General features: G+C 57.7%; 1 protein-coding gene and 1 long non-coding RNA gene across 12 annotated transcripts; both read left to right on the plus strand.

Annotated features, from left to right (window-relative positions):
* The first annotated feature begins 17,403 nt into the window (after positions 1–17,403).
* Positions 17,404–52,391, plus strand: LOC102524042 (potassium inwardly rectifying channel subfamily J member 12). 10 transcript variants are annotated; one of them, XM_032499079.1, is made up of 4 exons: positions 17,405–17,997; positions 27,989–28,142; positions 41,877–41,982; positions 47,575–52,391. In XM_032499079.1, the coding sequence occupies exon 4, from the start codon at positions 47,631–47,633 to the stop codon at positions 48,915–48,917; it is 1,287 nt and encodes a 428-aa protein (XP_032354970.1). In that variant the 5' UTR covers positions 17,405–17,997; positions 27,989–28,142; positions 41,877–41,982; positions 47,575–47,630; the 3' UTR covers positions 48,918–52,391. The 10 variants fall into 10 exon arrangements, with proteins under 10 accessions (XP_032354971.1, XP_032354970.1, XP_032354969.1 ...); XM_032499080.1 differs by lacking the exon at positions 41,877–41,982 and having other exon boundaries at positions 17,404–17,997; XM_032499078.1 differs by lacking the exon at positions 27,989–28,142.
* A 3,254-nt stretch (positions 52,392–55,645) lies between these two features.
* Positions 55,646–66,173, plus strand: LOC116669352. 2 transcript variants are annotated; one of them, XR_004326749.1, is made up of 3 exons: positions 55,646–62,183; positions 62,966–63,336; positions 65,358–66,173. It is a non-coding gene; the product is annotated as an uncharacterized LOC116669352 (long non-coding RNA). The 2 variants fall into 2 exon arrangements; XR_004326748.1 differs by having other exon boundaries at positions 55,646–61,804; positions 61,906–63,336.
* The last annotated feature ends 3,042 nt before the right edge of the window (positions 66,174–69,215 follow it).

Consider the following 69,215-nt stretch of genomic DNA (forward strand, 5'->3'; position numbering starts at 1 on the left):
TCCCGGCCCCGTTTGTTGTGGATGCACTGGCATGTTTGTCTTGTCCCACCTCCAGTAGGACAAGGAGATTGTCTGATATGCGACCTGCTCAGCGCCCAGAACAGCGCCTGGTGCACAGTAGGTGCTAGATAAATACTGGCGAAGGGATGAATTGTATGGATGTGTGATTGTGAGTTCCCTGCTCACTGGCCTTTGGCCCCCTAAACCCATTCCCTGTCAGTCTTCCCTGTTCTACTGTGTGCCAGACCCTATGCAAGGGGCTGGGGGTCCCACGGTGCCAGGACAACGGCTGCGCCCTTGCGGTTTCAACATTCAAGTTGGGAGATTAATAAATATCAATGCCTGGAAGAGAGAAGGGCAGAGAGAGGGGCCCTTCCTGCAGGAGTAGGAGGCGTGGTCCCGGAGGGCCCCCCTGAGAAGGTGACAGCTGAGCAAAGCCTTGAGCAGGTGAAGGACCAATGATAGTCCATTTGGGGAAGAGCACTGCTGGCAGAGCAACAGCAAGCGCAAAGGCCCTGGGGTGGGACTGTTCCTGGCATTTTCACCTAAGGAAGCGGCAATTGCTCACTCCCCGCAACCCCACGTCCAGTCCCTGGAAACCCTGCTGTTCCATCTGCCCAGTTCCAGTTGCGCCGCTGCCCCCAGTGTCTCATCTGGACGCACACAGTAGCTGCCTCATGGCCTCCCTGTGCCACACTTGTCCCCTAACCTCCCCTTCACATGGCAGTGGGGACTTGGCACAGGGCCAGTCTGGGAAGTGTTGTAACAGGGGCTTTTCCCACCTGTAGGGCTCCGCCCTGTGGAGAGATGATGGGGCCCTGGGCTCAAGTCTGGGTGGAGATGGTTTCAAACACAAGACCAAGTGTCTGTGGGAGCCCAGATGAGGCCCTGAGCCAGCCCTGAAGGACTTCCTGGAGGAGGCGAGGGTGGACGGTGCAGGTTCTGGAAAGGGTGTTCTAGCAGAGCGCAGGCCCGGAAGTGGGGAAGACAGGGCCCCCAGCAGGTCATCAGCCTCCCCCGCGGCCACGTTTGGCCTTTGAAGCAGCCCAGGCACTTTTGCCGTCATGAGCCCCTTCCTCCATGAAAAATAATGAAAATTCTGTTCTTTAACTGAATATAAAGATGATGTAAAGATGAATATTAATCTGTTCAGCATCCATTCACCCATTCATCCACCTGTTGTCCGTCCTCCATCCATGGTCCGTCTGCCCACCCACCTGTCCCCCTTGGCCCTCCTGCTCACCCATCCAGCTGTCCATCCCTCACATACACTCACCTGTCTGCTCACTCACCCATCTGTCTATGCATCCATTTCTTCCATTGTTTTACTGCATCATTCACTATGTCAGTCTCTGCATTCATCTCTTGTCTCCAGAGACGCTTCTAACATCTGACTCCCACCTTCCCAGCACAGACCCCCCGCTTCACCTCCTGTTGCTGACAGATCTAACCAAACGTCAAACTCAGCTGGGCTTCAAGGCCCCCCGAGTCCTCTCCTCTCTCCTCTCACTGCTCCTGCATTGGCCCCAGGAAGTGGGGCCCTGGGCACTGTGCTCACTCCGCCCACTCCGCCCGATGGTGAGTTGTCCTCAGACCCTACTCTGGCCTGGGTTGGAAGCTGTTTCTGAGGGTCTGTGGCTGGCCTCCTGCAGCCCAAAAGAAGGGTGAAGCTTGATCACGGGGCTGGAGGGGAGGGGTGAACGGAACAGAGTCACACACGGGTCTCTGTCTTCCCACTTGTCATGAGGGAAGGAGGGCAGTGTCCTCCCCACAGTCTAGGCTGGTTTCTAGGCCCCCTAGGCTGTCTGTGGACCAGGTGCAGGGGGAGGGGTGCTTGCTCCCCCTCCCTTCCCCTGCCCGCCACTCACCACTTAACAGCCCTGATGACCCTGGGCCAGGAGGGGAAGCAGTGCTTCTGGAGGGCATCTCAGTCCCATCAACACTGGTACAACCCCGAGGGAATCAGGGGCCACTCGGTTGCAGCTGCTTGGCTATTAGCAGCCCATTAGCCCCATCCCCCAAGCCCCTCACTCCAGCCTCAGGACCTGTACTTCCCGGCAGAGCTTCTGGCCCGCATGCCAACCCCTGCAGGCCCCAGAGGCCCCCGTCTCTGGTCGAGGCCTGGTTGGCCTGTACAGGGCTGTGGAGGACAAAGGCAAGGGAGAACCGGGCAGGTATGACCAGTGCTGGACCCACTGAGCAGGCAGTGAAGGCAAGTAGAGAGGTGTGGGTTGTGGGGCCGGCAACTCAGCAGAGTCCCTGCTGGCCCTTTGCCAGGTAGGAGTTGTATGCTGTCTCTGCTTTCTCCCCCGCCAACCCCAGCCCCGCACGTGTGAAGTGTGTTTTATCCAGGAGCAGCTGTGCCAGGTTAGGTAGTCAATCAACAAACGTCCATTGAGCTAACAATCAACAAAGCTCATCACACCCTGTGTGGGAGGACGACTCAGACTCGCCTAAGTACAGGATTCATTCATTCACCAACAAATATTTATTGTGCATTCACTGTACGTCAGGCTCTGAGCACAGCAGAGAAAGACAAATATTCTGTGTTGGGGGTGGAAAGTAAACATGTGAAGGAACAAATGGGACCACTTTTGGAAGGAAAGTGCCCTGCGGGGATAAAACATGATGCCACGTGAGACAAGGGCGGGTTGGCCTCTGTGGTCTGAGGGTTTGGAGTCTGTCTGAGGAGGACACCTTTGAACTGAGGCCTGGATGGTGAAAGGAGCCTGGTAAGTTGAAAGCTAGGGAAGAATGCTATGCCAGCAGGAGCAGCAGGCGCAAAGGTCCTGAGGTGGGAAGGAAACAAGGATCCAGTGAGAAGGAGAGAAGGAGGTAGGCGAGGGCACAGGGGAGGAGTAAGGGCACTCAAGGAGCTTGGTCTCTTGTCATGCAAAGGGCAGCTGTCTGAGAAAGCTCGGAGCTGGGAGGGACGTTGTCCAGCTCAAACCTCCTAGGACTCCTCTGCCTGTGCGAGGCAAGAAAGAGGTCAGCGGGGAAGCCTGAGGAGTGGCTGCTTCCTGTGTCCTGGTGAGCCACGCGGCCCTAACCCACTGGAGAGTGGGGGTGGGGACTGACGTGGAGTCCGAGTCACCAGGAATTAGGATCCCGGTGAGTCTCAGACTCTCCTAACTAGAACGTGGATGAGAAGCCTCACAGCATCTTGGCCTTAGAAGCTGACAGGAAGCTCAGAGGGACCTGGTCCCTCTCCTTGTGTCCTGGGCCCCGGGGTCCACCCCAAGCTCTGCCTGAGACAGCCCATCCCCCAATTCTGTCTTTGACCGTTTGAGCTGAGCTGCCCTTAAAACCATCCTGCCCACCCCGCTCCCCACCCCAGACCTGCTGGGGCTGAAAGACTGCAGCCCTGGCCTCTCTGCTCAAGGGCAGCCCGGGAGCTGGGCTTCTCAACGTTGCTTTATTTTCTGGTCCTGGGGCTCTGGCCAGAAGAGGGCCGTTACCCTGACCAGTTCGAGGAGGAAGGACCAGAGGTTCCTTGGACCTCAGGGGACAGGCCGGAGGGGAGGAGAGTGGGCCCCGCGAGGGGTAGGGGGAGGGCTTGGGCTGCCTGCCGGGGAGGGGGGGGGGCAGGACGCTCTTCAAGGAGGAGGAGCGGGCAGCGCTGACTCAGCTGGGATCTTCAGGAGGGAAACTGCCCCATGTGCTCAGTCAGTGCGCAGTTGGCGCGCAGTGAGCCCGCTGCGGCTGAGAGACCACCATCGCAGAGGGGTGGAGCTTCTGTTCTTTCTTCCGGTTGGGGGGCCAGGAAGGCCCTCCCGCCCCACAGCTCCTGCCCCCATGAGCCACGATGGAGAACTTTCAGGCATGGTGGGGACATGTTGGTGAGAATCCCAGAAGCTGACAGACCCTCTTTCCTGGGTGGCCCCAGGTGGAACAGGGCAGGTGCAAGGAGCCGGGCTGTTGGGGCAGGAAAGAGGGTCCCCTGGGAAAGACAGATGCACACTTATCTCTGGGTCACCACCAGCTCAGCACCCTCCAGGGCTCCCCTCCTGAGAAGGTCCACCTCCACCCCCTCGGGCCCGTCCCTGTCCCTACTCAGAGCCCCCTCTGTCTCCTCAGGCCTGGGAGGCCCTGCTGGCTGGACCACCACCTCCCTCCTGTTCATAGCTGGAGAACTGTGTCATCTTTCATGGCCCGGTTCAGCACGTCTGCTCAGTAAACCACCGTGTGTCTCACCTGCCAGCAGGCAGTCCCTGGTACCTCCTTGGGTAATTCAGCCCTTGGCAGGGCCTCAGTTACCTCACCTGTTTGGCTGGGGGTTGGACTGAGATTTCAGAATTCTGAAATGCCAGAGCTGGGAGGGACCAAGAGCTCCCAAACCACAGGCTCGAGGAGGTCTCCATAGGGCTCGGCCAGAGACTGGGCACTCCCAGGGGCCCCTCCCGACAGAGCCTGGCCCCTGCAGGTGGTCAGGATGAGGGAGGCGAAGCTGAACATTATGGTTTCCAGTTTACATGAAAAGATTTTAATTTCAAACTGATTTTTAAAAACATGATTTTGCCTTCACAAACATGTCTAGGAATGGAACAGTGGCTGGTAAGTGGGAATCTGATGGAGAATCTTTGCTGGGGGCTCTCAGGAGCTGCCCCGGGAGACTTTACCTCCCCACTTGTGAACTGGAGGTGCTGACTGTCCCCTGGGACCTGGGACCAGAATGAGGCCCCCTGGGAGGGCTGAGCTCCCAGCAGAGGCGCAGTGTCACTGACAGTAGCCGTAACAGCCTGGGAGCAGGATGAGTGACCACCCCTGCCCCTAAGAGGCAGGGCAGAGGCTCCTGGGATCCTTCCTACTTCCCTCCCTGGCCCAGGAGCAGGAGTGTGGGTGCAGCTGCTGGAGCGGCAGGGGTGGGACACGTTCCCAGAGGGCCACAAAAGCTGAGGGCTGCAGCCCAGAGTGGGGGCCTCAGCTATCAGGGAGGAGGAGGAGGAAGAGCAGAGACCCCTGTGCTCTGTCCTCACTCACTCACTCATTCCTTTGTTCATGAATTGTCTTGTCCGCATCATCCCCCACACCTTCTTCATTTCAGAAAACGTTCTCCAGCTCCTGCTGTGCACCAGACCGCTTGCTTGCTGAGTGTTGGGGACCCCTGGACCGACCCTGGCTCTGCCCTTAGGCCCCTGTAGTCAGGCCTGGGGGAAGCAGATTCTCAGGTACGTTCCCGGGCTGTGGATGAGCCACCAGCCCCCCCAGGGTCCTGGCGGAGGAACCGAGGGAACTTGCCTGTCAGGCTCATTTATTTGCTTCAGAGGCCTCTCCTGGCTCCCTTTTGAAACCTAAGTCAGCTCAAAACCTTCCCATAGCTCCCTTTCCCTCGGAGACACAGGCAAGGCTTCCCAAGGCCTCACGGCCCCATGGGAGCCCCTCTTGCCCTTGCGCCCTCTGCTCAGCCACACGGACTTCTCCTGGAGCTCTCCAAACCAGCCCCACCTCAGGGCCTTTGCACATGCAGTTCTCTCTGCCTGGGCTGCTCTTCATCATCACGGCTCCTCCCTTGCCTCCTTCAGGTCTTTCTCAGTGAAACATTTTATGGCCCAGCCTCACACTGCACCTCCCCCTCCTGCTGCCCAGGCTTTAGCTTTCTCCCTACCACGTGGTGTCCTGAGTCCCCGCCCAGCTGTTTATTCCCGGCCTCCTGCAGTAGGGCTTCAGCTGTTTGTCTTGTGTCCCCAGCAGGTGACACAGTGCCTGACACACCGTGGGTGCCCAGCAAATGTTACTTGAGTGAATGGATGGTTGATTGATTTAGTGCCTGCAGGGCACCCTGCCTGCCCCAGTAGCCAGTCTGGGCGGGGCCGAGGGGAGTGTGACGGGCTGAGGGTGGGCAGCTGCCCAGTGTTGAGGGCAAGGACTCAGCTACATTTGAAGTTGGGTCTCACTCTGTCAGCAGTGGTGGCAGAGAGAGGGTTTGCACTAGTTAGGTGGCGGTCAGGTGCTGGAAGACTCTCTGGAGGTGAGAGATGAAGGAAAAAGCTGAGGCTCTAAATGGTGGACAGGTGGATGAGTGGGCAGCTGGGTGGACAGCTGAGTTGATGGATGGGTGGCTCAGTCGGTGAGTGGTCAGATGGCTGGGTGGTCAGGTGGCTGGAGGAGGAGGAGGAGGATGGAAGAAGAAACAGCTACTGTCTACTGAGTGCTTCCGGTGTGCCTGCCTGCACGTCCTGTAATCAGTCTCATCTAAGCCCCCTTATAGACTTGTGAGGGAGGCATTATGTCCCCATGTTACAGATGAAGGAAACTGAGTCTCAGAGATGTGAAGTGACTCACCAAGGCCTCACAGCTGAGAAGTTGAGGCCAGATTGGTACCCAGGTCAGCTTAGCCATCAAGGCTGCCGTGCTCTTCAGGGTGGGGTCACCACCACAGGAGCGGGCACCTTCTGGGGGAGGGTAGCCCACCTGGACATCTCTGAAGCACCCACCAGCTGGCCCCTGGGGGAGGAAGTCTCTGTGAAGATCTGCTGGCTCCAGTCTGGTGTTTTCAGCTGCTTTTGGCCCGGAAGAGTGGGACAGGAGAGCAGCTCACCCACCGCCCTCCGCACAACACTGGCACCGGCGCCCCACCTGCAGGAAAGAGGGTGTGGCATGAGGGCGGCCAGCAGGACCCCCTGCAGACAAGGGAGCCTGTCCGCCTGGCCCCCGACTCCCAAAGCACCCATGCCCAGTGTGTGCAGCGGGCATCCCACTGCCCACCCACTCCCTGGACACATAGTAGGTGCTCAGCTTCCGCTGCTGCTGATTCCAACCAGTTCTACCGTGTCCTTGCGGGGAACCCTGGCCAAGTCACTTCTCCCTGAGCCTCAGTTTCCTTCTCCTTAAAATAGGGAAGTGGATGCCTACCTTGCAGCTTTGTTAGGAAGACTCTAGTCTTCAGACAAAGCTTTAGTTTCCCAGCCTCTAGGTGCTGGGAGCACGGCAGCAAATAGAACAGGCACACGTTCCTGCCTTTGGGGGAGACAACGTAACCAATAAGTAAATTGCACCCTGAATCACATGGGGTTAGTGATGCGGGGGAGAGAAAGTTGGGAGAGGTATGATGGAGTGGGAGGGGTGTGGTTTTAAGGGAGTATCCAGGAAGGTGTATCCCTGAGAAGACATAGGAACAGATACCTGAGGCTAGTGAAAAAGTGAGCCACGTGGAGATCCAGAGGAAGAGCATCTGGTAGAGGAAGAGCACGTGCAAAGACCCTGGGGTGGGCAGGACCAGGTATTGTCTAGGAATAGCAAGGAGGTGTGAGAAGGAGAGGGTGGGAAATAAGACCCGAGCGGTGGCAGGGGTCTAGAGGTTGTGGCTGTCTTGGGAGACATGGGAGGACTTAGAGCAGAAGGATTTCACAGACTCCCAAGTCTGCGACGTGTGAGGAAGGGGCTGCTTTTTCCCAGCAGAGCAGCCCCTCTCCTGGACCCTTCAGAGGCTCAGCCTTGCACCCCCCCATCTCCACTCCATCTCCCCGCTTCCGGTGTCCCTTGTGGAGGCTGCAGGAAGCTGGTTATTGCCCCCACCCAGGCCCTAGGCAAGTCGTGGCATTAGGAGCCCATGAGCACATGGGCCCAGGTGGAGAGAGCTCCTGTGTCAGCCTCTCACCTGAGACCTGAGACCCCACATATGGGCTCCTGGCTCCAAATGCAAGGAGACTGTTGGTGGGCAGGAGGGCAGGTGCCAGGAGGTGGCTGCACAGCTCCACGCCTAGCCCGCATCACTGCCAGTGTCACCTTCAGGGACCTTTATTTTTTCTGTTTGGAAACAGTTTGTGGCCCAAGTTTTTCCTGAGACAGAAGCCCCTAAGGATGTGCATGGCATAGCCAGGCATAAACTGAAGTGGCTTGCAAAGCAAAATGACAAAAATCCTTTCCCAACCTTCCCCTATCATCCTCAGATGATGCTGCGGGTGGGGGTGTCCAACCTTCAGAGCCCCTGAGACCCGTGAGGCTGAAAGGGGCCCCACCAGGGTGGGGCGCCCGGGTGGGGGCAGTCCTGCCTCGCCCCCGTGTGAGCTATGTGCTGACACAAAGGCCTGAATTCCGCATCTTGCTTCCCTCGCTGCACCCATTTTGTGCCTAAGCCCTGGCTCGACCGAAGGCCCAGGAGGGATCCCAGGACAATGGTGCCCCGGCTCTGGGCACTGACCTCGTGGCCATCCATGGACGAGCCTGCTCGCTGCACGGCCCCCATCCCGCTCCTCACACACACACACACATGCAAGACAAGCTGACCAGAGCCCCCACCCAGACATCTGAAGCCTGCTGCTCAGGGAAAGAAGAGTGCTGGCTCCTTGCACACCTCCTGTGGTGTGGCACTCACTACCTCCCAGGGCAGGTGTGTCTGACTTTGAGCTGCTCGGATCACAGGAAAAGTTGTTCTTCTGCAGAAAGGACGGAGCGGAAAGAGGCTGAGCTTTCGCCTCCAGGAGAACTCGATTCCTCACACACCCCTGGGTCCCCCACAGCCGTTTGCCCTTACTGTTCCCTCTGCCCCTGTCCCATTTGTACTGGAATGCTGGACCTTTAGGTGCCCGAGAACTAGGGGAACTTGAACCCTGATGCTGCTTTCCTCCGGGGAGGGAGCCGTGCTGCTGTTACGGGCATCTGCTCTGGGGTCGGCCGCTGCATGGTCGTGACGTTGGACGTAACGTCTCTTTGCCTTGTTCCCCTCAGCTGTGAAGTGGCCAGACGCTCTCACGGGGTGACTGGAGATGCAGGTGGGGAGGCTGCCTGGTGAATTCAGGAAGCTGGACCCAGGGATGAGTTGAACTCCCGGAGGCCTTGGGGCCTCCCCAAGAGGCGGGGGTTCTCAGTGTTCAGCTGAGCTGCCTGCTCTGGGAATCTGAGGGGGGCTGCCCTCTCCATGCGACACCCCCCCATTCCACAGCCCCTTGTTGTGGACAGCTCCTCTGTTCCCCTAGCCTCCTGATGGGAGGGGGCTCCCCCACCCAGTTCCCTGCCTTGTCTCCTGAGTGCTGGTGTCAGGTGCTGGAGATGCTGGGCTTCCTGGGGCTTGGCCGGGATGCGGGCCGGGATGCGGGCCGGGATGCGGGCCAGGATGCGGGGGCGGGACTAAGACCAGCAGCTAGGGGAAGAGGGCGCTCGGGCAGACTTGGAAGTGAACACGTGTGGCCTCTTAGGGCATGAAGGTGGCAGAGGCACCCCAACCACCTCCGACACCCCTGCCTGGCCCCCCAGCCCAGGGCTCAGACATCCCTTTCTTGGTCTGACCCCCTGAAGGGTCATAGAGACACTGGAGCTGGTGCAGATAGAGGTGCGAGGCCCTGGGGACTCTAAGGTGCGAGGCAACAGGCCCATGACTGGAGTCCAGGGGTCTCGGTAGGAAGCGGGTCGGTGGGCTCAGCACCATGTGGCGCCATCCCTCTGGGGACTCCTGGCTCGTTCCTGGGTCTCAGACCGCCTCCTTAGAACCTTGTCTTACGTGCATCCAATGACACCCAGGATTCCAAGGAGCCGGTTATGACCGCATTAAAAAGCACGTTTACGATGTGGCAGATGTGTGCTTTATGAACACGTGGTGATATGGTCGGATGGCTTAATCCCAGCCAAGATGTGGGGCCCGAGATGAACGTGCATGACATCTGGAGAGGCCTACCACCCAAGCGTGGGACACAACACATCTGTGACTTTCCTTGGTGACAGTCCCGGGCCCTGCTGCTGACATCAGGGTTTGCTGCCTCGGCTCACAGTTGAAGAAGACACTACATTTCAGCTGTAGGTTGGTAAAAATAGCGATGGTTTCCCCTATTCAAATAGGTGGATGCTGAGTCCCATCCCTGACATCCGCCCGCTCCCATCCCTGACTTCCGCCCACTCCCGCCCTCTCTGCCAGGACGAGCAACAGCAGTGACACCAGCAATGCCACGTGCAATGATGGACAGTGACAAGTGACACTCGCTGGCCTTTGTGGAGGCCATGCCCTGCACCAGACCCCGGGTGAGTACTTTCCCTGCACCTGGTCTTCACCATGGCCTCGAAAGGCAGGCACTAGTACAGTCCCCATTGTGCAGGGGAATAAACTGCGGCTCAGAGAAGTTAAGTAACTTGCCCAAGTTCACACAGCTTGGGAGTGTTGGTTCAGGATTTAAACCCAAGCCTGTCTGACCCCAGAGGCTGTGGTCGTTTGTGAATCCTCTGTGTTCACAGAGGGACATTCCCTGGGGCTGGGCTGGGCTCCGATGATTTATAATTGATTCTATGTTTATCATCCCCACCCCAAGGCAGGCTAATGGATTTTAAATGGAGTCGATAGTAATTGACCCCGTGCTGTGGATGGGCCAGCCTGGCAGGAGAGTGTCCTCCAGCTCTGAACATAGACCAGCCCTGAACCTATGCTGAGGGTTTAAACAGGCCAAGATGCGCCTGGACCAAGCCAGAGCAGGTAAAGGTGTGTCAGGGCCCTGCAGGCCCACAGGGGCCGTGGTGGCCCTCAGACCAGCAGGTCCTTCTGGCCCGTGGCAGCAGGCGAGGATGCCCCGAGGAGCTCCCGTGAGATTCAGGTCGCTCAGAGTGTTTATTAGTCAGCACAGACAGGGTGGGGTCATGCAGCTCCACGGGGAGTCCGGAGCTGGAAGGAGCCCAGTGTGGAAAGCGGGGGTCAAGATGGCTTTCGGGACCAGCCTCTCAGGGCGATGGGAGCCCCAGAACGGCGGGACTCTCCCTCTGTCCTCAGCTTTGGGCTGGTGCTAAAACGGATTACTGTGGGGACACATGGAACCCTTGAATGTGGTGCGAAGGCCCAACAGACTCAGAGAGAGCAGCTCACCTCCCTCGTAAATCTCATCTTGGGAGCCCGATTCTGGGGTCTTTCCGGAAGATTCTACCAAGCACCCATGGTGTGTGTGCACACACTCTGCTTTAAAAAATCCCAGTGATGGTGTCTAATCTCCTCTCTTCTGCATTGTGCTTTTTCAGTATATCTTAAAGAATTTTCCATGTTTGATTCATTCAACAAATATTTACTGGGCACCTACTAAATGCTCTCTTGTGGCCGAACAGGCCAGACGCCTGTCCTCATGGAGCCTGGGTCCTCAGTCCCCCAAACCCATTGCACACTGTGCTCACCTCCCTGGGGAGCAGGGCTGGCTGCTTCTACAGAGTGGGAGCTTCGGAGGTACGTGTTGGTACCATGTGCAAGGACATCGGTGGCATGAGTTCCCAGGATAAAGGGATGTGTCTTCTTAACTTGGCCAACTGTCACCAGGTTGTGGTTGAAGTGCAGGGCATGGGCTGCAGGCTGGGCGGTGACCCAGGCTGGAGGTGATGCTGAAGCCGTGGAGAGGGAGACACAGGAACTGGATATCTGGGGAGGGAGCCCTCAAGGAGCCCCCAGTTTGAGGGAGAGTCAGGCTTAGAGAGGGGCAGTGACCCTGGAGAATTGTGACAGGGAAGCCCAGGAGGCTGTGGTGGCCAGAGGAGGCGGGACCTGGCCTGGGAGGGTGGGGTGGCCTCTCCACTGAGCCCCCACTGTGCTGAGCCTGTCCATGCACTGTCCCTTGGGAGGGGGCGTGTCATCTGTTCACTGGTCCAGTGAATAACTCGAGGACCTTCCAGGCGCTGAGTGCTGTCCTAGGGGAGCAAGGAAACTGAGGCCTGGAGGGAGAAGGCAAGAGCTGAGGCCCCCACCCCGTCCCTGCCCCTGAGAAGAGCCCAGACTGTGGGTGTTTCTTGAATAGGAGCTCCCACCCAGATCGATTTCTGGGAACGGACCTCAGGACACCAGGAAACCTCGTTCACCCTGTCACTTTATTTACAAGATAACTTGACTTTAAATGCTGAAGCAATACATGCTTTCTGAACAAAGTTCAAAAAGACAGCCCTGAAGCCTACCTGTCGTCTGTGTGCAAACTGCTCTCACTCCTGCCAGTGGAGGCTGAGTGCCTGCTGAGGGGACTGGCGGGCGAGCGCAGGGGCAGGGACTGACCAGGCGGGCCTGGATCCAGGGCACGCGGGAAGCAGGTGCAGACGTCCGATTCCGCACGAAAGTGAATGAGGGAAAAAGTCTCTAAACGTCCAGACTTTTTTCTTTGCTGATGCAAATATGTCTATAGTTTCTCTTAACATGAAGAGGATCATGTCCGAGGCCCTGTTCTGCCTCTTGAGTCTCTTGGGGAGAGCGGGGAAGGGAGGCGGTGTGTCTCGGCAGATTTTCTGTCTAGTGTCAGGCCTTACAGTTCTACCTCTGTTCTGGAGTCAGGCCCAATTCAGGGCAGAGGAGATTGAGGCAGAGGGCTCCAGCCCTGCCCCTTGTGAGCACGGAGGGGCGAGGAGCTTGTCCTGGGGGCAGAGGCCACTCCGTGGAGTGACGGCCCCTCGTGGGGACCACGGTGGGTGGCCCAGGGAGGAGGGTGGAGGGGCTGGGTAATTGGCCGGATTATCCTGGCGGGGAGGCCTCCTTGGGGAAAGCTATTTTTAACTCTGAGAGGCTGAAGCGACTGCCCTCCCTCCCTCCAGTGCCCTTTATTACTGTCTCCCTGGGGCCTGCAGGCCTCACCCCCCTCCCCCTTTAGAAAGGGAGAGAGGTGGTGAGAGGGAGGGCGGAAGCCGTGGCCTCACCTGCCCCAAGGCCTCTACCCGCCTTCCGCAGGGAGGAGGAAGGAGAGGTTCCGGGGTTGGAGGAGCACTTTGGGGGTCTTGCTGTTCTTACAGCCACATGAGAGGAGTCTCAGAATCACCTCAAAACTCTCTCAAGTTACAAAACGGGTTATTTCAGTCACAAAATTCAAAGTTCAGGGGTGCATCTAAAGGGCCCCAAAGGCCATGTCTGGAGTCCATTTCTTGATATCCCTCACCTCTGCTTCCTCTGGGTGGGGATTGTCCCAGGGGCTTACCCCACCTGGAGGCAAAGGTGAACCCTGCAGCCCCTGGGGTCCTCTCCCAGCTGATCCAGCCAAAGTCTCAGGGCCGGTTCTCATTGATTGGCTTTGATCACATGCCCACCCCTCAACCAGTCACAGTAAAGCTCACAGTCAGCCCTGGGTCCCCTGGGTCCCCTGGGTCCCCTGGCTCTGGGTAGGAATGGTCCAGCTCCTGGCAAGCTTGTGGGAGAGAGTGCAGGTTGGGGGCCTGAACAGTGAGGGGATTTTTCCACTGATGCCTCCCAAGTGGCTCAGCCAGGACAGAACACACCCAACCCTCAGGAGGCACTGGACAGAGCGGCAGGATGTCTCGGCCCTCAGCCCCAGCCACCCCCCCGGCCTCCTGACAGCTGCACTCCGGGGGCTGCGGGGAGGAGGGGGTGCGTGTCAGCCTGTGCAGGAGGCAGCATTACCACCAGCTCCAGGCTGAGATCAATGCTTGCTTCCTGACAGAGCAGGCGGGACTCCGTGTCCTGGTTCCAGGGCTGCCCTCTGTTTCTGAAGTTCTGTGCCCCTTGGATTATTGCTGCAGGGTCAGCCCAGAGCCTGCAGGTGCCTGGAGATGGGGGAGCATGTGGCTAAGAGCTCGAAGGCAGTCATTTCTTGACCTCTCCCTGCTGTCACCCCTCTGCAGGACCCCTGACAAAGGGCGGAAGGGCTTGGCTCACACACCCTTCGTCCTCCCCAGGCATTCCCTTCCATGCAGGAGCTCTGGCCCATCTGGGCATCCTGCCTGCATCTGCCAGCTTGGGTGCCATCCGTCTGCCTGTCAGCACCGTCCTGTGTGGTGAGTTCATGCAGGTGGACATTTACCCCATATAGTCGGCATCAGCCAGCCCTGGTAACTACCTTTGCTATTATTATTATTGGAGCATTTTGGGGGAAAATGGTGTTGAGGGAAGGGTTGGGCTGAGGGCAGGACCCTGGGCCAGGATCTGCTCTGCCATCTCTGCCTGAGCGAGCAGGGGCCTCTCCTTCCCTGCTGGTGGCAGAATGCAATCCTATACCTCTTGACTCCAGCACTGATTTTGTGTATCCCACCAGAAAGTCATATCCTGCACCAGCAGGCACAGGTCTCTCTGGTCGCTTTATGGGCAGTGGAGGTGAGAGCAGGGTGAGCCCTGGACCCTGGCCACCTGCCTGGAGGAGGAGGCAAGGCTTGCACTGATAACTGACCTGTGATAGCCTGTGCCTCTCCATCCTGAGCCTGTTTGTTCTCATCCTGCAGACATTCATTGCACACCCAATGTGTGCCGGGCCCTGGGCTGTGAACATGCTGGACAGATGTCCCTGCCCTTACTCAGCTGACCTACCTTGGAGGAAACCAACGGTAAAGGAGATGCCACAGAGAGTGGCCAGCTGGGAAGAAAGTAAAACAGTGCTTTGGAGACTCGGGGCAGGCCTCTCCAACAGGTGCCCTGAGCTGCCCCTGAAGGAAGAGCTGTCTGGGAAGAGAGCCCAGCAGAAGAGCCAAGCTAGTGCTGTCCAAGGCCTGGATGGCCGACCAGTGTGTCTGGAACAGGGAGGCTGAGGATGGTGGGCACCGGGACTTTGGCTCTTATGCCTGCCCTGGCATGCCATGAGCCTGTTTTATGAGGGAGAACCCTGGGCAGGCTCCTGGGAGGAGGCAGCCCTCGAGGGGCTACGGCTGGGAGGAGTCTGGGGAGCATCAGGGCAGCAGCCCACGGGGCGGGGCAAAGAGACACCTGTGAGGGACCGTCAAGTTTCCACATCTCGGTGATTAATTTATGGTGGTATTGTCATATTAAGAGCATTATAAGAGCTAGCAGCTCTGACCCTGCTGCCCACTCAGACCAGCAAACTCCAGCCCTCAGGGCCCCCTGCGCACCCCAACCCTGCTCCTCTCAGCTTTGTGGCCTTGGAAGCAGCCACCTGTCTCTGGGCCTCACTTTCCTCAAATGAAGATGTGGCTCCACATGGGCCAACGGGCTCTTTGGCCTCCTGGGCTGTGGCTCTGAGAATGCTCAGGTCAGCAGAAGTTTCCTGAACAGCTACTGTGTGCCCCTCCCGCCCCCCGCCGCTCCCTGGAGGGGAGAGAAAGAATTTCAGAGTAAGGGCGAACCAGGCACACTCAGAGCGTGCTGGGAAGGTACGTCGGTACCAGAACTGCTGTGTGCAGGACACCCAGCTCCCTGTAGGCTCATGTGAGGGGGTGATTTCACAGAGAAGGAAGTGGGACCTCACAGGGTACGTGTCCCCGCCTCCCCCACTTGGCCCCGCTCCACCTCCTTTCACACTAGAGGGAAGTGTGATGCCCCCACTCTGGCTGTGGGCTGTGGCCTGGGAGGGCCGTGAGTCCCTCTGCCCACAGACAGGGAGCCCACTGCCCCTCTGTGCCTCAGGCCCTGCGTCTGGAATGTGAGTGCCTCTCCTGCAGGGAAGCTGGCCCTCCACGTTGTCCCGCCAAGGGTTGTGTGGCCAGGGCCCAGAGCAGCTGCTGGGGGGTGTGACTAGGGTTAGGAATGGTGTTCCTGCCTAGCAGCTGGGGAGTGAGGCTCACGCCTCTGCAGGGCCTTCTTTGATGGGTGACCTTGGGCAAGACACTTGCTGTCTCTGTGAAATGGGTTTGATAATGGCTCTGGGGGAGGTTTGGGGCCCAGGGAGACAACTGGCTTGCCTTATGCTGACCCCCCTGGTGAGAAGCTGGGTGGGGTTATGTGTGTGTGGGACGGATGTTCTGGGGCTGAGGATGCCCTAGGCACGCCCCCTTGTCCCAAGAGCTGCCAGAATCCTAGACACAAGTTTGCCCCAAGGTGCTCCTATCTTTTCCCAGCCAAGACTCTTTGCTGGAGCCATCTCCAAGCTGGGGACTCACCGTGGGGTCTCACAGGAGGGGTGTCTTGGGGCTCCTTCCTCCCAGGGTGGAGCTTTGTCCGCTTATCTTCTGGGGAACCGGGTGGGGGTGGGGTGGGGAGCTGAGTCACTTCCCTCCTTGGTCACTCTGAGGGAGAAGGAGGAAAAGTTTCTGAGAGCTTGTAGTCCCCTGGGAGGCTGGTCTCTGAGGAGAAAACCAGGACACCATGTACCAGTCAGGGGCAGAGTGGTGGCGTTGGGTTGGAACCTTCCAGGATGCCCCTTCCCTCCGCTGCAGCCCTTAGTGGCCAGCAAGGCAAGGGGGCAGGGGCTCATTCTGGGGACAGACCTGGCTCAGGTCCTGGCTCCACCATCGGTAGCTCTGTGATGGACAAGTGCTCCTTAACTTGTGAAGCAGGGCTGGTGACAATGAAATGATTCTAGTGTCTCGCTTTACCGAGTGTTCAGTCAGTGTTAACTGCTCTGCCCAGCCGTGAGCTGGGCCTGGTGCTTTCGGCATACTCTGCACTCACCACTGCTGCATGAGGGAGCGTCCTTGCTTGATGGGCGGGCGGGGAAGGTAAGACGTGGAGAGATGAAGTGACCTGCCTCCACAGCTGGACAGAGAGCGGATTCATTCAGACCCTGGGCAGCCCAAGGTGAATTCTCTGGGTGGCCTAGGCCAGGCCAAACCCACCAGCTGCCTGGGGCTGGGAGCCTGGGGCTGGTGGGGCCTGCAGACCGCTCTGTCTGAGCTGCCAGCAGTCTGGGCGGTGGCCAGGAAGCCGTCCTCCTTGGTTAGAACCCTGCAGCCGGTCTTCCTGCTGTGCAGATACATAATTATATTTCACATTAAAGGGGAAGCTGGAGGCTGAGGGGCCAGGGAGCCCTTTGAGGCTTGTGCTCTGGGCACAAACCTGCCTCCTTGGCCCAATTCTGTGGGCCCGGAACTGGGCAAGGGGTCAGAGTGGTGATAAAATGGGGTCTCCCTAGGCCAAGGCCTAGCCGGGCAGGTCTGTCTGCCAGAATGAAAGGCCTGGCTCTGCCGAAGGCTGAGAGCTCTGAGGCCCAGACAATAGGCCCCAGGAGGCTTGGAGGGCAGGGCGCCTGGCACAGACTGGGAAGAGGCAGAGGCAGGGGTGGCAAGAGAAGAGGGTCACATAGGGGTCAGGTCCACAGAGAAAGAGAGGGGAGGGGGTGGGAGGAGCACAAAGAGAAAACAGGAGATGGGAAAAGCCGAACAGCGCAAGATGAGGAGGAGAGAGATGCTATTAAAGAGGAGGAAATGTGTGTGTCCTAGTGTTTATGCCTGGTGTGCAACGGGAAAGGATTCCATGGGAATGTACAAGCTGGGATCTGTGTGCACGTGTGCACACCTGAAGCTGCCACCCTGCACGAGCATGTGTGAGTGTGTATGCACCTGTGCACCTGCAGCCATCATGCATGTCACGGCACGCATTTTGCATGTGTGGATGCAGACGCATGAGCTAGTGTACTTGGCTGTGTGCACACGTGTGTGCAGTATTTCCTTGCCTGTGTGTGTGCGTGTCCCTGGGAGAACATGCTTGTGTGTGTACACGCGCGCGCGCGCGCACGCCCCAGTGCGCAAGTGGCTGGCAGTGTGTGTGTGGTGGCGGGGTGGGCCGGGGCTGGGGGACGGCCGGCTAGGCCTGGGCCGGGGTGGGCGGGGGCAGCGGCGGCGGCGGCGCCGCGCGGAGCGGGCGTGCTCTCGGCGGAGAGTTAGAGTTGTTGCCGAGCTGGGTTCTGGTGAGAGCGGGGCGCGGAGCTGGGTGCGCGCCGAGCCTCAGCCTCCCGCCGCCTCCTCGCCCTCCATTCCTCTCTCCCCGCCTTCTCTGGGCCTCGCCGCTGCCACCGCCTCCCTGGGAACCGTAGCCGAGGGCGAGGGGCTGGAGCGGCCGGAGCGGCCGGGGCGGCCGGAGCGGGCGGGGAGGCGCGGGGCGCCGGGGCATAGGGAGCGCGCCCAGCCCAGCCCGGGATCAGATAACAGCCGGCGGGGGAGGGGGTGGACCAGCAGCACTCACAGCCGGACGGAGGGACGGACGCCAGCCGCGCCGGCCAGAGCGAGCGCCCCGCGGCCGGGGGCGCCGTCCAGGCGCGCGCCCCGGACCCGTGGCTGGACTGGGGCGATTGGCGCCCCGGACCGACGCGCCCCTCAGCATGGAGCGCCCCCGGGGTCTGCCCTGAGGCGGCGGCGGCGGCGATGCAGCCAGCGCAGCAGCTGCTTGGGCCAGGAACGGCCGCCCGGAGCTCGGAGGACGTGGAGCGCACCGCGCCCGGGGCGCTGACCGAGGTAAGTGCGCGGGGGCTCGTCTCCATCTCCCCGCAGGCCCCCTCCCCGGCCGCGCGAGCACGAGGTGGTGCTGCAACAAGGAAGGTGGAGGGGCAGGGTTTGTTCGTCCTGTCGTTTTCTGATTTTTTTTTTTTTTCCTCCCTTGGTGAGCTATCGGAGAAAATGCTGACTGCGAGCTTTTCTTCCCTGCCATGTCTCCGGCTACCGCCACCAGGGAACTTTGCTCCTTGCTAACCTTCGTCCTGGGGGCACTCCGGGAAACTTTGAGGCGCCCTCGGCCCCTCTCTGGACGACTTGCATGAGTGGGCTCGGGAGGGAGTGTGGGGAGGCACTTTCGCGCTCGGCATCAGTCCTATGCGTGACCTTCTCGGAGACCCCGGACTGGAGTCTGCGTGCCGAGGGGAGCGCAGACTACGATCGGCCGGGAAAATGCTCCCAGGCCAGAGAGCTGCGGGTCCTTGCCTTGAAGTCCCTTCTGGTTCCCACCTCCTGTGCTCTAATGGAGTAAAAATATTCTGGAAATGGTGTTCTCCGCTAGCGAGTGAGCCAGCCGAAGAATCCAGCCGCACCTTTTTTTTTTTTTTTTTTTTTTGCTTTTAGAAGTCGGCCTTGATCGCGGAGGGGGTGGTCCTTTGGCTGAGAAGCCCCGCGGGTTTCAGGCCTGGGGTCCCCTCTACATGCCTACGTCTGCTCTGAATGTCCTAGGGCGTCGTGGGGAGCGGCGCCGGGCGGGGAACCAGGGGCTCGCTGGAAGCACAGCTGGATGGAGAGCTCCTGCGGGGCTTCAGATGGGCGCTGAGGCCGGAGCCCGTGTCTGTGTTCCTGTTCTGATGGACCGTACACATGTCATGTGAATATTTAAAAGCCTGTGTTCAGAACGGGAGGTCACAGGAAAGTGTGTCTTTGAAGGTGGGCTTTGGTTCTGGGAGGGTCTCCCGCTTCCCCAAAGCCTGGATCTGCTGGTACTGGGGCCACCCTGCTCCCTGCTGCCCAGGCAGCTCTTCACCCGGGAGCCCAGAGCCGCCTGCGACTGTTGCTACTTTCTCCTTTGCTCCCTGCGCCCAGGCTAGAGCCCTGGAATAAAGTGCTGGGGACCTCCTGCCCCTCACAGCTGAGACTGGGAACCCCGGGTCCCAAGCTCCAGCTCTTGGGGAGCGCAGAGGCACCCACACGCTGCCGCCGCTGAAATCAGCAGCCGCCTCCTTGAAGGTGCGAAGGTGTGAACCCAGAAGGTGGTGCCTCTGGCCTACACCTCACCCCCCTCCCTAGGTGCCAGAGGAAGGCCTGGCCCGGCACTACCCGCCAGGACCCCAACCTCACCTGGTGCTAGTTTGCTCCTTTGCAGCCTCATTGCAGGTCTCTGTCTGGACCCCCACCACGTGGCTGGAGAGGGTCAGGGAGGGGAGGGCTGTGGAGCCAGTAGGGATCGTGGTCTTTTTGTGGCATACTCCCTCCTTGTGCTGGGACCCTCCTGGAAACTCCTCAGCCAAGTCCGCCCCTCCCCTCCAGCTAGGGGACTGCATATTGGCAGCCCCAAGCCTTGGAAGGGCTCCCATCATGTGGGGCCAAGACCCCTGAAGGGTCAGAGGGGTCAGAGCAGCGTGCAGAGCAGAGGGGGAGGCACTTGCTTGAGCACCCTTGGGGGCAAGAAGGGGACTCCTGGCTGAACAACAGGGAGGTCTGTCTTCTGCACTGGTGTCCTGCTGAGAGCACGCACTGGGCACTCTGTAAATGCTGGGTGTTGGCACAGACCTGGCAGATGTGAACTGCCAGCCCTGGACCACCTGCTTGTGCCCGTGTCTCCAGGTGAGAGCACAGCAGAGCCCCCTCCAAGCCCTGAAGGGGAAGGGGGCAGAGCCTACGTTTGTCAGTCTGTGCCCGGACCCCCCACCCATGCCGAACCGCTCCGTCAGACCCCCATAGGGCTCGGGTTGCTCAGGAGGGGACCTCCTGAGGTGTGTGCCCTGGGGAAGGATGTTCAGTGAGCTGTGCTGTGCTGGGAGAAGTGGTGCCCCGGGAGGGGCAGGGTCTTGCCCAAAGCCACACAGCAAATCAGGGGTTTGAGCGGAAGCCTCCACCTAGCTCTCCCCAGGCCAGAGGGCTGCCCTGCCAGATTTCCTGTCCTGGGGCGTGGTGTCCCTCCTTTCAGGTCTGCCCAAAGCGGGACCAGGTGACACTGGTGGCCCTGAGACAGTGAAACAACAGTGACAGCAGTGAAAACAGTAACGACTGTCGGGGGCAGCAGTGCCCTGCGCTGCACAGCAGTGCGACCGGCTTTGCCGTGGGCAGCATCCTCTGGCCTCTGATGCCCTGGGCCACAGCTGGCAGCACCAAGCATGGTACCCGGAGGCCTTGGCACAGCCTCTGGGGTGGAAGCAACTGCACTGTCACTCCCAGCCACCTCTGTGGCCCTCATCTGGCTCCGGGCTGGAGGCTGCTGGAGCCCCCTCGGAGCCAGCCTGATGCCACCCTCAGCCCCGCCACTCCCAGCTCAGGCTGGGCCATCCCTCCGACAGGTGAGGCTGGTGCCTGTTGCTGGGCACCTGCCTGGCCTTTGCTGTGAGTGACGGCTGGGCACACCTGTCCCTCCCCTGGGGCTGCAGCTGGAGCCCTGCCTCGAGCTGGCCTGGAGCTGGCCTGGAGGAGACGCTGGGAGGAATGCAGCTCCTGGGCAGCAGGAGGGGTAGAGGCTGGGCTGGCCTCTCCAAAGGTGTGGTGGGTACGGGCTCAGTCCACGGGCTCAGTCCACAGGACGGCTGCTCCAGGGGAATTTGGCAGTGTGATAGGGAGGCAGCCAGGGAAAGGCCAAAGATGAAAGAATGCCAGCCTGAAACTGGGCCGCGGGCAGGGCAGGAGGCCCGGAGGCTTCAGAGGAGCCGTGGGGGTGGGGGTGGGGTGGGGATGAGGGGCAGGGCTCAGGCAGGCGGGTTTTCCAGAGGATCTGGGGCTGAGGGCAGGGTTGGAGCCCTTGCTGGGCACTGGCTGAGGGCCCAGCACTCTGCCCAGCTGATTTAATTTCCTAATGGTCTGCCGGTGCAGAGGGTGGCAGTAGCTCTGTGAGGCCCAGGGAGGCGCTGGGAGAGACCGAAGCCTGTGCCCCTCTGACCCAGAGCCCTGGTGCTTTCCCAGGGACAGAACTGCATCTTCCCTCATCCCACAGGCACCCTGCCTAGGTGCATTTGCATGCCAGGCTGGCTGTGGGGGTTGTCTGGATGGCATCCCCTCCTGCCCCGACCCAGGGCTGGTCCCCACAGGCCCTGGTGCCTGCCTGCCATCCCAGTTCCCTGGCTGCGGGGTCCTCGGGACCTCCTGAAGCATGGCATGCAGTAGGTGCTCAGTAAATGTCTGGTGGGCCTGGGTCCGGGCTGCCGTCTCTGCCTCAGGGGCCTCAGTGGCAGCTGTGGTGGGCTGTGAGCTTCTGGGGTGGAGACCCTCGTGCCCGCTGCCCTCCTCTGGCCCCAGTGCAGGGTCTGGCATACAGAAGACGCTTAATAAATGGCTACTGAATAAATGGAGATCTGGCCCTTGCCCTCAAAGGCCTCATCGTCTTGGAGGAGACTTTAGGGCAGACAAGTAGGGTGAGTGAGGCTGGTGGTCCGACTGGCCGAGGCACGGCTCTTGGACCCCAGTTTATCATCTGTGAAGTGAGATCGAAGCCCCAGGTGGGGAGGCTTCCGAGAGTACCGAGGAAGGGCGGGTAGAAATGTGAGCCTCTGTGTGTGCCTCTGGGGGGCTCAACAGAATGGGGTGTGGAAGGGGGGGTGCATGAAGGAGAGCGGGTGAGCATGTGTGATGCCAGAACCTGGGAGATCTGTCATCCAGTCCAGTCCTTGGACACGTGGGGAGACAGGCCCAGAGAGGGCAGGCCAGGCGTCTGCAGTGAAAGAGGGCCTCCCACTCCTGGCGTGTCCTCTATATCCCCCACCCTACCTCCTCCACTCACCCCACTGATGGTCCACAGCCAGGTCTTCCTGCCCAGCTGCTGAAGTGGCAGCTGCAAAGCATCGTGAGGCTGCGGGGCCCTGGCCCCCTGAGCAGCCTTCAGCCCTGCAGCACCCAGGAGCAGTTCCATTTGCGTGGCCTCCAGTCCCCAGTCTCAGGCTCAGGACCCTCCTCACCCTGGTCCTCGGGGCCCTGCAGTCTGGTCCTCATTGCTACCTGTGCTTCCCACTGCTCTCTTCCTCCCCTCAGGCCACCCTGTGTCCCTCCTTGCTGAGCCTGCTCCTGCCCCAGGGACTTTGCACTTGCCGCGCCCACTTCCTCCAACAGTCTTCTCCAGATCTCCACTCAGCCACCTCCCTTATCACCTTCAGGTCTGCCCAGGTGCTACCTCCTCCATGAGGCCCCTTCAGCTTCCCTGGGTGACACGGCGGCCTTCCCTTCCCCACATCCTTCTCCTGCTTTCTCCTTCGTAGAACTGAATGCCTGCTGCCACGTTGAGTTTTATCTTGTTTACTGTCTGTGTCCCTTGGAACATAAGCACCTTGAGTGCAGGGGTTTTGCTGTGGTTCGTTCACAGCTGTGTCCCCAGCATCTGCAGCAGGACCCAGGGTGCGGTCGGTGCTCAGTACACCCACGGGGGATGGTGGGGTTGAGCCACCTATGTGGTGCTTGGCACAGAGTGAGTGCCCAGCAGCCCTGGAAGCCAGAGTGACTGTCCCATTCAGAGATGAGGAAACCAAGCCTTATTTGACATCTCTGTGCCGGAATCGTGGAGGTTGTCTGTCGAGGACAGAGCCGGCATTCTGACCTCTTCTGAGGGCCCTTGGCCTGTCACCTGAGTAAGCCCTGCTGTGCCCCTGGGAGTCAGCCTGCTTCCAGCTCAGGGCATTTCCACCGCAACGGTGAGGGCAGAAGCCTTCGCGGCACAGACCCACCCGAGCAAACTGAGGCACGGGACTCAGCGCTCGGCCAACCTCCTGGTGGCGGCGAGGTCACTGTCTTGCTTTCCTGCCCACTGAACATTTTCAGAGGACTGTTGGCCCTTTGTGTCGGGGTCAGTGTGTTTCACCTCCACTGTCCAGTCTCTTTCTTGAACATGGCACCCAACTTTAAATATTTCTTTTTTTAATTTGCCATTTTCAACCTTAGCAGCTTCCTACTTGTGGAAGGAACCTATGTGCTCTCTTGTTGGCAAAGCATAGCCCCTTCTGTTCTCTTGGGGGCTCCTCATCACCTCTGACACTTCGGGCTCGCTCCCCCTCTGGGGTGAGCAGATGATTCCAGGGCTGGGCCTTGACCAGGCGCCTTCCAGGCCACCTAGGGCAGGCTCTGTCTCCTGAGCTCACCTCCGAGGAGAACCAGAGCTCGTCTGTGGCTGACGCCCCCGCCTGGAGGGGTGTCCTGAGAGAGAGGACAGTACGCCATCCCCGCTGTGGGGTGGCAGCCCTTGGCCCGAGAGGGATGCCCCAGACCGAGGTGGCACAGCTCTCTAGAAGCAAGGTGGGAGCAGCAGTGAGACCCTCTGCCCCCAGAAGCCTCCCCACAGTTGTTTGCAGGTTTACCCAGGAGGCTGGGGCTGGGAGGAGGGAGCCTGTGGGGATGGGGGTGCCCAGCTCTGTGCGTGTGTGTGTGTGTGTGTGTTAGGCTGTGTGCCCCCGACTCCTGCCCACCTCCTCCTCCTTCCAGCTGCAGCCCAAGCCCCTTGAGTTGGCGGCTCCAGCCCTGCAATTCTCTGGCACTTAAAGCAAAAATAAATCACTGCCAGCAGCTGGCGTTCTGGGTGGTAGAGCCCGCCACCCCCCGGCCCTGACCCTGTGCCTCAGGGCTCTTGGTTCCAGGCCAAGCCGGGCCAGGCTTCCACTCAGGCCTGTGGGGGCCTGAGGAGGACTAGGGGGCTGAGGGGGCCTGGCTCTTCACAGCACTAGAGGTTGGCAAGGCCCAGAGAACGCGGGGCCTGGCTGGATGGACGCCTGGGCCCCCGAGGGAGCTGGTATTCTGGGCCGCGGCCTTGTGGAAGCTGGGCTGGACAGGGCCCTGGGACCCCCTTTACACGACGCCTTCAGGAGCAGCCCCTGGACGTCTCTTTTCTTGCTGGCCTCTCCCTTCCCTTCTCAGAGAGCCCTGGAGGTCTTGGCCTGTTGCGTATCCGTGACACAGGCTGTGAGGATGTCAGACTTCTAGTGTTACTCCATGTCCCTGTGCTTTGGCCTGTGCCGGGGCCGGGGGCTGAGAGCTGGTCTGGCTGGTGGGGGAGGACAAAGGAACAGTGAACACAGAGTTTGTCATGTTCTCCAGTTGATTATTCCAGTTTTTAATACTAGAGTGCTACGCGCTCATGGTCAAGTATTGAACAGTTGTAAGTATATAAAGTGAATTTCTTCTCTCAAACCCTGTTTCCGCCTCTCGCCATCCCAAAGCTTTATGCTCCTGAGATCACCATCATTAGAGGACCTTACAGACTGTCTGAGTGCTTAACAAACGTGTGAAGGCAGCTATGTAAACGTGCCAGCGTCTGAGCTCCCCCCCCCCCCCCCGTTTCCCTTTTGGCTTTCTCTCCTCACTCTATCACTCTGTCTCCACTGGGGCCCCAGTGCCCTGAATCCGGGGGCGTCATATTCTCCTTCGATGGCCGTTGGGTTGAGGGCTGAGTCACAGAGTCTCCAGACCATGAATCTTGGCCGTGGAGTCTGTGAACTCACTAAGCCACTCAATTCCCGGGTAATGGATTCTCTGAGTCGCGGAGTTCCGGCCCCTTTGAGACAGAGCCTGGAATTGTAGACTTGGCTCTATCCCCTGGGAATTCTGGTTCCGAGGGTCCGGGGTGGAGCCTGGGAATCTACAATTTTCAGTCTCCTCAGCAGTGCAGCCGCAGCCCAGCCACTGTCGGGAGGTCCCATCCCCTCTGGGCCTCAGGGACCACCCAGCCCAGTGCAGACCAGTAAGGCGGGTGCTGTGCTTGGACACGCAGGGATGGCTCTCACCAGTCACTGCTCCCTGAAGGTCCTCAGACGGGGGCCAGCCTCTGTCGGGGACTTGGAGCCCCCTCCATCTCTGTGCTTCTTCATGTTGGGTGCCAGCGCTGTCACCCCAGCGCCTGGTTTGAGAGGAGTCAGAGGGACCGTCCCTGCCTCGCCGCCTAGGGCCCCATGGAAAGTGTCTGAGAAGGGAGTGCATCGCCCGGGCGCTCTTCCCGAGCCTCAGTTCCCCCATTTGTGGTGCCGACGTGAGCATCACACCCCCATTTGGCCACCTGTTTTCTCACATCTTTTCAGCTTCAGCTCTGCGGTCAGGGCAGCACAGGGTGGCTTCCTCTCTCACTGCCCCCAGCTCCTCTGCTGTGCAGGCCGGAGGTTCAACCATGCTGGGCCTCAAGCTGTCGGCAGCACCTGCCCGGCTGGGCCAGGCAGGTCCCCCTGGGCCCCGAGAGCCTCTAGGACCACAGGAGGTGACGCCTCCAGAAGTCCCCGGGGCGGCCTCAGTGTGGCCGAGCCCCTCCCTGGGGGCTTTGTAACAGAAGAGACCCCAGCCACCCTCTTCCTTTGCTCTGCTGGCCCTGCCAGCCACAGCCTCCCGGCTCCGTGGGACCTGGCCCCAGTCCCACAGCAGATGCCCTGGCCCTGAAGCTCCAGAGCCAGGTGACCAGGATCTCGGTCCTGTCCTGACCCTGCTGCCTTCCTGGTGGGTCTCTGGGGTCCTCCACTCACTCTGCCACAGGGCAAGCATGGGATCGGAGGGGAGCAGGACCCCCGGGAGCTGTGACCGAGCCTCTGGTGTCAGTCTGCTCAGCTCTGCGCTGCGTGGGGTAGCGGTCCCGGGGGACAGGCCGTCAGCCAGGTCCAGAGGAGGAAACAGGCCGGACAACGGGGAGCAGATCGTGCCCTGCACTACTGTCTCATGGCCGCCAGGACAAGTCACCACAGACTGGGGGCTTAAAGCAACACGGACTTACTGTCCTCAGTCCTGGAGGCCAGAGTCTGGAATCAGGATGTAAGCAGATGCTTTCTCCTGGAAGCTCTGGGGAGAGTCTGTTCCAGGCCTCCCTCCCGCTGCTGGGGCTGCTAGCATTCCCTGGGCTTCCTCGACTTGTAGACACGCGCCCCCAGCCTCTGCCTGTGTCTCCACGTGGCCCTCTCCCATGTCTCTCCTCTGCTCTCGTGAGGACACTGGTCACTGGATTTAGGGCCATCCTTATCTAGGGCGGCCTCACCTCCAGACCCTTAGCTTAGTTATGTCTACAAAGACCCGTTATCTGAATAAGGTCACATTCACAGGTGTTGGGGGGACATGTATTTTTGAGGGGAGCTGTCACTCAACCCATCACACATGGTCACCTTGGATATGCTGCCCTGTCTTTATTTTTTAAGAAAAAAAATATTTTTTTTGCATCTTGGAGATACAGGCATATGTGTTTGTTCTCTGCTACTTACCAGCTGTGTGTCCCTGGGCAGGTTGCTTGACTGTTCTGGGTCTCAGTTTGCTCATCTGCAAAATGGAGGTATTAATGGCCCTTCCCCCCACTGGGTTGCTGGGACCAGTTGAAGGAGATGCACCGCCCTGGGGCAGGGAGAGGTGTCGCAGAGGACACCTTTTATGAGTACTTCAGCCGGCACATTGGTTCTGAAATCAACCTGGCTGGATTTCTGTTTCGTGAGCCTGCCCCATTCCGAGGCTCACAGCGCTGCTGCGGACCCCTGGACACCGAGGTCCTCCTGCAGGGCCATCCAAGGGAAGGTTCTGGAAGTGGCCCTGCTGGGGCTAAGGGCTTGTACCTTTGTGACTTGAAGAGCTGTGCCCGCCAGGGGTGACCCAGCTCTGCCCCTCGGAGCGTGGAGCCTGGCTGGTGGCCTGCTGCGCTGTCACCCAGACCCTACCAGTCCCATCTGATGCGCAGGCTCCCCTTCAGGGGCTTCACCTGCATGTCTCTTGTTTTGGAGCCAGTGGAGCATCTGCTCACGTGAAAACCCCTTTCTCCCCTCTCCTTTCTTGCAGCTGCCAGCACAGCTTATTTCTCTGATCCTCACCCTGCCCCCAGGTTGGGGTCTCTGAGTTGGGTGGGCGCCCCTGCCATGTATGGGGCTCTTTCTCACCCTAGTGGGTCCTCGTGGCTATGCCCCAGGGACAGGGCGCAGGTGCCCTAACTCCAGACACTGAAACTGAGGCTCAAAGAAGCCACATGGCCGGTTTCTTGGTTTCCCTGAAAGCTCGCTGTCACGGGGGGGAGGGGGCTGGCTTTCACTCCTGCGGGCCCCCGTGCCCTGGCCCTGTCCCTGGGCTGCCAGGGAACGTCCCTCTGGACACGGCTGGTACACTACAGAATGGCTGCGATCCCCTGGCCTGTGGCCACGTGACCCTGGGGGCCTGGGGGCCTGGGCCCCTCCCTTGGTTCCCGGTGACCATCAGGACACTTTGGGGGCTTCAGCAAAATGCCTGCCTTGATGGTGAGTCCAGCAGCCTGTGGTGTCACTGGGTGCGTTTACTTCTCAGGGAGTGCTGTGATGTTTCGCTGAGACTTGGCATCCAGAAATAATAACAAAAATACCTGTTTACTCCACGTCTTCTGGGCCAGGCGCTGCGCTCGGTGCTTTCCTGAACATTGTCTCATTTAATACTCAAACCGTCCTGGCGGGCAGAGAGCAGGGCTTAAGAAACCTAGGGAGGCAGGGCCCAAAGTGCACTTGAACCCAGACCGAGAAGCCCATGTTTGGGCCTCGGTCCCTCCAGAGGCACGGGGCCCTTTAAGGAGGCCACGGGCCCTGCCAGGCTCTCCCTCTGGGGAGGCCTAGACCTGGGCTGAAGATCCAGGAGGTGCAGTGTTGGACATGAGCCAGGGTTGCCTGGATTTAAATGCCTGGATTTAAATGGGGCTGCCCTCCACCAACTTGCTGTGTGACTCCAGGCAAGCAGCTTTACCTCTCTGAGCCTCACTTCCCTACTCTGAGAAATGGGACTAAGTCTGCCCCATTCAAATTGTGATTCTGTGTGCCAGGTGTTAGGACTACTTCAGAAGTCTAGATGATGGAGGGTTTTCAGAGTTCCATCCATTTTACAGGTGGAGAAACTGAGGTCCCAGGAGGGGGACCTGTGGCCCTCCATCCCCTGTGACCTCAGCCACGGGACATGGGGCTGGTCCAGGCTCCTGCATTTGTGCCCCACAGACTAGGACAGAAAGACAGATCACTGTCTGAGCACCGCTGTGGCTGGAGGTATGTGCAAGGGAGGGGCTTAGGCCAAGGCCCTACTGCAGCTCTCAGGATGCAGGTCATGCCCCTTCATCCATTTGGGAGGCAGAGGTGGGGCTGGCATCTCTCCATCAGCCCCCGTGGTTGTGCTGTGCTTCTGTGGATGTGGAGAGTGGGAACCTGGGTCTGTCCACACACCTGTTGGTGAGTGTGCTCAGTGGCCCAGGATGTGAGGCTGCAGTTTTGCTGGATGGGGAGGCCATTCATTCTCTCACCTCTGTAACTGTGGACCAAAGTTAAGGGAATCTATGTGGCCTGAGTAGAAGTCTCTGCAGAGGGCAGGGGCTCTGGGGCTGGCGGAGCAGAGAAGGCTCCCAGAGGAGGGGGCTTAGGCCCTGGCCCCATGGAGGTAGCACCAGTGCCTCCCAGGGTGAGTGTCCAGCCATCCTAGTCCCCTGGCCCCTGCCTCTCGGATGTACAGGAAACAGGACCTAAAGGACATGAACCCCTGAGTCCACTTACAGCCTCTGCTGCTTGGGGTAGCCCCTTGGCCTCATGGACCCTCTCACTCCAGACCCCACCTCCAAGCTTGGGGTTCTGGTCCTCCCTCTCCATCCCAGAACCTGCCCTCTTGGTCCTGAGGCCCCGGACCCTCAGCCAACAGTGCAGCCTACTCTTTACTGAGAAAATCAGAGGGGGGACCTCCGCTTGCTCCCACCGCAGCTCCCACCTCCGGGCACCGGCGTCCCTCACCATGCCTTCCTCCCTTTCCTGTGGATGGATTGTTATCCCCCGTCACTTAGCCCCCCACCCTCACCTATCCGAGGCCATCGCCGTGGTGAGTCTCCCTTTTCCTGCAAGACACTTCTCTAGACCCTGCACCTGGTCCTTCCACAAGTGCTCACTGGGGGCCTACTGGGGGCCGGCACCTCCTCCAGGTGCCAGAACAGTCCAGGGGACAAAACAAAGCCCTGCCGACATCCACTTGTAATGAAGATTCTCAGTGAACTAGGAATAGAGGGAAACTTTCTCAGCTTGGTAAGGACGCCTATAAGGACATCACACTGTACGGTGGGAAACTCAGCTCCAGGATCAGGAACGAGGCCGGCCCCCCTCACCACTCCTTCCCAGCATCGTGCTAGAAGTCCTGGCTAATGAGATAAGACAAGAAAAGGAAATAAAAGGCATACAGATTGGGGAGGAAGACATAAAAATGTCTCTATTCGTGGATTATATGATCATTTATGTAGAAAAATTTGAGAAAAATCGACAAAACTCCTGGAGCTAGTAAGCAGCTACAGCAAGGTTGCAGGATACAAGGTTAGTATACAAGAGTCAGTCACTTTCCTGTATACCAGCAATAAAGAAGTGGAATTTGAAATTAAAATCCAATACCGTTTACATTAGCACCCCCCAAAATAAACTACTTAGGTATAAATCCAACAAAACTCTGATGAAGGAAGTCAAAGAACTATTCCATGTACATGGAAAGGAAGACTCAGTGTTGTTAGGTGTCCACCCTTCCCAACCTGATCTGTGGATTCAGTGCAGCCCAGTGAAAATCCCAGGAAGTTATTTTATGGATATTGACAAACTAATCCTAAAGTTTATGTGGAAAGGAGGCGAAAAACCTGGAACAGTCGACACAACACTGAAGGAGAAGAACAAAGTTTTAGGACTGACACTAACTGACTTAAAGACTTACTATGAAGCTACAGTAATCAAGACAGTGTGGGACTGGCAAACGAACAGACAGACAGATCAATGGAGCAGAATAGAAAGCCCAGAAATAGACCCGCCCAAATATAGTCAACTGTTCTTTGACAAAGGAGCAAAGGCAATACAGCAGAACAGGATAGTCTTTTCAACAAAGGGCGCTGGGACAACTGGACATATGCATGCAAAGAAGTTAATCTTAGACATAGACCTGCCTCCTTTCACAAAAATTAACTCAGTGGATCATACATGGGTACATAAATGTAAAACACAAAGCTGTAAAACTCCTAGGAGATAATGAGAAACTGGATGACCTTGGGTGTGGTAATGCCTTTTTAGATACAATATCAAAGACATGATCCACGAAAGATAATTGACACACTGGACATCATTAAACTTAAAAACTTCTACTCTGGGACGGATGTTACCAAGAGAATTAGAGGACAGACTACATACTGGAAGAAACTACTTGCGGAAGACACATCTGATCAATGGCTGTTACCCAAAATACACGAAGAACTCTTAAAGTGCAACAACAGGGAACAAGTAACAAATGGCCAGTAGGAAACAGTCCTGAGCAGACACTTCAGCCAGGAAGACACACAGATGGCAAGTACACGCCTGAAAAGATGCCCCACGTCATTGTCCTCAGTGAAACGCAAACCAAAACGAGACGCCATGACACACCTGTAAGTGGCTGGCGGTGACGTGGAGCAGCAGAAACTTAGCTCACTGCTGGGGTGGGTGCAGAGCGGTAGTCACTTTGGAAGACAGTTTGGCAGTTTCTTAGAAAGCTAAACATACTCTTACCATGTGGTGCAGCCATGATGCCACTTGGTGTTTACCCAAGGAAGTTGAGAACTTACATCCACACAAAAACTGGCACATGGATATTTGTAGCAGCTTTATTCATTATGGCCAGAACTTGGAAGCAAACAAGATGTTCTTCAGTAGGTGAAGAGATAAACTGGTCCATCCTGACAATGGAGTATCTTCCAGCACTAAAAGGAAATGAGCTATCTAGCCATGGAAAGACCCAGAAGAACCCTAAATGCATCTACTAAGTGAAAGAAGCCAGTCCTAATGGGCTACGTGCTGTCTGATTCCAACCCTGTGGCATTCTGGGAAGGGCAGTGTTTACCCCTCGTGTCCCATTCTATTGACGAATGTTTGGGGGGCTGCACACGTAGGGTCAGGGGGCACATGGGCACTCTGCACCCTCCCCTCAATTTTGTTGTAAACCTAAAATTGCTCTAAGAAATACTCTTGAGAAAAAAAAGAGCCCCTGCCCTCAGTGTCAGTAGAGTCCTGAGTCAGTGACCGCAGGGCATGTGCTAGGGACAGGGCACTGAGCAGAGTCCTGCGTGGAATCGGGGGTGGGGGTGATTCTGGAGGGAGGAGGATCCCGTGGGGGACGGGGCTGACCAGGTTCAAGGACAGTGTGAGGACAGAGCAGCCGGGCTGGGCCGTGAGCGAGAGCCTGGTGGGGCCGCCGTGCCGAGTGCTGGGTGGTCCATCTTCCCCTGTCTGCTCGGCTGTGAGGGGCTGGGCTTAGGTTTGTCAGGCTGCAGTTGGGTTCATGTCTCTCTTCATGTGTCTCCTCCAAGAATCAATCACAGAGAACCGGGTGATCTGGGTCGAGTGGCCGTGCACGCCTGGCCGGGCTCATCCCGAAGCGCCTTCCCACCCCTTCCTGCGTGGCAGGACTTCCGTGGAGCAGGCCTGTGTCCTGGGTGTGAGACAGGAGTCACAGGCTGTCCCAGGGTCCCGGCAGCCGGGCACACAGTAGGCGCTTAGCGTGTGCTCACTCGAGGGTCACAGAGGTGGATGTGTGTCCAGTCCCGAAGGCCTGGGCTCCCCAGGGAAGGGTGCCTGCTGCGTGAGGACGGAAAGGCAGGCAGGAGACAGACCCCCCCCCACACCCCCAGAGGCTGCGGCTGCTCCCCCAGCTGCTCCCCCACCCTCTAATCAGCCTGTCAGCACTGAGGAGCCGGCGGGAGTCCCTCCTCAGGGCTGCGCCCCCCCGGAGGCTGGGTTTGGAGGGGGTCCAAGCCACCTGGCTCTCTTTGGTGGGGGTGCTGGTGCTATAGGAGTGGGGGGGCCTCATGAACCCCAGACTCCTTTTTCCCTCCCCAGGGGGTGGGGCTGGGACCAGCCGTGTAGATGCGGTCAGTCTGTCTGAGTGGCAGACAGTATAGACATGTGTGGGTGGTGAGGGGTGCTGTGGTCGTACAGGGGCCCTGCCTGTGTGGAGGGCACGTGTCTGATCATGTGAGCAGGTGTGAGAGTGCAGTGCTGTTGGTGTGGGCAGCACACGTGAGTTTGGGCCCCACTGCCCCTTGCTCTATGCTCGGACCCTCAGTAACTTCTGGACCCTTCTGCCCACCCACCACTCTCTGAGGAGGAGCTGAAGCTGCTTCCAGGCCAGGGCTGGATTTTTGGTCTGTGTGTCCTTCGCTGCCTCCCACGCCATCGCCCTGCCGCGCTCCCGGCATCCCCCCAGCTTCCAGGTTCTCTGGCTCACCTGTCTCCCTGCCCCACCTGGCTGGAGGGAGCACAAGCTCCTGGGTCTCAGGAAAGGGCGTCTCCTGGAAGTTTGTGCTGCTTCAGACCCTCATGGGTATGGACACATTGCCTTCTCTATGTGACCCCCAGAAGGTGACCCCCATTTACAGAGAGGTTTAAGGATTTTCTGGAGCCCCAGGTGCTCCCTGAGCCCCAGTCCAGGAGTCTGGCTGCAACTGACAGGGCAGCCCTCAGAAGCACAGCTTCAGTGCCCTGGGCAGCCCGCCCCACATCCCTGGCTGCTCTCAGGGCCGGCTCCTCGCTGCCCTTCCTGTGGGCACAGTCCCTGCAGTTCCCTACCTGTGTGCAAGGCCTGGGTGCCTTTTCATTCATGCTCTTGGGTCCAACACTGTCCAATGGCCATGAATCTGGTGCTGGGCCCTTTCATGCCCCTCTGAGGGCTTCAGACCCCTGTCTGGGTTGAGCTGCCAGGAGGAGGTGGCGGCCTGAGTGGCGGGAGGCTGGTGGACCCTGGGCCACTGGGGCCTCTCCACCCCTTCCTTCCACAGCTGCTTGCTGAGTGTTCCCTCTGCCAGGGGCTGGCCTTGCCTTAGTTCCCCCACAACCCATTATACAGATGAGGCCATAGTGGCCCAGAGAGCATAGTCCAGTCCCACGAGTCTGATGGTGGCCACCACGCTGAGCACCGAGGCCCCTCATTTGGGCTGGTGGCTAGCAGAACATGGCTTTTCCAAGCTCTGGGCTGCAGCTGCCGCTCAGGATCAGGGGCCATCCCCACTGCAGGGCGTTGCTGGTCACTAGCGCTGGCCTCTCCTGCCACCCCATAGGCTGGAGCAGAGGAGGGAGGTGGGGTCTGGGCTGCAGCCAACACGAAGTCGCCAGCATTCAGAGGCCACCTCCCCGTGCTTCAGTTTCCTCTTTGTACAAGTACAATACCTCTCTCGTAGGACTCTTAAGAGGCTTAAATGAGAGCATAGCATCTGGGTAAAGTCCTCGGGCCCTGGGCCTGTCCTGCCGTGGGTGCCCCGGAAACAGACACTCACTCCTGGCTCTGTGCTGGGTGACTCCAGGGATGCGTCAGAGCTGGGTGCTCGGGCCTCGAGGCCGGGAGTGAGGGGTGCCTCGTGTGGTCAGGGCTGTGACGGAGACAAACCCAGGGGCCCCAGACCTTGCCTGAGGTGTAAGCCAGAAGTTAGCTGGCAGTGGGCACCCTGCAGGTGGGGAGTGCTGGGGGTTCAGTGTTGCCAGAGGTTGAACCACCAGAAAAGGTTTTCTTTCCAGAAACCCCAGGCCTTGCTGGAGCCACAGGAAAAGGGCGCCTGGAAATGCCTGAGGACTCCTGGGGCTGGCAGGCCTGGACACAGGCCAAGAGAACACAGTGTGGCCAGTGCTGGAACGGGTGGGCCCTCTCCCGCCCTACCCCCGGTGCCCGGCGCAGAGGTGCTGGTGCTGCTAGCACAGTGGCGGTGGTAACATTCCTGCACACCAGGCATGGTTCTGAACTCTTGATGGGTGCACTGACCCTCACAAGGGCCACGTCTTCCGGCCCCCAAGTTACAGATGGGGACCTGAGGCCTGCAGGTGACGTGAGCTGCCCAAGGCCTTGCCACACCTGAGCAGCGGAGCTGCGATTTGAACACAGTCAGTGCACAGGCCGGGGGGAGAATGGGAGGGAGTTGTGGCTTCAGCTGAGGTGGGGGTGAGTGGGTGGGGCCCTCTCAGGGTCCCCCGCGGGCACAGGCAAGGGTGTTGCTCAGAGGTGCCAGCCGCCCTGGCCTTGGTGTCGCGATGCTGTGAGGGACTGTTTGGCTCGCAAGTGCTTGCTGAGGCCAGAGGTTGAGGCTGCACTCTCCTGGAGAGCCCTGCGGGGAGGGTGTGGCGTCCTCGGCTGACAGGGACACTGAGGCTCACAGGGGGCCACTGGGTGCATGAGACACGCAACCAGGGTGTCAGAGTTGGGATTTGGACCCAGAGTGGGCAAAGCCCATGCAGCTCTGTGTTTAAGCAGGGAGACTGCTTCAAGCTTTGCAAACGATGTGGGTGCCGACCGCTGGGGCCATTTGCTGGGCGATCACTGCAGGAAGGCCCCGTGCTGGGCGCCGAGTCTCAGTGCTCACTCCACCCTCAGAGGGGGTGTCAGTGCCCATCTTACAGATGAGGACACTGATAAGGCCCTGAGAGGGGGCCATGGTGCCCTGTGGCAGCCAGGGTTCCAGCCACCTTGTTTCCCGGAGTCTCAGGAGAAGCCAGGGGTTATGGGATGCCCAGGGGGTGGGCAGGGGCTCCAGGATTCCCCAGTCCAGTGTCGATGTGGGTGGGTGAGGGGCCCCTTCTCTGTGGGGGTGACAAGAGGTCAGCCCTGGGATTTGAGGGCCCTTCACGCTTGTCCCTGTGCTGACAGCTGGGTCCTTGGAGGTACCAGAGCCACTTGGTGAAACCACAAAGCTGGACCTCCACTTGGTGTCTGGGAGGTGGGCTGGGCATTGAGGAAGGGCCGCCTCGTGAGGTGAAGGGACCCCACGTGGCTTCAGCGTCAGGTCGTAGTGGGGACCGACCCTGAGCCATTCTCATCCCCCAGGGCGTGGACTGGGGCACGTTATCAGTCAAGGTCACATTCCTGGCTGTGGGACCCTGGGCAAGTCCCTTTACCTCTCTGAGCCTCAGTTTCCTCTTCTGTAAAGCAGGGATGGTAACGATGCCCACCTCACAGGGCTGCTCTGGGACTCAGTTAGGGAGACCATGTGCCGGGCATAAAGGCACAGGCTTGGGGGCCGCTGGGTTTAGTCCCCAGCTCTGCATCTCACAGGCTGTGTGGCTTTGGGCAAGTCACTACCTCTCTGAGCCTCGGTGTCCCTGTCGGTCAGATGGAGACAGCAGCAGGCCCTCCTTCCCTGGGCTTTCTCGGGACACATGAGGCAAAGCCCTGTAGATGTGAGCGGAGGTCCTGTGTGACTCCAGTGGGCGTGAGAACCTCTGACTTCCCCTGCCTGGACGCCGGCGTCCACCTCCCAGACACTGCCGCGTGGGGCTTGCAGCTCCCGGCTGCCTGTGGGGAGCGGAGCCCAGCGGTTTCATCCCCTGCACTCTGTCTGATGAAATATAAATAGCACGCGGTGTTTGCGAGCGAGGGTAGGAAGCGTCTGTGGTCGGGCCCTCCCTCCCCACCCGCTCAGGCAGCAAGGCTGATGAGCTGGCCGTGGGGAAAGGAGCTCGTGAATAAACCATCACAAGGTCTGGGCTAATGCACTGGCCTCGAGGCAGTGCGTGCAATTAGTGTGCTGATTGTCCAGAGAGGGTGACTTCTGTGCAGGCTCAGTCCAGCGTCCCCTGTTTGCGAAGCGCCCTCTCCTGGGGCTGGTGAAGCTGCAGATGGGGGCCCGTTAGCCCCTGCCTGCTGCCTGTGAGGTGGGCTCCCCAGGACTCGGGGAGGGGGTCCCACACTGGCGAGCACCAGCCCACTGGGCCCTCATACCCGTGTTCCGGCTGCAGTGGCCCTCACCTGGGTCAGGTGCTGGTGGGCCGGGCTGCTCTGGAGCTCAGAGCGGAGCCTGGGGCTGAGGCCCTCACGGCTCCCGCTTCTTCTCTCTGTGTTCAGCGGTTTGATTTTTTTTTTTTTTTTTTTTTGCTTTTGAACCAAGGCTGTCCCAGCTTAGCCAGCTCCTGCCCCGTTACCAAGGTGACCAGACCATCTCCAGCACCCCATGGCCACCGCCAGGATTAGGCAAGGGACTCTGGTGCATGCACATGCACATAGCCTGCACACGTGTGCCACACATGTGTCATGCCTACACACACGTGTACATACACATGTGGGAGAGCAGACACAGAGACTCAGCCCCAGGTGTCCCGCTTCGGGATGAACATAGGCACAGATGTGTCCTCATGAGGACACAGCCTGTGTCCCTTTCATGTGCTCCCACAAAGGACATGGGTGCACGGCCAGTGCGGGCTGCACACAGATGCGCACCCCTCTATGTGAGCAGCAGGCTGCCAGCTTCATACCTGCACTCTGGTCTCTGCATGAGCCTCCTGTCGGGAGGATAGGTGACGTCTCCAGGGTGTTCAGCCTGAGAAGGGGACAGCCCCAGGCACTGATGGCCTGTGGCCTTGGGGTACTGACCCTGTTTCTTCCTCTTGGGGAAGTGTCTCATAGACTTGTTGAGAGGTACACACAGTCGGTGCTAAACAAAAGCTCCAGGTGTGAGAAGACTTTTCCTGGGGTTCTTGGGGCAGAGGCCTGCTGGTCACACCCTTGCACCAGGAACCCCCCCCACAAATCTACCTCATCTTCTTGGGCACAGGCTCAGAGAGGGTCAGTGACTCAAGGTCACACAGCACAGCGGCGGCCAAATGGGGTCCAGATACCAGGCCCCTGCCCCACCAGTTAGCCATGAGGGAGAGGCAGCCCGGGGAGTCTTCCTGTAGGAGATGGTCCTGAGCCACTTGGAGAGACTCTAGTTTTCTCCTGAGTCATCAGGGCCAGACGTGTGTGGTCAAGTCGCGGTTCTCTGTTCCCACAGCCCTGAATCTGGATTTAGATGATTCCCGCCCTAGCTCTGCGGTGGGCCAGATGTGTGGCCCCGGGCATGGCGCTTGCCGTCTCTGAGCCCCAGTCTGTTGCGACTCTCCAAAGGACCCATGGCATGAGCTGAAGTAGCACATGTCACAGTGTCCACAGTTCCTGTTTGCTGGGATTGGAAAAGTGTGCGAGGCAGTCAGGCTGCGGTGGGGTCAGAAGGTTGGTTGCCCTCCCTCGTGGTGACTTCCCTCCCTGAGCCTCAGTCTCCTCGCGTGATCAGGCCTGGAGGAGCCTGCCCCGCCCAGACCTCGCCTCCCACCCGCTTGCTCACCCTCGTCCCTCCTCCCTGCCACAGCATCCTCTGCCCGGAGCCCTGTCCCGTCGGGGTCCTGGCTCTCTGCTCTTGCAGTCAGCTGGGCCGCACCTCCCCAGGCGGGAGCAGTGCCTTGGAACCCTCTTCACTTATTCATTTCCCCCCAAGTGTCCGCCTCTCTTGTTGGTTATGAACATCAGGCAGGCGGGCCCTTCCCACCTGGTCACGCCACACGTGGTACTCGGTGGACACGTGCTTGTGGAACAAAGGAACACACGAATGAAGGAGTGAGAGAGAGAGCCTGGCGCCACGCTGCTTCCCAGGTGAGGCCCCGGCTGCACCTGGCTGGCGTGGACACCTCTGATGTCCACTTGCTCAGGATGATTTTTTTTTGGACATGTGAGAAAACCCATGTACAAAAGAAAATAGAAATGTGAAATACTTACCAAAACATTGTTCCAAAATGTGTGATTCGATAACCAGTGCGCTGTGTTGAATAGCGCCCGGACTGTGGGGCCTGGCAAGGCTCCGACATCCGTGCCGGGTGAACCGCCCTCAGAGGTCTGCGAGGCCCTCCCAGTGAATGTTCTGTTCCCCAAATAAAGCCACACTGACAAAGTGAGGAGGACAAAAGAGGGAAGCTGAGGAGACACTGGTCCCTGCGCTCCCGCAGCAGGGTATCCAGGTCACTGGGGGACTGAGACTAGGGGCTCAGGCCCTGGTCCTGCTGGCATTTGCCCAGAGAGGCGTCACGTGGGGCCCAGCCTGCTGTGAAGAAATGCAGCTCCGGGCCTGGAGGGCCCTGTAGGGAGGAGGTGGCTGGATCCCGGTGCTGGGCTCAGCTGTGCGGCTCATAGCCTGGTGCCTGCAGACACAGCCATACTCCTCTCTGTGCCTCACTTCCTCTGCTGTCAAAGACGCTTGGGCCGTCCCACTGAGAACGTTCTCGGGTGCAGTGCCAGGCACTCAGCAGAAGAAAGGCACGCAGTTCCAGGGGCCAAAGAAACATGTGGGGCTTGGCAAGAGCAGCCAGGGACCTAGGGGAATCTTGGAAGACTTCATAGAGGAGGCATGCTTTGAGCTTGAAGGATGCATGGTATTCCATGGTGGACTCTGAGGCTGGCATTGCTGGGCCAGCGCTCGCTGAGGGTCACATGATCACGCAAGCCCAGTGGGGGCCCAGCCCTAGCCCTCCTCTTACTCCTACGTGTCCTTTTCTCTTGTTGGTCTACACAAACCCTTTGCATATTAAGTGTATCAGTTCTTTTTATAACAAGCATTTGTCATTTACTTCTGATTTTGCCTATAATGGGTTTTGATAAAAAACATCAGAACTGTTTTCATGTTGGCACATTTTCCAGCCTTTTCTTTCATGGTCTTTCTTGTCCCAGGCCATTTCTTGTCACTCTATCTCAGGTCTTTGCTCACCTGTACACAGGCTGGGCACTTAGAAAATGTCTGAGCCTTGAATTAAGTTGAAGCTTGGAAAATCACAGCTGTTAGGAAAAAGCACTGTGGTGCCTTTGCTCATTGGGTCCCTCGACTGTGGTTCCTTCCATCCTGTCCCTCCACCCACTCCTTCCTGCTTGGAGTGAGCTCTAGTCGAGGCCCTCCCGGGGCCTGTGACCCCTCTTCAGAGTGACTCAGGGGCTCAGAAATGTGGTGATGGGAGGGGCTGGGGGACAGAAAATTTCCAGCTCTGTGTGTTAACTTGCTGAAATCCCATCATGACCCCATGAGACATAGCAGTGGCAATCCTGTCTCACGGGAGAGAAAACAGGGCTCAGAGAGGTTATATGACTTGTCCAAGGTCACCCAGGAAGGTCCAGAGACAAGATTTGAACCCAAGCCATATTGCCCCAGAATTTATACTTTCAAACTCTGTGGCACCCCTTTGCCCTTGGGGTTAAGTCCGAGCTCTTGGAAATGACACAGGATCTCTCAGAGCCTGCGCACGTAGGGACTCAGTACACCTCTGCCCTCCCTGCTGTTAGGGTGACAAGGTGCGCCCTGCCTGTCTCTCGGTACCCCCTCGACCCCAAATCCTTGGGATCCTGGAGTGTTGTGGCTGGAAGGGCCAGCCTGCTTGTCTGCCGATGGGAGTAGGGAGGCTCCGAGTTGAGTGAGCCCTGCCCGAGGGCCAGTGTGTGCCCGTGTGCACCCTGGTCTGTGGGGCTCCGAGTGCCCCCACTGTGCTTTGGTCAGCCTCAGGCTGGGCTCTCTCTGGGGCTCCGAGGGCTCTGACCCTGCTGGTTGTGGTGCCGCTTCACTTGCTATCTTCCTGCTCGGCAGGGCGCCCCATGCAGGCAGGCGCTTGCTGGTCCATCCTTGAGTCCCTGGTGCCCAGCTGAGCCCAGCATCGTGCAGGCCCTCAGGAAAGGTTGACTGCAAGAGGGAGGCCCAGAGAGGGACAGAGACCTGCCCCAGGTCACACAGTGAGTTGGATCAGAGTTGGGAGCCCCATGAAAACCCCAAGAACCTCTGGGGCCTACTTGCCCCTGGGACCCAGTGAAGCCCAGGGATGGGGCAGTGTCTATAAAAGGCACCCAGGGGCCTCTGTCCTCTGCTGCTCCCAGGGGCCTGGGGCCAAGGACACCCTGTCTCCCTCCTGCCCCCACCCTCTGTGGAAGGATGTTCTCAAGATAAAAATACCCTCGGAAAAGTTCCCTGATGCCTGGCATGACCCGCCGTCCACCCTGGGGGCCAGAGCTTCCTGCCCCTGACTTCACCTCGGGGCTTGGAGAGTGGACACCCGCCCAGCCCCGACCCCGCCGCAGCCTTTACTTGTGGCCAGTGTGTCCAGCCCCTGTCTCCAGACCACAGAATGTGAGGGGGCTGATGGGTCGTGGTCACTCATGGTTGCTGTGCCAGTGTTTACCGAGCACCACCTGCCAGCTGTGACCACCCGGCCACAGGGGAGCAGGCGGCCAGGTCCCTGCCCTGGCGGAGCTCAGGGCTTTCCTGCTTTGCTGACTATTAGACACATTCTGAGAGCATCACACCCAGGCTGCATGGGAGGGTCAGAGAACGCACCGACTTTCAATCACGTCTGGAGCCCCAGGCTGGTTGTCAGAGCGGGAAGCCCCTTGGGGGACACTGGGGGACCTGGTGCTTAACCATGTGTCTGCAGGGCCTCGGTGTCCCCTCTTCACCGCCTTCTGAGGCAGGTGGAATCTACCTATTTGCAGGTGAAGGTTGAGGCCCAGGGGAGGTCCCACAGTGAGCTGGGGGGCGACCAGGCCTTGAACGCAGGACTAGGGGCTTGCTGGCTGCTCGGGCCCCACGCTCCAGTGGATGGGGACGGTGAGGATGACGGAGCCACGGAGTGCCCAGCCTGTGCCCGCACACTCCCACGCCGCATTGAATTTCATGAGCACATCCCCTGGGAGGCTCGTTTTGCGAAGGAGGCAGCTGGGCCTCAGGAGGAGGAGGTGCGGACAGGACAGCGCTGGGGGGGCAGGGCTCCCCACTCTTGCTGGGAGCCCAGGGCCAGTCTAGACTCTCACGTGCAGACCCTGTTCCCCTCCTGCCTCCCTGTCTAGGACCGTGGAGGGGGTGGTACTGTGACCATGACCCAGGAAAGCGTTTGGGGAACTTCAGAGGGTTGGGCTCATGTCCTGTGGCGGCTGCAGCCACTGCAGGGGCAGGGGGAGCACTGGACAGGGTGTCCAGGGACCTGGGTTCTGGTCTCCGAGCTGCCACTTTGTTCCACGGCTTCGTGACCTTGGGCAAGTCACGTTTCTGCTCTGAGCTTCAGTTCCCTTCTGTGTAGAGTGGAGCTAATTTTGCTTCCCACATTATAAGAACAAATCCAACTGGATTTATGGGTCTGGAGAAAGCCCTTCCAGGAAGTAGGGGGCTGGAAGGAGGCTGAGAGAGCCTGGGGCAGGCCAGGTGACCAACAGGAAGTGGGGCAGGGCAGGCCGTCCACCCGCATACTCCTCCTCCTCTCAGACTTGCCTCCCATGGCCATGTGTCACCTCCTCTGCTCAGAGTCCCAGCTCTCGGTGACCCGGGCGAGGGACCTAGCCTCTCTCAGCCTCAGTTTCCCTGTCTGTCCTCAGGGTGGCTGTGAAGGAGGAATCACAGGCTGGGGGCCCAGCACACAGGGCCAGGCACAGTACGGGTCCACTCTAGGGGCAGGTCGAGAGATCAGAGGCCGGGAACAGGCCCTGGCAGTGGGGAGTCCAGCTGTGTGATGGGGTCTGGGATGGAGCCTTTCGGTTTCAGGAGGGAGAGGCCCATGGGCGGCCCGTGGCTACTGCTCTGGGAATGATGAGGGGTGGGGATAGAGGGGCTGGGGGCTGTGAGTGTTGAGGTGAGAACCTGGAGTAAAGAGGGGCCAGCCATCTGCTGACAGAGTAGGCAGAGGCCCAGAGCGGAAAGCAACTCACCCGAGGTCACAAGGCTCTAGAGGGCGGAGCCGGGACGGGAGCCCTGGTCTGTGTGCTGTCACCTGCCCTGGGAGGCTTATGATGGGCTAATGGTGACTCAACAACAGGTCCCTTAATCCAAGCCAGAAAACCCAGTGCAACCATGGATCCCAGCCAGCCTTGGGGTGTGGGGGCCCAGTGGGCCCTGGGACAGCAAGAAGTGGGGGTTCATATGGAAATTTCTGTGTTTTGAGCCTCTCTGAGGAGAATGGCCCTGTCTGCAACGACTTAGCTTTGCTCTGTAACTTTAGGACCCTCCAGCCACCAACTCCTCTGCAGCTGGCACCTGGGAGATGGCAGCCTTGAAGATGGCCACTGCCTGGTCCGCAGCGCTACTTAGAGGATAGGAGTCAAGAGGTAACACTGAGGTCACCAATGTGCACCTGTCCATCTAGTCATCCATTCCACCCAACACCTATCTGTCCATTCAGCTAGCCACTCATCCATCCATCCGTCCACCATCCATCCAGTCACTAATCCATTCACCCAACCCATCCAATCATTGCCCACCTAACCCATCCATCCCTCTGATCACCCTCCATGCATCTGTCAGCCCTGTTTATCCATCCATGTGCTCGACCACTCACCTGCACACGTAACTGTGTTCTCATCCGTCTCCCCACCCTCCCTCTATTCAGCAGCTCATTCCCTCATCCTTTTGTCTGATCAGTGGGCAGTTCCTGGGTGCTCCTCTGTGCCAGGCCTGCACCAGCTTCTCTGGACCTCTGAGGTTGGCCATAGCTGGGGACAGGCAAGGTCACCTCTCATACAAGGTCCTCACAGGAGAAGCCAGAGAGTCTACAAGGGCTTCCTGAAGTGTTGGGTGTCAGCTGATTCCTGACAGATAGGGAGAATTTCTAGCATTCCCATTAGCTGTGACTTGGAGGTTGGACCACATGGGGTGAGGGTCACCACAGGAAAACCTGTCAGGGACCTGTTGCTGTGTCCAGGTAGGAATGGCCTGGACAGGAGGGTGGCTGTGGGCAAGGAGTGGATGGGCGGCTTTGATACTTCCGTGGGTGCAATACACCGGACCTGGTGGGGAAAGGGATCTGGGGGCTAGAGGATCGGGAGGAGGCGGGCTTGTGGCTGGGGTGACTGGGGAAGTGACCCTGTGAGGGGGAGGGCGGTAGGGGAGGAGGGAGGAAGTTTGGCGAGGAGAAGCGTCCTGGCCACGTGGTGCTGTGGCCTGTGAGCGGGGCCCAGGGGCGGAGGAACCCGGCACCCCGAGTGTGCCCCTCGGGGTAGGGAGTGCTCGGAGTGGGGCATTAAACCCCTTGCCTGCTGACGCATGGGCAGGGCCCGCTTCAGGGGCCAAAGCAAGCTTTCAGGCAGAAAGACTGGTGTTGGTGGTTGGAAACTGGGCCTGTGGGCTTTGCAGGGCTGAGGGTGGGGGCTGCCGAGCATCTGCTGTCTGCATCCCCAGCACATGCGAGGTGCCTCTCCTCAGGCCTCGCACGGGCCTTGCCGGCACAGAAAGCCTGCGCCGTGTTGACCCCGAAGGTGTGCAGGCCGCTGGCGACCCGGCCATCTGAGCGCTGGGGATGTGGGGGAGAGGGCGTTTTTCTGGGAAAGGTGGGCAAGCACAGGAGATGTCCTCTTCTCCCAGACGGCGAGAACAGACCTGTCAGTCCCCCAGCCCTCCACCTCCCCAGCCAGCCTCAGCCTCCTCGCTGGTCCCGGGTGCCAGCTCCTTCTCCCCTCCTGCTCCCTGCTCCCCCGCCCCTTCCTCCCCCACCCCTGCAGCCCTGCCCTTGGAGCTGAGCTGTGGTGCAGCCTCTCACCTCCTGTGAGACTGAGCAAGGGAGCCCCTCTCAGAGCCTCCGTCTCCCCATCTGCCGGTGAAGGGCTGGATTTTACAAGCCCTTGGGCTGAGTCTGATGGGTAGTGCCTGGCTTGGGAAGGATTGAGGCCGTCGCAGGATGCAGTGAGATGGCGTTCTGCGAAGGATTGGTGATGTCCGCCGTGGGCTTGGGCTGGAGAGTGAGGTGGACCTAGGCCACATGCCGGCTTTCCCTGAGACAAGTGATTTTTAAGGATTCTCCCGGCTATAGGACTTGATCATGACGTAGTGAGTGCCTTTTGCCTGGACTTTCCAAGCAAGGCCTGAATGGCCACAGATCAGGGGTGCTGATCAGGTCTTGCCTCTGATTTCTGAGTGCTGAGATTTATCACCACACAGGATTGGGGGACCTTGAAGGCTGAGTAATGTCATGCCCACAGTCTGTCCTTGGGGCCTGAACAGGTTGGCGGTTGCTTTCTTTCCTAGCCCTTCCCACCAGACTAGGAGCTCACTCCTGAAAGGCTGTGTGACCCTGGGCAAGTGACTCAGTCTTTCTGAGCTTCAGTTTCCTCATCTGGAAAATGGGAGTAATAGTCAGAATGTTGTTATTAGGATTAAGTGAGTTAATTGGCGCTCTCAGTCCCTGGCAGGTAGTGAGTGCCTGATAAATACTGATTACTCTGCTCATACCTCTGAAGGGGCCCAGCCACCTACGGGGCTCTGCAGGAAGGGTCACCAGCCCCTCCTCTGCGCCCCTCCCTCGAGCCGTCTAGCCGGCGCTTTCTTGGCACCTGAGAGTGTGGGCCCAGGCCTGGGCCTGGTGTCCACCCGGATGTTGCCGAAACCTGAGGCCCAGAGGCTCAGGGACTGGGCATGGGGCGTCCTGCTCCATCCGGAGGCACCTCCTGCTGACTTTCGGGCCCCACCCGCAGGTCACATGTTAGCTGCCTCTCTAAAAGCTCGCAGCCCAGGCCCTGCTGGTGCTCCGAGCTTCCTGGATGCGGGAGACTCTGTGCACGGGCGCCGTGGCCGGCAGGGAAGCGGGCTCCAGGGACGCTGGGCTCCGACGGCTTTGCCACCTCTCAGGGCTCTCTGGTTCCGGCCTGCTGGGATTGCCACACCCTGCTCTTTGCTGCTGAAGTTGCCTTCTCTTGCTCAGGTAGTGTACCCCAGTGCCCCTCCCCTCCCCTTTCAGCAATGCCTGGGACCCCTGTAGGCCAAGCTGGGAGTCCGACACCGTGGTCTTAACTTGTCTTTACCATTTGTCTCATCCTGGCGCACGAGTTGCTTTGTGACCTGCCTCAGTTTTCCCATCTGTAGAATGGGGATCTGGCTCCCTTGCTTGCTAAGGCCTCTTCCAGCAAAACAAACCTAATTTCCTTTCTTATCTGATCCAACTATATGCACCCACCAGGCAGGAACCAAACAGGCCTGTACATCCCTGGGTGAGGATACTGTCCTACATTTCTTAAATCGAGTTCTTGAAAACCGCAGAGCTGTGTCACCTTCTTGCCTTGTGTGTGGAGGGTCCCTGACATTTGGCAAGTTTGTGGTGCTGGAGTTTCTACTCAAGGGTCCTCTTCCCGGCCTTTCTCTGTGGTCTCGTATTCACCAAGCGCCCTGACATCTCACACACGCACGTGCACACGCCTGTACAAGCAGCCATCAACTCTGTCTCTGCTCCTTGGCTTCCAGGTGACTTTGGACAAGTGACTTTGCTCTGAGAATCAGTTTCCAGCTCTGGGAAATGGGGGATTGGAGTGAACTGACCCTGTTGATCTTCTCTGTGGTTTTAGGAGGACCGTCAATAGAAGAGGGGATTCCCAGGCCTGTGTGACACAGTCTGGGTGGGTCCCAGGAACCCAGCCCGGGCAGAGATGCCAGTGGTCACTGTGATGCCCCCACCTGCCTGGGAGCTGGCAGGCTGGGCTCTCCTGGCCTTTGATTCTTGTAATTCTGTCCCTTGCAGGCCTCGAGCTGCTCAGAGCCCCACCTGGAGCAGCCATGACCCGCTGGACGTCCCTCAAGGCCTCCTGGCCACACAAACACACCCCCTGCCATCTGGTGGCCTCCTGCCGGCATTTGAGCACCCCAGCCCTGGCCACCTTCCCCTGGAGGGCCCGGGAATCTAGGGCTGAGCTGTCTTCCTGGCACAGTCCCCAGGGTTCCCACCGCCGCCGGCTCCCTGCCTCCTGGCCCAGGCAGAAGCAGCATCCAGCATTTCGGCCTCGGGCCTCAGCTCCTCAGACCCAGGGTGAGGTGGTCAGCTGGAGCAGCGGTGGGCGGAGGCTGGCAGCGTGAGGAGAGGTCCCCGCAGAGCCTGGGGTCCCCACGGTGGGAGAACTTGAAGTAGACAGAAGTGGCTCTGATTTCAGCTCTCCTGCTTAGTAAGCTGTGTGGCTTTGGGGAAGTCACTTCACCTCTCTGAACCTCCATTCGTAGAGTAGAAGTAAGCAGAGTAGCCACCTTCTTGGGCCACTGAGAGGGTGACCCACGAGTGTCTGCGGACACCCTCCGCCCTGGTGGGGGCCTGGCCTGCTCTCCTGCGTCTGGATAGGCTGGCTCCCTCACGTGTGAGTGTCCCGTACCCGCCAGACCTGGGGGTCCAGTAGCACCAGTAACCGAGGTGGGCCCTGGGAGGGGTCCGCAGCCTGGCTGACTGTGTGGGCTCCACCCTCACCTTCTCCCAGGGTCTGAAGCAGGGGCCACTCACAGGTAATGCCCTCTCTGAGGCTCTGGTCCCACACGCCAGGGCTGAGTCCTGGCTGTCACTTCCTGTATCCCCCCTCTCCTGGCCCGGCCACCATGGGACGTTCCCTGTGGCTCAGCGTCTTCCAGGCCCTCACGGGTCCCCAGGGTCTTCTAGCTCTGACCTCGTAGTGCGACTGGGTGGGGGTGGGGGTTGTGGGGTACATCGGTGGCGGGGAGCACGCCCAGTTCCTCCACGCCCTGCCAGGCCAGGCCCGCTGAGCACCTGATGCTAACGGCCAGATGGCCTCCGTGCCCACAGGGCCAAGTGGTGCCGATGCCTCAGCCCGGTACCAACAGGCCAGCCCAGAGCCAGTGGGGCATCGGGGGCTGGGTGCTTGCCGCCAGCCCTGAGGCGGGATTTGTTTGGACCACCTGGGGTGTGTGTGGGGTGTGTGTGTGTGTGTGTGTGTGTGTGTGTGTGTGTTTGTGTGTGTGTGTGTGTGTGTGTGTGCAGGCGTCCACCCAGGTACTATGCCGTATGGACTGAGGACCAGGACTCTTCTGAGTTCTCGCTACGAGCTCCTGTTCAGAGCTGAGGAAGGCAGGGGTGGTGGAGGCCCTTGGGCTGAGGTCTGCATCAGTGACCCCCTGGGTGCTGACTCACGGGCCCCCTCCCACCACAGCTGGTGATGGGGAGGTCGCGGGCGTGGCATGTAGGCACTGAGCGTGGGCACCTGGGGTTGGCAACTGGGCTGGAGAGCATGAGCATCAAGAGGGTGGGTGGGGCCTGGCTTGGGGTGTCCGTCAGGCCAGGCTTAGCTCCAGCCCCTGGGGTGAAACAGCAATGAACGAAGAGCAAACTTCCTGCACTCAAGGAGCTGATGGTGGGATGGTGGGTGCAGCCCCGAGCGGCTCCTTGCTGTTGCTACTGTCACTGTTGTGAGGTCAGAGGTCAATGCTATGGGATCACGGTGAGGTCCTGAGTGGGGTGCGCAGGGAGGCCCCTGGAGGCATCCCTGTGGCACTGAAGCTGAAGCCGAGAGGAGAGTGTCCAGGTGGGTCTGGGGGTGAGATCTGAAGGGTCCCCGCAGAGGACGAATTGACTTGTGGCTGCCCCAGGGAGGCCAGTGGGTTGGCCATCACAGTGGTCTTGGTGGGTGATGTCAGAACTAAGGCCGAGAGGGTGGAGGAAGGGGTTGGATATTGAACATATTTTGAAAGCAGAGCCTTGGTAGGAGTAGGGGAACCGAGGATGGACCCAGAGTTCTTGTCTGGAGCAGCTGGGAGGATGGAGAGGCCGTCTCCCTGGCCGAGGAGGTGGGTGAGGAGCCGGCTTGGTGGGAGGGAAGAGCAGGATCTGGGCTGCAGGTAAGTCAGAGTCAAGGGGTCAGCCGAGGGCCCTGGGTGGGCGTGGGGGCGCGGGTGGGTGTGGCTGCCCTGCCAGCCCTGCCAGCCCTGCGTCCTCTCTGTTTCAGGAGCTGCCCCGCCTGGAGCTGGCCTGGGGGCAGGCCAGGGTACCCCCGCCCCCGGGATGACTGCGGCCGGCCGTGCCAACCCCTACAGCATTGTGTCGTCGGAGGAGGACGGGCTGCACCTGGTCACCATGTCGGGCGCCAATGGCTTTGGCAACGGCAAGGTGCACACGCGGCGCCGGTGCCGGAACCGCTTCGTCAAGAAGAATGGCCAGTGCAACATCGAGTTTGCCAACATGGACGAGAAGTCACAGCGCTACCTGGCCGACATGTTCACCACCTGCGTGGACATCCGCTGGCGCTACATGCTGCTCATCTTCTCGCTGGCCTTCCTTGCCTCCTGGCTGCTGTTTGGTGTCATCTTCTGGGTCATTGCTGTGGCCCACGGGGACCTGGAGCCAGCGGAGGGCCGCGGCCGCACGCCCTGCGTGATGCAGGTGCACGGCTTCATGGCGGCCTTCCTGTTCTCCATCGAGACGCAGACCACCATCGGCTACGGCCTGCGCTGCGTAACGGAGGAGTGCCCGCTGGCCGTCTTCATGGTGGTGGCGCAGTCCATCGTGGGCTGCATCATCGACTCCTTCATGATCGGCGCCATCATGGCCAAGATGGCGCGGCCCAAGAAGCGGGCACAGACGCTGCTGTTCAGCCACAATGCGGTGGTGGCGCTGCGGGACGGCAAGCTCTGCCTCATGTGGCGCGTGGGCAACCTGCGCAAGAGCCACATCGTGGAGGCCCACGTGCGGGCGCAGCTCATCAAGCCCCGCGTCACGGAGGAGGGCGAGTACATCCCGCTGGACCAGATCGACATCGACGTGGGCTTCGACAAGGGCCTGGACCGCATCTTCCTGGTGTCGCCCATCACCATCCTGCACGAGATCGACGAGGCCAGCCCACTGTTCGGCATCAGCCGGCAGGACCTGGAGACGGACGACTTCGAGATTGTGGTCATCCTGGAGGGCATGGTGGAGGCCACGGCCATGACTACGCAGGCCCGCAGCTCCTACCTGGCCAATGAGATCCTGTGGGGCCACCGCTTTGAGCCCGTCCTCTTCGAGGAGAAGAACCAGTACAAGATTGACTACTCGCACTTCCACAAGACGTACGAGGTACCGTCCACGCCCCGCTGCAGCGCCAAGGACCTGGTGGAGAACAAGTTCCTGCTGCCCAGTGCCAACTCCTTCTGCTACGAGAATGAGCTGGCCTTCTTGAGCCGCGAGGAGGAGGACGAGGCGGATGGAGACCAGGGCAGACACAGCCCCCAGGCCAGGCATGACTTTGACCGGCCCCAGGCCGGTGGCGCCACCCTCGAGCAGCGGCCCTACAGACGGGAGTCAGAAATCTGAGCCATCGAGGGCCAAGGTGCAGCACCGCCCCGCCGGGGAGAGGCCCCTGTCCTGCGAGGGCCCCGGGCCTGAGCAGAGCCGGCTTGGGCCCCGGCTGCAGACTCAGTAGAGTTGTAGATGTTTTACGTTTCTTCACAATGGCCTCAGGAGGTTGGTGGGAGAGTGGGCGGCTGGAGCGGCTTCAGAGGCTGGAGCAGGCAGAGGGGCAGGAAGGTGGCCTCCTGGGGGCCGGGCCACAGAAGCCAGGGGCTTCTGCCTGAGTTTGGAGCTGCAGCCTGCCCAGAAATGCTAGCCAGCCACCCAGCCTCTGTGGGCGAAGGCTGGCAGGCTGCAGGGCGCCTCATTGGTTTTTAACTTGGGGAGAAAGTTAAAACTTTTGGTTTTGGCTTTCTCAACCTTAGTTTGAGTAAGACAGTTTACAAAAAAAAAAAAAAAAAATTAACATGTGAGTGAAACAAATTTTTATAATTTGGGGTGGGGTGGGTGGGAGGGCAATTAGAATTCCATTAGTCTGCTCGGATGCAAGCAGCTGGGTGGAGTTACCAGAAGGTCCCCGAGGCTGGATGGCCTCTCCTGGGGAGGCAGCGGTGTGGCCTGTGGGTGAGCACTGGGCTCACCTCATTATTTCTGCTCTCGGTTGCCCTGGCTTCTGTTTGTGATGGCAGAATGAAGACCATGTTAATGATTGTAACAAAAGCTCTCCAGCGTCACTGGGTGGGGTAAGGACCAGGAAAAATCCAGTTTGAGTTTTCTGAGTTTGAGTTTGTACCTTAGAGGTGTGTCTCGGGGCCAGTGTGGGACCTGCCTGCTGTGGAGGGTCTGATCTCCCCAACCCACCGGATTCTCCTGTTCCGCTTCCTTCTCCTTTCTGCCCAGAGGCCTCCACCCGTTCCACGGGGGGCGGTGGGACATACAGGGGTGGGTGGCTCCGTGGGAAGGGAAGCTGGGTTCCCCGACTCCAGGGAAGTGGATCCGCCCACCCACGGCCCCAGCATGAGTTGTGCCTTAGAGACCCTGGTCTGTGGCCTGGCTCCAGCCATGACTGTTGTTACTGGACTTGCCCATCCTGCCTGCTGCCCCCACTCCACCAGGAAGTCCCTGCCAGGCCCTCTGTCTGCAGAGGCCAGGCCCACCTGGCACTCACCCTCACCAAGAGGGCAGTGCAGGTGAGCCCAGTTGGGGCCCAGCCAGGCTGAGCCCTGCGGCTGGATGCAGAGCAACAGCCCTCGTGAAGGCCTGGGCTTGTCAGTGAGTGACTGGGGGTTTGGTGGCACACGTGCAGGCACCTTGGTCAGGAGGAGGATTGGGGCCCCCTTATTTGTCACCTGCTTTTGGCTCTGCTGCCACAAGAGCTGCCCAAGGCAGGCTTATTCTTAGCAAGGAAGCTGCTGGCAGGGGCTGAGCCCTTCCCAGAACTACCAGGAACATCATCTCAAGTGACCAGGCCCGTCAGGAAGCCAGTAACTAGCAGCCTGCACCTCCCCAGGCCGCCTCCCCAGGCTGCTCCAGGACAGCTCATGCGACCAGAAGGTGCAGGGACCCCAGCTCGAGGGGAGACTGCGGCAGAGTGTGAAGTCGCACAGCGAGCCGGGGGGGTGAGGGGCTGCGAGGGGCTGCTGCCTCTCGCTCCTCCTACCCCCACAGCAGCTGGAAGCCAGGGCTGGCAGTCCCCTCCCCTGCCCCGGAGTCCCGGCACCCTGTCCAAGCCTCAGACCCCACCTTGTTTCCGGTCACGGGTCACATCAGGAGGGTCAGCCTGGGGCAGGTGGAGGCAGCTCTCCCCTCTCAGGACCTGCCCGAGGGCCCTCAGCCCCTTCCCGCCCTGAGCTTTTCTCAGCCTTCGTCCTGGGGGATGAGTGCTCCCACCAGGAGCCACATGGGAGCATTCACCCCCTCCCCCCTCAAATGCCGCCCTGACCGCCAGGCCAAGCCAGGCAGGGGTGAGGCGGCCCGGGTGCTGGGGGCCGGCCTGTGGGCTTGCTGGGCCAGCCCTCTACTCACCCTACCCTGGGCAGAGCCCAGGGGCCCTGGCTTCCCCGAGGCCCTGGCCATCTTGGGTGGCCTGGTGCACTGCCTCCCAGGCCTGTGCGGACGGCTCAGGCCGCAGACCCTGCAGGAGAGCTGCCCTGAGCTGCCTTTCGTTTCTCACCAAAGGCAGATGCTGCGTTTTCAAACTCCTCTGCCCTCTTTTTCCCTCCCCTGTATTTATTTATTTATTTATTTATTGCTTGTGCTAAAGACCAAAATAGTCTCCCTCTTTAGTGCCCTTGAAACGGGAGGGCGGATGGGCGGAGCTGTGTGTGCAGAGGGAGGGTCACGTGGTCCCCAGGCGTGTGCCTGTGTGTGGAGTTTGCGGCGTGCCGTGTGCCGTGCGTGTGCGTGTGCATGTGCGTACATGATGTGTACCAGCCTGCCCCCGCCCAGGCTGGTATTCCCAGGAAGTTTCTCGAAGCCTGGATCTGGTGGTGCAGAGGCTGGAGTTGGCCAGGGCACCCTCTGCCCTGAGACCCTGAGCTGCTTCCACGGGGAGGGGCCGCGGGAGCACCAAGGGCGAGGGTTCCTGTGTGACCTGGTCTCACGTGTGCAGGTGAAACATGCCCAGTTTTGGCTTTGCCTGTAAGTGCACAAGCGTGTGCATCCACTGTACATGGGAGTGGTGTGCAGATGTGTGCACACGATGATCTCCACGTGCATGTGAACACGGGCTGACGGTGCCTAGGCATGATACACACGTGTGTGCACACACTCACATGGTTGTGTGCATGTGCACCCAGAGTCTGTCTGTGTGTGCGTGTTGTAGGTGCGGGCGTTGGTTTGAATGCTTACCAGGCGGTGAGGCTGGGCACACAACACTCAGGGTGGATACGAGCCGTGGGCCTTGGCTGCGCCTAGTGATCCCCCCAGGCCTCTGCCTGACTGTGTCCGTGTGGGCTGTGTGTACCTGGGTTCAAGGTGATAGCTACATGTGTATGTGTGTACATGGCTTCCAAGATGAGCATTTGCACACAGACTGCATGTAGGAAGCCTGTGTGTGTCTGTCACGTGAACACATACGTGTGTGTGTGGAGCACTTGTGCAGCAGCTGTGCCCAGCCCCCTCAGCAGGGGCCATATGTGTGCATGTGGGAACCTGTGCGGGTCCCGGGGGCGTGTGCACACGCATGTCCGCGGGGGTGGTATGTCCGTGTGCAGGCCTGAGCCTGTCTCTCAGCTCAGTGCCCCCTCCCCGCCCCGCCCCCCGTCCCCTGCTGGTGCTGTGCTCCCCCTGCCGCCCGAGGGTCCTGGCGGGGGCAGGGGGCCTGGTGGGAAGGAGGCCCCTGCACAGGGGTGTCTGCCTTGTGTGAGGTCAAATAGACGTCAGATCTATTTTAAATGGTAAAACTGGAGAATTGTCATGTTATTTTCAATACATAGCAGTATCTAAAGACATAGGCCATGAGACTAGACCACATTAAATGCATTTTGATCTCTTTGAGTGCCACCGTGTGGAGATGTGTGTCTGAAAGTCCCCGGCTGGCTCAGCGCCTGCAGGGGGAGGGGTCGGTGGGACACAGTAGCGGCTCAGGGTGAGGACACAACGCAGCCTCCTCGCAGACCTCTCCCTGTTCTTCCAGGTCTGGTGAGGCCCCCACGTGCAGGGCAGGCGTGCGCTGGGTGCAGGAGACCAGCGCTCTCTCCCGGGACCCATGGTAGTGGGGGAGGCCCCGGCAAGAGGCAGCCCTGGTCCTCACTGCCGTGACTGGAGGGGAAGCCGGGGGTGTGGGTGGCGGCTTGGAGGAATTGAGGCTGGGGGTGGTGAGGGGACAGAGGCCGACAAGGGCTGCTGTCAGGGAGAACAGCACGGACGGGCATCCTGGGGAAAGGAGATGGTCATCTGTCCCAAGGAGAGAGGATTCTGTCCTTTGGCCCAACTTTCCCGGAGTGGAGAACTCCTCTGCATCAGCGAGGGATCGGGGTCCCTCGTTCTGGCGGACCCGGCTGACGATTCCAGACGACAGGTGAGAAGCCCGGGCAGTGACAGCTTTTGGTGAGGACGTTGCAGGAGGCTGTGGAGGGTGGGGGTGGTTGCTGCGGCTTCTAGGTGGATGTTCCCTTAGGTTGGACCTGGAGGGCTTGGCTTGATTGTGGTGTGGGCTGGGGCTCGCCTTCCCTGGCCCTGGAGCTTTCCCTGGGACCCCAGTACCAGAATCCCAGCCAGCAGCGGCTGCCCAGCCCCCAGGGCAGGACCTGCCCTGTTGGAGCTTGGTGATGATTTACTGCTCAAACTTCACAGCACCAGAGCTCAGGAGTCTCTGGGGGCCCCGCCCTGGCTGTGACCCTGGATCAGACCCCAGGCCACGCACTTGCTCAGTGATCTGACCTCAGTCTCCCCAGCGGCAGGAAAGGGGTGCTCAGGATCTGGCTCGCAGAGAGGGAGAGGGAACCTTCCCTCAGCGAGTGCTTTGACCTCGTGCTCCACAAGTCCACCAGGTGGGGGACAGTGGGGCCCCGTCTGTGTGTGGCTGTGCCCACCGGCTTGCCCTGCGCTTTCCTGCCTCCCCAGGGAGGAGATGAGTCCAACGCAGAATCTGCTTTAAAACAGTAGAACGGGTGGGGTAGGGGATTGGGGACCAGTGTTCACTGAGCACGTGCTCGCTTCCGTTTGAGGTCTGCTGTTCGGAAGGAAGTCAGTCAGGGCACCGGGGGGAGTTATCTGAGCTGGGGTCAGAGCTGGGCCTCAGGCCCCTAGCCCCGCTGCGGCCTTCAGGTCGAGCCATTTGACCAAGATGCCACCACCCTCCCAGCCAGAGGGTCTGCCTCAGTGTATCCTCCCCAAATCTGTCTTCTGGGCTGGGGGCCCCATGACTTGGGAGGAAGTCACGGTGGGCTTCTCCTTCGCACTGAGAGGCCAGGAACCAGAGCAGTGGGGCCTCAGAGGTCACTCCCCACCCCTCCGCTGCCCACCCTCCACCCAGGACCAAAGTGGTCTTAAAACCAGAACCAGGTTTTTAACCCCCATGCCTGACTCCCTCCCTGGCTTCCTTCCACACTTTATGAAGATAAAATCCCCACCTTTCTCCAGCCTCTGAGATGCTGTCCATCCAGCCCTGCCTTGTCCAGCTCATCCTCTCCCTCCCTCTCCTGCGCCTCTGCTCCAGGCACCCTGCCTCCCTCTAGTTCTTTGAAAACACGGCATTTTCCTCCCCACCCGGGACCTTTGCATGGGCTGCTCCCTCTGCCTCCCCGCCCCTCCCTGCCCCGCGGAGAGCCCGTGAGGGCAGGGGTCGCAGTGTCCTTCGTTCACTGCCGGGCGCCCGCTGCCCAGAGCAGGGTGCAGTAGTGCTCTGAGGGCTTTTGTCTAGTGGGCGGATGGACGAATGGGGCCGGTCCTGTGGGCGTCCCACCCAGAGAGCGATCTTCTGCCTCAGCTGAGCCTGGGGAAACAGGAAGGGTGGCGAGCTTGGTGCCCCTGGAACTCGGGCCCACTGAGGGCTCTGGGCCCCTGCTTTCTTTCCCTCTCAGTGCTGCCAAGAAAGCACAGAAGAGGGCTGTCCTTACCCAAGGCCAGACCGAATCTTGAAGACCTTCTGCCTCTTAAGTGTATGTCACTGGCCTTCTCTGGGCCTCAGTTTCCCTACATGAGAAATAAGAGGTCCATTCACTCCCTCAAGAAGTGTTTGAATTGCTGCCGTGTGCTCGGCATTGGAACCCTGGTAGGAAGCGGGTCAGCCCAGCTCCTGACGTCACTCTAGGGGCTCAGGGGACAGCCGGTCCCTGGAGGTGGAGCGGGCAACGGGGATTTGTTTGCATGTGATCCCTTGGGGAGGGCTCCACGGGGGGCGGGGAGGGAAGCAGGAGAAGAGCTGAAAGGCAGGTGGGTCCTGCGGGCTGGCCTGGGCCCAGGAGCCTGAAGGGCCAGGAGCTGCCCAACCCGAGGGCGGGGCTGGGCTTTTGTGCCCTCAGCAGTCAGTTCCTGCCGAGCCTGAGGTGCTGCCTCTCAGCCAGTTCAGGCCCAGCTGGCTCCTATTGGCCCAGAATGGTGCTCAGAGAAGGGGCAGCTGGGAACCTTGAACAACTGACACAGCAGCTGGGGTCCAGGTGGGGCATGAGCCACGCCCACCGCACCAGCAGTGACAATACGGCTTGATCCCTGAGTGAAAGGAACACAGGGTGCCATGCAGCAAAGCAAGGGACGCCCTGTGGGGGGACCAAGGTGGGTCTTCCAAGGAAGTGGTATTTCCTCTGAGATCTGGAGGGGGAGTAGGTGTTTGCCAGATATGTGGGGAGGAGCTTCCCGGAGAGAGGGCAGCATGCAAAGGCCCTGGAGTCGGAGAGCACATGAGGGAGCAGAAGGAGGCAGCAGCCTGGCTGGGGAGGGGAAGACCCCACAGAGCCCGTGGACCCCACCCAGGGTCTGTAAACCCCACCCAGGGCTCGTGGACCCCAACCAGGGCCTGTGGACCCCTCGCAGGGCCTGTGGACCCCACATAGAACTTGTGGACCCCACGCAGGCCCGGTTTCCTTTCCCGGCAGTCAGCTCCCTCAGGCCTCCGTGGCAGCCTCACTGCGTCGCCCTCCTGGCACGTCAGCCTCTCCAGAGCAGGACTCTTGCCCAGAACAGCAAGTGCCTGGCTCCCAGCAGGTGCCCCCAGAGATATAAAAGAACCATGGGAAGTAAGAGGTCAGTAGAGTTGTTTTTGACTTGCCCTCGGGGGGAACCTGGGGCCTTGCCTTGGGGTTGGGTGGGACTCCTTGGGGTCCAGGAGGCCTCCTCTGTCAGTCCATGCTGCAAGGTGCTGGGGAGGGGGCTGCAGGGGCAAACCCCAGCCTTGTGTCAGAGAGCCACTGCCCGGAGGCCGCTGCAGTTCTCTGTGTTATGGTCTCCTTCTCAGGTGAACATTCTGAGCTGCACAAAGTAAAATACATATGGTTGCAAGGGAAATCCAACTTCATGAAAAGCAGTTATCAAAATACAGACAAATAAGTTTGTGGGGTATTAATAACCATGTTTCCTCACTAATCACTGATGCCAGCTTCCTGGTGGTGAGCAGTTCCCAGAAAGCTGTGGGCAAAGAACCGCCCCCCACCACCACTCCGCAGGCTGCAGAATCACGTCCATCCATAAAGGAGGAGATCAGTAAACGTCCACTTGTGGTGACGAGCATGGAGCTATAAATGTTCCTCGTGCAAGTGCACATGCCCCTGGGTTTCACCCATGAGCCCTTGCAGGCGTGTGGGCCCAGGTCCTGGCCCTCCAGGTCCAGTGGTTTGAAGACAGGCTTGCTGCTATGAGTCAGGGCAGATGAACTTTGTCTGCAGAGGCCTGATAGTAAATATTGCAGACCCGTGAGGTCTCTGTGTGGCTCTGTTGTAGCATTAAAGCAAACCCACTAGTTATTAGTTACTGTGTTCAAATGAAACCTTGTTTATGGATACTGACATCTGAACTTCACGTATTTCTCACACGGCACAAAATGTTACTCTTCCTTTGACTTTCTCCTCCAGGCATGGGAGAACTCAGTGACAAGTTAGAACTTAGCGTCTCAGCAGCACTTTGCTGATAAGGAAACTGGGGCTCAAGGAAAAGAAGGAAGGACAGATCTCACTGCTCGGGTCTCTGCACCTCATTCTGGATGCCCCCTTTCTCTCCTCCGCCCACCCCTGCCTGCTCTAGTGCAATGCTGTGACCTTTTAAATCTCTAAAATTTGTTTTGAGCCCCAATACATTTCTCCACCCACTGCCACCACCTGGCCCAGGCCACTGTCATCTTCTCTCTGGGCCCCATGCCCTCCTCATCCTGGTCCTCCTGAGGAAATCTTCAGAGTCCCCTGGGCTTTGGATCTGGGTGGCCTGGGCTCCCTGACCCTGATGGGTCCATTGGGGCACTGCATGGAGGCTGCTCCAGCAGGCAGAGAGTTTGGCACACCCAGAAGGAGCAAACCAGTGGCCGGGATCCTGGTTCCGTCCTTCCTGAGTGACTCTGCCAGCTGCAGCCCCTCCTGATGCAGTGTTTGGCTAGGCTACGCAGGTGCACATGCTGAAAGTCTCGTCCCTTTCCTTCCTGGATTATTGCTCTGATCAGTGCTGAGGGACTGTTCTTACTCCCTAGTGGAGCTAAGCACTGAAGGTGGGCTGGAGCTCTGAGACCACAGCTCTGGGCCAGGGCAGGGCCCCCAGGCCAGGCTCTGGAGCAGTGCAGCCGCACAGGTTGTGTACTGCACAACCTCAAGGTGCCATTCACAACCTACGCCACCATGAACAGCAGTGGCACACTCTGAGGCCTCTTGCCTCTCCTCACTGCCTCAGGGCTCCAGAAAGGAGCTGCTTGCTCATGGGCTCAGTGGGCACAGGTGAAACATGCACTGAGCAGCGGTGGCCCACGGGCGGGAGCTGCTTCTGAGACCCAGCAACTCTTTTTGGAAAATTGTTGAAAGGGTGTTACAGCTTCATAGTAACACACACAAAACCTGCACATACACATGCACATACACGCAACAATGCGCACACACACAGCAGTGTACGTGGTATTACACAGCAGTACAAAAGAACAGACCCTGAAGCTGCAGCCACATGAAGGGAGTCACAGATGGGAACAAGTTCAAGTTCTAGACCAGATGTCAACTGTGATGATAGAAATCAGGACAGGGGAGCAAGTGGCCAGTAGCTGTGTGTTAGGGGTACAACTTGGTGGATTTGGGTTCAGAGAACAGGCAACACCTGGATCTGGAGGGAGGGCCTGACAGGGCAAGGTTTTGGGTATCCTGTGCAGCAAAGAGTGGGTTTCACAGCTGAATTAGGAGGTGAAGGACTTGCCCAAGGCCACATTGTCTTTCCTTCTAGCCTTTGAGGGACAGGCAGAGAGGGGAGAGGAGGTCAGTGGGCTGGAGACAGGAGGGGTGAACTGGGAAGGGCCTGGCCTGTGCTGGAGCACTCAGTGAGCTGAGAGGGGCCCAGGTATGGTGGCGGACAAGGTCATGTGACATTCAAGGCCCTCAGTATTCAGAGATGCTGACAAGGCATGCATGGGCTCCGGCCCTCCCAGGAATTCCTTAGCACCAACAGCCGCCCCAACTCCCAACTCAGCCCCTCGGAACCAGCCCCCACTTTCCCTGCCCCCTTAGAAGAACAGCTGGGCTCAGCCACTGGGGCCAGACCAGCAGGCAGTTAAATGTGCATTAATGACCTCTGCTAAACAGCCTTGTTTGTGGGGGTCAGTGAACCCAGCTCCTCCCAAGGAGGCCCCTGGATTCCTGCCCTGGGACAAGTGCCCCAAGTGATCATGAGGCCCCAGCCTTGGAGTTCCAGCCACAGGGGCTGTGCTAAGCCAGGTCATTTCTTGAACTTCCTACTGAACCTCAGAGACAGTGTCCGTCCCAGCCAGGTGGCCCCCATGGAGCACCAGGAAAGTCCAGGCAGCTGTGACCTCTCCCAGCACCTGCTCAGAGGCAGGGACAGTGAGGCATGGCTTCTTTCATTCAGCAGTTGGGCACTTTCTCTGTGCCTGGCCCAGAGTGATAAACACCACAGATGCTACCAACCAGGTGGGTGCCAGAGAACAAGGTCAGCCCTTGGTGGGGGGACCCAGAGAGTGACAATGGGCTCTGAAGAGCAACTCCCGCTAATTCTGTGCCCTGGCCCAGGGAGCTAACTGCTTTGTGCCTCCGTTTTCTCCTCTGTAAAATGGGACTATAATCACAAAGCCATGTGTGAGGATTAAATGAGTAAGAAATGGGCAACAGATGGGGGGTGATGGGCCAGGTACGTGTGAGCTCTCCTCTTGCATCACAGTTATCTGGGGACGAGCACTGGGGGAGGCAGCCCTGGGCTGGCATTCCATGGGCTGGAGGAATAGAAGGAGGGCCTGGGTAGCTGGACCAGTTAGAGCTAGGGACAGAGTCCGAATGGGAAGAGGAATGGGTTGGGGTCTGGTCTGCTGACTCCAGGAGTGGTGGGAGCTTAAAAAAAAACAACACCCCCCCCCCAAAAAAAAACGCCATGGAATGGTTGACTTCCTGAGAGGACCATTCTGGCTGCCCTATAGGAAGTGGCACAGTGCAGCCAGGGTGGGGGCTGAGGAGAGGAGGCACTCAGTCCAGGCAGTTTGGTGGGAGGTTGGGCCAGGATTATGAGGCTGCGTGTGCAGCCTGGCTGAGGGGCCCCAGGGAACACTGAGAAGTCCTGCTGACACTGCTGATTCTGGGAGGAGCCACCAGGTAGACTGGGAGGACCAGCAGAGGACCAGACTTGGGCCAGAGAGATGGCATCCCGGGGTATGTTAAGATGCCAGCAAAGCCACCGCTGTGTGTTAGGATGTCCGTTCTTGCACAGTTGGACATGCATTTACTGTTAGATCAGCCATTCCACTCCTACGTGCCACTCGAGAAAAATGAGAACTGATTTTCACACAAACACCCCTACGTGCATGTTTATTGCAGGAGGAGGCTCGGATGATCCTCACCTGGTAGGGGTGACCAGACTGTGGCTGTCCCCGTGACAGTGTCCTCCGAATGATGAGAAGGAATGGATATGGGCAGGTGGTATGGGATGGCATCCCAAAGGCATGGCCTTCTGGAGAAGCTGAAGCTGTAGGGCAGGAGGGTAATGAGAATGCCCTGTGTCCTGGCTATAACAATGCTCACATAGATACGTGCATTTTGTCAAGACTCAGGATGCCACACAATGAAGGATGAATGTGAGTCAATTATACCTTAATTTTTTTTTTTTTTTAAAGGAGGAAGAAAAAACAGATGCCAACAAAATTTGTATGAAGAGACGTCTATATGTCCTGGTTTCAGAGGAGAGGTCAGGTCTGAAGGTTGAGACCAGGGAGTCCCTGGGGTGTGGACGAGAAGTCAGGAGGCTCTAGTATGGAGGGGTGTTGAGAAGGGACTGGGCACCTGGTGACACCCCAAGTTAGGAGAGGTGGCGCTGCCTGGGTTTCCTCCCTCAGCCCCAAGGTGATGCTTCAGGGGCAACATGGGTCCCAGGTCTGCCTAGGGACCTCCAGGGCATCTTGGCTTCTGGGAAGAGAGGCTGAGGGGCTGGGCTTCCCTCCAGCTCCTCCCCCAGGGCCCCCTGGGACACTCTGATAGGGACTGAAAGCCGAGGGTGACCATGTAATTATTGCTCAGGCCAGGACTCTTTTGCAATGGGAAGGAGAGAGGATTAACAGTAACCTCACAGGGAACATGGGGTAAAGCGAAACAATCCTGGGCAGATCAGCTGGATCCCATGCAGAGGCTGCCCAGGCAAGGTGGGGCCTCCTTAGCCTCAATCCTCCTCCCTCCACCCCCATCCCTGGTGCACGGGCCAGCCACACCCACAGGGTCCTGGACCTGAGCAGGAAGGCAGCATGGGGCCAAAGCCCTGGTCCAGCCTCAGTGGTCTGTCTGTGCAGCGGGGTGCTGGTGGCAGATAGTTCAGGGGCCTCCTTGGACTTGAGGGTCAAAAGGAACGTGACTTTTAGGTGCTATCACATGTAGGGCACAGCTGGGCGAGGCGCTCACACACAGACCTCTGCACAGTGTCTCACACTCATCACTGAATACAGCAGACACACGCACACACTGACATCAGTAAACACAACACACGTTTCCTCACAAACACGTTTAACAAAGTGCTATGTGAACAGAGACAGCCGGAGAGACACATATACATTATGCACAAAAGACAGACAGACGCAAAAAGAGACTGGCAGACAGATTATATGTGTGTGTGTTAATGTACACACTCAGATACACAGAGAGAAAATATAGGTAGACAGACAGAAAGACAGCAGGACAGACACATGGAAAAAGTGACAGAGTGAAAGTGATTTGATGGACAAAGAGATAAAATCAGGAAGACGGACACGTTAACAGATACACTAACAAAGAGCCAGCCAGACAGACAGATGGACAACACTTGGAGAAAGACAGGCAGGAATATGACAGACACATATGGACCAACAGACAAGTGAGGCAGACACGCAAAAATGCGCCTGCACGCGGAGTTGTACAGACAGACAGACACAGAGAGAGATGCGCAGCCCGCGGGACAGAGATGGACAGACAGCGTTTTCTCTGCCTTTGAGCCTCGGCAGGTGAGCTCTCCGCGGGCAGATGGCGTGGAAGCCGCTCCCACAAAAGGAGCTGATACGTGCTCACTGTCCATTGTGAACCTTACATTCCGGGTGAAATGTTGCAGGTTTGATGAAAGAGTGTTCATCAAGAGTTTCATATTTTCATTTTATTTTTGCTTGTTTTGTGTTTAAGAGGAAATGCTTATAAAAATTCTACCCCGAAGGCTTTTCCCTGGACCACATCTCCTTGGGGATTCCCCCTGGAGCCCGCAGAGGGCAGGAAGACGTTTGTCTCTAGACCAGGTAGCTTGGTCTGCGGGCGGTGGAGAAGGACTCAAGGCGCTCTTGTGCCTCAGTTCCTGTGCGTTTCGTTCAGTAGCAAAACCCCAGGATCTGCATGGGTCCATCCACCCTTAATGAGCCTGCCAAGTCCTCAGTGTTTACAGCGCTCAGACTTTCTGACCTTTCTCAGCAATGAGGTATCAGAGCTGTCACTCAAACCACGGGGAAAACCAACAGAAGTACACTCAAAATAACTTTACAGATGGTCCAGTGGGGTTATATTGGATAGTATAAATAACAATGTAGAATGAATATCTTACTGAGATTACCACCTGTAAGCTTATTCTTTTTCCTTTGTATTGCATTATTTATTAAATTCTGCATTCACAGAAATACATTTGCTGTTCAAAAAGAAGGACTTTTGGAAGATAAGTAGTCAAAGTGTATGTAAACTAGTTACAACAATGGACAGTGCCCAGTAAGGTGGCCTCTTCATCCAGCTGCTGGCAACAGTCTGACATGTATTCGTCAGTATTTGCAGGCAGAAAACCCCATCATCTCAAATGTAATTTGAGACTATTTTAAATATATCCTTACATTTTACAACTTTGGGTTAAGATAGGCTGACCCCTGTGCAAGAGATCAAACAAGTTTCTCTTTAAACAGGGAAAATACAACAGAAGTATTCCCAGTGAAATTAGCTTAGGGGCAATAAAGTCTGTTTCCACCGATGTCATTTGCTGTTGTGCTGGAATCTTGATGGACATGGTGCGTCGGGAAGAAACAGGACTCAAGCCAGAACCACGTGCAGATGTGTGGTCTTTAGGGTGAAAGGAAGCCCCCTGGCGCGCTCTCAACGGTCCCCCTGTCCCAGAGCCAGCCACACTTGTATTCTCCACGGGTTTCCAGTTTCTGAGCCTCCAGTCGGTGCAAACACACTCTAGGTACATCTTTATATCTAGCTTTCTGCCCAGGGTTGTGTCTATGAAATGCACCCGTGTTGTATCTTGTAGTGATAGTTCCTTTTGCCGTTGCACTACCGTTGTCTGTATCAGAGCATACGTATCTGCTCTACGACTGATGTGACATTTCTCACTTCTGACTGACTGATTTTCCTAGCTGTTGCCTACTTGCATGTCTTTTCATGGACATGAGCAATAATCTCTGTCAGGCTGTGTTAGTGGGGGGGAGTTGTGCGTTCAGCTGCGTGGATATTGCCAAACAGTATTCCAGAGTTGTGCTAATTTACGCTCCCATCAGCAACACTTGTCTTCCCAGTTTTAAAAATATTTTTATTTAGTCTTTTTAATTTTAGCCATTCTGATGTGTGTGCTGTGTATGACATTCATCTTGATTTGCATTTCCTGAACGGCAATGATGTAGAACTGGTTTTCCAAGGCCTCCTAGCCATTGGATATCTTCTTTTTCGAAAGGCCTGTTCTAACTTCGGATTGTTTTTAATTGGGCTCTGTTTTTAAAAAGCTTGGTTTGTAGCAGTTCTTTATATGCTCTGGGTGTGAATCCTCCACGGGATAAATGCATTGCAAATAAATCCATTTTTTGGCTGTCGTTTTTACGTAAGGTTCTTAACCTTAACAAAGCCCAATTTAACAATCTTTTACTTATGGTTATTGTATTTTTGGGGTCCCATTTGAGAAAGCTTTTCTGATACCAAATTCATAAATGCTCTAACACGAAGAAGACACACGCCTGTGTTTTCTTCTAGAAACTTTGCATTTCCACCTGTTGTCGGGGCAGGATCTTCACCTCCAAGGCCCCAGCTCTGGGTAGTCCTCTGCCTGCCCAGACCCAGAGGTACCAGCGCAGCCAGGTGATGCCCCCTCCCTGGGGCCCGCCTCCCGTGGCCCTGTGACCCTTCGCCAGGGGCGTGGGCTCTGCGGGCCCCGAGCTCTGTCCTTTGCTACTGCAGCCTGGCGGGCGGTGCCAGCTCCCAGCGTCCTCTGTCTCTGTCCCGTCTCAGGTCTCCCTGCGTGCTTCCCAGGCCTCCAGGTTCCCTGCATTGGTCTCTGTTCGACTCACTGCTGTGGCTTCCGTTTTCCTGCTGGACAATGATGAAACCGTTACAACCTGGAAGAGGTAAACTAAAGACACTGGATGTTCCTGTTACTGTCTGGTGGGCGACAACTGGGAAGACTGACAGTACCCAGGAGTGTCAGGCTCTGTGAAAGTGTATACACTTCACACTACTTTGAGTACAAGTTAGTGTTGTCTTTTTGAGGCGCCACTTGGCGGCACGTGTTAATGTCACAATGTGTTTGGATTTGACTAGTACATTTTCCTTCATGCCACCCCTGCCTCTAGAGAAAGATTCTCACCTGAGCAGGAAGACATTCGTTGGCATGATCATCCACACGTGGTTTGAAAGTAAATGATCCTAACAGGAAGGGTGTCAAACTGGCACCTCCGATGTACATCATGAGGTCAGTCTATGCGAACTGAACAGGACAGCTATGCAGGACACACAGGATATGAACATGTCCATCTGTGCAGAGAAGCACTTGGTAGAACTGTATACAATTATGGCCCTCAAATGATCTAGCGCTGCTGTGTTTCAGGCAGTAACCACTCGATTTAGTGGCCATCCTGACACTTGGGGGGGGGACAGGGCTCTCACGGGCGCTACTGCACAGGCTGCTCCCCAGTCGCGTGGCCCCTGCAGCGAGGCCACTGGCCAGGCCACAAGTCCAACACTGCTCAAAATCCTTGCTCATTTATTCTGCTCGTCATGGTCATGCTATGAACAAGGGTGTCCCCAGGTAGTGTGAGGTCTGGGGCTCAGGGTAAGGAGCCTGCTGGAGGCTCGGCAGCCCACACAGAGCCACCTCCATGGACAGCTGGCTGCAGGCGGAAGTTTGCCTCCCATGCTGCTGCCCCTGGTGCTACTCCAGTGATTGTGTTATTTTTCAGAGCAAAGCGATTTTGCAGATGTAATTAAAGCTACTAATCAGTGACCTTGGGAGGGATGAGATCCGGGTGGGCCTAATCTAATCATGTGAGCCCTTACAAACAGACAGCTTTCTCTGGCCAGAGGCAGAGGGCAAGTCTGGGAAGTCAGGGAGAGCGCTGCGCTGTCAGGAGTTGAGTAACCCATGGAAGCCACAGCCTGAAATGAAAGCATTAAGCTTGAATCACTCACTACAATGAACTATGCAAGAATCTAAAGCTGGAGAAGGCACCTGTTGAGAACCAGGAGTAGCAGTGCCAACGTGGGGTCAGTCTCACTGCTGGGGGAGCCCTGACAAAAGGGTGTGGCAGTTCCGTGGACCCAAGGAGGAGGGTGGGCGTGAGGGGTGGGCTTGGAGTGGGAAAGTACTGGGTACCTGGTCTGAGTGGGGAGAGTACCTTCAAGGTCTTATTTGATTTCTACTAAACCAAGGTACAACAAGTATTATACTTAGCACTGGTGACTCTAAAGACAAGTCTATATTAATCAAAACAGTAAGCTGACATCAAACCAACCCTGGCATTGAAGGACAAATATTTCAGTCTATTAAAAGATTTTCAATCAAGAGGGGAAATGATGGAAAAATCTTCATATTGAGGTATGGGAAATCTTACATGTGGTTCTGGCATATACATGGTTAAACTTTTCTGATCAGAGAAACTTGTATTGTGGCCTATTGACAATGCACTGAACACTTGCTTTGGCCGCTGAGGAGAGGAAAGCATTTAGAATTAAAAACAGAAGACCTCATCACCCACACAGAGGCCTTAACAAACTTTGTCCAGAAAGCCTTAAGATGGTAGTAACCAGACTATCGGTCTACCGAACTCAGGAGTTTCTAAGAGGGATAAAAGTGGTCCTACAGAACTATGTGGCCCTTGATAGTTTCACAGCCTCTCACAGAGGAACTTATGCTGTAATACGTACCGAATGCTGGTTTATATACCTCATTGATGGTCTCCTAATGACTCACCTCATGACACATACGAAAAATCAGATCTCCTGTCTGAATGATCCCCTTCCTAGTTTAGGTTTAGGGGAAATATTGGGAAAACGGTTTGATTTAGGGGGCTCTTGGCTCAAGCCTCTGCTGATGATGTTGTGAAGTTGCTGTGAATTGTTTCTCCCTCTTTGCCTCTCCGACACCTGCCAGAATAACGCTGTGCAAGTGAGGTTCAGACGCTGCTGTGGTGACACCAAAGCTTATCTCACTCTAGCAGCAAGAGAATTTCACTCCTGTGACTGGGGAGACCCCAGTGCCCAGCCTTCAAAGGAAACAGAGAAGACTGACCATCAGCCCTGCATCCCTCAAGACTGAGGAGTGAAATATCTCAAGAGGGGAGTTTTGTAAGCAGGTGGGGTTTGTGGAGAAAGAAAACCAGCTACGGCTTTCTTGACAGAAGAGAAGCCATTTTGTGATCCAAGCATGGCCACAGTGCTTGCCCTTGAACAGGTCTCAGTAGTTAATTAAGAGAACGAAAGAATGTGGAAACAAATGGCTCTTTTCAGGCAAGAGAAGTAACAACGGCAAAGATGTCAGTTGTAGAGACTCGCAGTGCCCTTTCAGCGAAAAGATTAGCCTGATGCCTCAACCGTCAGATCAATGGGAACTTGAAGGATGGCGATGTTGCCCTTTTCTGACCCTCGTGACTTCAGGCAACGAAAGCTTGGACAGCCCAAGCCCCTTCATGTATATGCCATTAACTTAAAACTTCCCCAGATTTGCAGTTCAGAGAGACACTGCTTTGGGAAAGATCCTGGGTGTTCTCCTTACTTGCAACAAGTGATACATTCTTCCTTCTCCTGATCTTTGGCTTGGTTTTGTAGACACCCATCAACAGGCGAACCCAGTTTGGGGTACAGTTCTGTGAACGAGAAATACTGCAAACCATATCAGTAAACAAAGAATACTGAAACCAGCGAGTCATCAGCGGCTGCCGCCACCCCCCAGTGAAGACAAGCCCGCAGCCCAGCCTCTGTAACCACTCACAATGGTGCACCCTGAGGGGACTCAGAATGATAAAGGACAGGACACTGGCCCTAGACAGCTAGATGCTTGTCAAAGGAATGAATTCAATGAGCCCAGATGTTTGCTTCCTCCCATGTATAGAAAAGCACTAACTTCTTTAACTTGAGATGCCCGGTTTTCTTTAGATAACATGTAATCTTTTATTGTTGCAACTACCTGGTCTTTGTTGTAAAGCTCCTGTATATCCTAGCTCCTCCCCTGCCTCTTCGGAGCAGTCCCTCAGAGTGACCTGAGAGGCTGTCATCCCTGCTCGAGTCCTCCCGCCAAATAAAACATAACTCTCAACTTTTAGGCTATGCATTTATTTCAGTCAACAGTTCCAATAAGTGTGCAGTGTTATCTCATTGCTGTAATAATTTGTAGTTCTCTAATGGGCTACGATGTTGAGCATATTTTTGTATACTATCTGTATATCTTCTTTGGCCAGGTGCCTGTTCAGTTCCTTACCTAATTTTAATGGGGTTGTGTCTTTGTTTATTTTGGAACAAATCCTTTAATAGATGTGTGTTTGCAAATATTTTTCTCCCAGTGTGTGACTTCTCTTTTGATTTTCTGAATAAGGTCTGTCCTTATTCAGAAAGGAAGCAGAAATCTGGAATTTTATAAAGTCCGTGATATCACCTGTTTTTCTTTCTGAATTGCCTTTTTGCATTGTGTGTTAAAACTCAAGGCTCCATTATCTACCAGACCAAACCCAAGGTCATGTGGATTTTCTTCTGTGTCTTCGTCTATTATTTTGAGTAATTTGGTGTAAGTTGTAAAATTTGCGTCTACATTCATTTCATGCCATTCGGTCTCCAATTAACTGTTCCCTAGCAATTTTGGAGAAGTTGTGGGGCATGTGGCTCCATTGCAGTTTGAATTTCCATGGTTTAATGGAGTCGGCAGGTCTGCCAGCAGGGGGCGCTGCCTCCCCTGGACTGTGAGCTCCGCCTGCGCGTCCCGCACCGACCACAGGGGGCGCTGAGCCGCGTCTCTGACCCATGCGCATGCGCATCCCTCGGGGACTTGGCTCTGCGCGCCGCTGAAGGGAGTTTGTCTCCTCATTTACCGCGCGGGCTGCAGCTTCAGGACCGCACGGGGCAGCGTCCACGCTGACTGGAGCTGGGCTCTCCCAGGACCGGCCCGGGAGGCGCCGCTGGGGGAACAGGTGAGGAGACGTGAGGAGACGCTGCCTGTGGGGTGGCTGCGGGGTCGGGGTGGGGGTCCGTCTTCAGGGGACCCAGGAGGGTCTTGGTGTGGAAAACCGGCTTTTTCCAGTCAGTCCAGCTCTCCCAGCGCAGCGCGGCTTGCGGTGGGGACCGTCCTCCCCCCGGCGTGCCTGAGCCCCGCTTGTCACATCTTAGCCGACCCGGTCCAGGCGGGTCTGTGTCCTGTCCCGCCGTCCGGCGCCTGTGTCTGTGCTGATTCCCCAGTTTCGGCGGCTGCAGCTTCGCGCTTAGAGCGAAGCTGGGGAGGGAGGTGCCTCCAGCCTGCTCTCCTTTCGCAGGGTCACTTTGGCTGTTCGCGGCCCGTCGTGGTTCCACGCAGACAGCAGGGTGAGTTCTCTGGCTGGGAAAGATGCCCGTGGGATTTTGGTAGGGGCGCATCCCTGTGTGCGTGGCTTTGGGTACAAGGGACAGTTCCGCATCCATGAGCACAGGATACCCTTGCATTTGTATGAGTCGTCTTCAATTTCTTTGTGAATGTCTTAAGTTTTCAGTGCGCAGGGCTTCCACGTCTGGTTAAATTCATTCGTAAGTATTTTGCTCTGTTTGATGCAATTGTAAATAGGACTGTTTTCTTACTCTTTCTGATGGTTCATTGTCAGTGTTCAGAAATGCAGCTGATTTCTGTGTATCGATTTTTTAACTTTACTGAGTTCACTTATTATTTCTAATCATTTTTGGTGGAATGATGTGGAAATTTGGAATTCAAAAATAGCACTGTGTCAACCACATCCAGGTCATGCACAACGTGGAGACAGTGGCTCCTAATGTGACCTTCTGCTGTGTCTGTAAATTACACGTGGACCCCTCCGGGGGCGATGAGGCTCACTCTGTGTGTGAACTGGATCTGGGGGGGCCTGGCCTGTGAGGAAGTGTGATGTGGGCTCTGCCTTTCTGGTCTTGACATGGCGTTTTGGAAGGTAATTTACTTTCCGGGAATTGCAAACACACAGAAAACTTGCAGTAGCAGACAAGGTGCTGTCTGTCTCTACAGCCAGATTCCCTGCTGTCTTTGCTCTACCCCATTTACCACTTCACACAAAATACTCCAGCACGTTTTTTTCACCCAAACCAGCTGACCTCTCCCAGGGAATCCTCACACAGCCTCCAAATGAGGAGATGATTGCAGTTTCCACATTGTAATCCAGTCCACAGGCCCACTGCAGATTTCACCATCCGCCCCAGCTCTAGGGAAATGTCTTTTCACATTTTGATCCAGTTTTCTTTTTCTGGAACCACTACTGATACTTCCTATCATTTCACAAACTTGATTTAATTTAAAGCACACAGGAGAGTCTGATCTGGGTGGCCTTTTCTGTGTGGCTTCTTTTCCTTAGGCTTTTTCAGTTTTCATCTGTGTTGTACCAGGTATAAGTACTTCATTAATTTTTTTCATTGTGATTAAATATACATAACATAGCATTTGCCATTTGAACTGTTTTAAGTACACGTTAAGTTGTATGGCCTTAACTACAATCACAGTGTTGTGCAAATAGCCTCTCCATCTGCAATCTCTAGAACTTCTCAGTTTTCACCAGTGACTAATTCCCTCAGCCCCTAGCAGCCGCATTCTGCGCTCTGTCTTTGAGTGTCACTTCTCTGGATACCTCACAGAAGTGGAACCATACCATCTTTGTCCTTTTGTGGCAGAATTATTTCACTTGTCATAATGGCCTCAAGGTTCATATATGCGGCAGCAGGTGTCAGAATTTCCTCAGTTTTTAAGGTGGAATTCCATTCCTTTGTGTTTACACATTTGGTTTATCCCTCTGTC

Source organism: Camelus ferus, chromosome 16, assembly GCF_009834535.1.
Source record: "Camelus ferus isolate YT-003-E chromosome 16, BCGSAC_Cfer_1.0, whole genome shotgun sequence".
Lineage (NCBI taxonomy): Eukaryota > Metazoa > Chordata > Mammalia > Artiodactyla > Camelidae > Camelus > Camelus ferus.

Excerpts from the sequence above, each read along its gene's own strand:
- LOC102524042 (XM_032499080.1), top strand. The coding sequence starts at position 47,631 with ATGACTGCGGCCGGCCGTGCCAACCCCTACAGCATTGTGTCGTCGGAG.